Source organism: Mobula birostris, chromosome 3 (assembly GCF_030028105.1).
Source record: "Mobula birostris isolate sMobBir1 chromosome 3, sMobBir1.hap1, whole genome shotgun sequence".
Taxonomy (NCBI): Eukaryota; Metazoa; Chordata; class Chondrichthyes; order Myliobatiformes; family Myliobatidae; genus Mobula; species Mobula birostris.
This window is the reverse complement of record NC_092372.1, coordinates 32880179-32952267: the sequence shown is the minus strand read 5'-3', so window position 1 is coordinate 32952267 and position 72089 is coordinate 32880179. Positions and strand designations below refer to the sequence as shown.

Here is a 72089-nt window from a genome sequence, read left to right as displayed (position 1 = left end):
TATTCAATGTGAAGGCATCAAGTCACAAGCAGGAAAATAGCTGGGGAAAGCCAGGTTGAAAATTTCAGTACAGTTATCACTCATTGCAAGCAATAATAACTTACTTATGAAACAGGGCTGTGTGCTGAGCCCCCTGCTCTACTTGTTTTACACCTATGACTGTGTAACTACGTACAGCTGCAACACCATATTCAAATTTGCTGACGACTTTACTGTTGTGGCTGCATGAAAGGTGGTGATGAATCAGCATACAGGAGGGAGATTAAAAATCTGGCTGAGTGATGTCATAACAGGAACCTCTCACTCACTGCCAGCCAGACAAAGGAAATTATTTTAGACTTCAGGAGAGGGAAACCAGAGGTCCGTGAGTCGGTTCTCGTTGGAGGATCGGAGATGAAGTAACTTTAAATTCCTTGGTATCACTATCTCAGAGGACTGTCTTGGACCCATCGTATAAATGTAATTGCAAAGAAAGCACGACAGCACCTCTACTTGCTTAGAAGGCTGCAGAGATTTGGCAGGACATCAAAAACCTTGACAAGTTTCTCTAGGTGTGTAGTGGAAAGTGTATTGACTGGCAACATCACAGCCTGGTATGGGAACTAGTCCGGTAGCTCAAGGTTTGGTGTAGGAGAAGTGGGTTTGAATTCATGGAAAACTGGCACCAGTTTTGGGGAAGGAGGGAGCTGTACCAATGGGACAGGCTCCACCTGAACCACGATGGGACCTGGATCCTTGTGAATCGCATAACTAGGGTTGTGGATCGGGCTTTAGACTAAATAACAGGGGGTGGGTTCAACAGATTGGAGAAGTATGGTTAAGATAAAAGATTTTTATAAAAGTAAAGTAAAAGCAAAAGTTTAAAAGGAGAAAAGCAAGGGTGGGGTGCGGAAAAGTCAAGTGCATAATAGACAAAAATTACTAGATTTTAAAGGCACAATGAGTGTAAGGGTACTTTATTGGGATGCCGGTAGCATTCATAACAAGGTCAGTGAGCTTGTGGTACGAATCAGTATAAAGGTGTATGATATAGTTGTCATTACAGAAACATGGTTGCAGGGGGAGAGAATTGGGAATTAAATATCTAAGGATATCAGGTCATGGTTTGGCTTCGTGAACGAAGATTTAGTACGGGGACTGCCCACGTCTGCTGCAGGCTCGCTGGTGGCTGACGAGGCCAATACGGGACAGGCAGGTACGACCACAGCGGCTGCAAGGGAAATTCTGTTCTGGGTTTTGTGCTGCTGTGTCACGGTTCTTCCTCCTTCTCCTTTTGTCCTCAATGCCAGCCCTGCCTGCGTTCTCGAAGGAGGAGGCAGACTGCTGAATGGTGTTTCGCCAGGCCTCGCGATCGGAGGCTAAGTTAGACCACTGGCCATGGTCAATGTGACAGACACCAAAGGATTTCTTCAGAGAGTCCTTGTACCTCTTCTTCGGTGCCCCTCTGTCACGGGTGGCCAGTGGAGAGTTCGCCATACAGCACAATCTTGGGCAGGCGATGGTCCTTCATCCTGGAGACGTGCCCTGCCCAGCGCAGCTGCGTCTTCAACAGCATGGCCTCGATGCTGGTGACCTCCGCCTGTTCGAGGACTTCAATGTTGGTGACGAAGTCACTCCAGTGGATGTTGAAGATGGTGCGGAGGCAGCGCTGGTGGAAATGCTCAAGGAGTCGTAGGTGGTGATGGTAGGTGACCCACGACTCGGAGCCGTACAGGAGGGTGGTCAGTACAACAGCTCTGTACACGCTGATCTTTGTGCCTTTCTTCAAATGCTTGTTGTTCCAGACTCTTTTGTACAGCCTGCCGAATGCACGGTTTGCCTTTGTCAGTCTGTTGTCAATCTCTTTGCTGATCTTGGCATCTGACAAGATGGTTCACCCCAGGCAGCCGAACTGGTGGACTGTCTTCAGCTCTACCTCACCGATGGTGATGCGGGGAGGGTAGTAATCTTCCTAAGGAGCGGGCTGATGGAGAACTTCTGTTTTCTTCAAGCTGACTTCCAGTCCGAAGAGCTCGGCAGCTTCTGTGAAGCAGGATGTTATACGCTGCAGGGCTGTCTCTGTGTGGGCAACAAGGGTAGCATTGTCTGCAAAGAGTAGCTCTCAGATGAGTTGCTCCAATGTCTTGGTGTGGGACTGTAATCGCCTCAGATTGAACAGGCTGCCATCGGTGCGGTATCGGATGTAGACACTGTCCTCGTCATCGAGGTCTTCTGGGGCCCTTTTGAACGTCATGCTGAAGAAGATGGTGAAGAGAGTTGACAGAGTATGCAGCCTTGCTTTACTTTGTTGCCTATTAGGAAGGGTTCTGAGAGGTCGTTGCTGTGTCTGACTTGGCCACTCTGATCTTCATGTAGCTGGATGACCATGCTGAGGAACTTTGGGGGGGCATCCCAGTCATTCCATGATTTGCCACAGACCTTCCCTGCTCACGGTGTTGTTAGCTTTGATAAGGTCGACAAATGTCACGTACAATCCCTTGTTCTGCTCCCTACATTCCTCTTGGAGCTGCCTGAGAACAAATACCATGTCGGTGGTGCTCTTGTTGACTCTGAAGCCACACTGGCTCTCTGGGAGGTGTTCTTCTGCAACAATGGGCACCAATCTGTTCAGGAGTACTCTTGCGAGGATTTTTCCTGTGATAGAGAGAAGAGTTATCCCCTGGTAGTTGGAGCAGTCAGACTTTTCCCCCTTGCTCTTATACAGGGCGATGATGACTGCATCACGGAGGTGCTGTGGTAGTTTACCTTGTTCCCAGCAGCAGACAAAGAACTCGTGGAGTTTGGTGTGTAACGCTGGGCCCCCATGCTTCCAATTCTCAGGTGGGATTCCATCAACTCCCGCTGCCTTGCCACTTTTCAGCTGCTCTATGACCTTGACTGTCTCTCCTAGGGTTGGAATCTTGTCCAGTTCTGTTTTCTCTGGTTGTTGTGGGATGCGATGAATTGCTGAGTCTTGGACCATGCGGTTGGCGCTTGAGAGAGTCTGGAAATGTTCTGACCACCGGTTCGGGATGGACGCCTTGTCTGTGAAGAGCACCTGACCATCTGCACTGTGCAAGGAACTCTGGACCTGGTGCGAAGGGCTGTACACCGCTCTCAGGCCTTCATAAAACCCTCTGTAGTCACCGGTGTCTGCGCAAAGCTGAGCTCTCTTTGCGAGGTTGGTCCACCATACGTTCTGAATCTCTCGAAACTTGTGCTGGAGGTTGCTGCATACAAGGCGGAAGGCTGCTTTCTTATCAGGACAAGACGGCTGAGCAAGGTGCGCCTGGTGGGCAGATCTCTTCTTCACCAGCAATTCTTGGGTCCCCTGGTTGTTTTCACCAAACCAGTTCTTGTTCTTCTTTATGGAAAACCCTAGGACTTCTTCAGAGGTTTTCAGGATGGTGGTTTTTAGGTGTTCCCAAAGCACTTCTGGAGAGGAGTCTGTAGGGAACTGGGATACCGAGGCCTCGACTGAAGGTTCGTCTGAAATACGGAAGGATAGGCAGGAAGGTAAGGGAGGTGGAGTAGTGCTCTTAATTTAGGATGAGCTCAGGGTAATAATAAGAGATGATACAAAATCTAACAAGCAGGATGTTGAATCCATCTGAGTAGAGATTAAGATAGTAAAGGGAAAAAATCACTGGTGGGAGTTGTCTATAGACCACCAAATAGTAACATTACAGTGACACAGGCAATAAACTGAGAAATATCTGAGTTATGTAAGAATGGAACAGCAGTTAATGTGGGGGACTTTAATTTGCACATAGATAGGGTAAATCAAGTTGGTCAAGGCAGTCTTGAGGAGAATTTCATAGAATGCCTACGTGATAGCTTTCTTGAACAGCACATTACTGAACCTACAAGGGAACATGCTATCTTGGATCTGGTCCTGTCCAATGAGACAGGTAAAATAATAAACTTTTAATGAGGGATCCTCTTGGAAAGAGTGATCTCAGTATGACTGAGTTTCTCATACAAATGGAGAGTGCAATAGTTCAATCTAAAACCAGTTTATTATGCCTAAACAAGGGACACTACAATCAGATGAGGGAGAAGTTGGTAAGGGTAGACTGGGAACACAGGTTATATAGTGGGACAGTTGGGAAACAGTGGAACACTTTCAAAGAGATTTTTCACGGTGCTCAACAAAAGAATATTCCAGTTAAAAGCAAGAACAGAAAAGGTGGGGAGAACCAGCCGTGGATAACTAAGGAAATAAAGGAAGACATCAAACTATAAGCTTGTGCGTAGAAGGTCACCAAGAGTAGTGGGAAATTGGAAGGCTGAGAAAACTTTAAAAAGCAACAAAGAACCACTAAGCAAGCAATAAAGAAAAGGAAGCTAGATTATGAAAATAAACTAGCACAAAATATAAAAATGGATAGTAAAAGTTTTATAATTATATAAATCAGAAAAGGGTGGTCAAAGTGAATGTAAGTCCCTTGGAGGACGAGAAGGTGGAATTGATATTTGGTAATGTGGAAATCGCCAAGGCTTTGAATGACTATTTCGTGTCGGCCTTCACTGTGGAGGACACGTCTAACATGCCAAGGAGAGATGTTATAGATGCGATGGGGGTGAGGATCTTGATACAATAGCTATCACTAAAGAGGTAGTGCTGAGCAAACTTGTGGGTTAAAGATAAGTAGGTCCCCTGGTCCTGATGGAATGTATCCCAGGGTACTGAAAGAAATGGCAGAAGTTATAGTTCAGGTTTTGCTGATAATTTACAAAAATCCTGTGGACTCTAGGCAGGTGCCAGCGGATTGAAGAAGGTGACTCACACCACTGTTCAAAACAGGATGGTAAAGAAATTAACTATAGGCCAGTTAGTCTAACATCTGTAGTTGGGAAAATGCTTGAAGCAATTATTAAAGAAGAAATAGTGAGGCATCTGGCAAGAAATGGATCCATCAGGCAGATGCAGCATGGATTCAGCAAAGGCAGGTCCTGTTTGACAAACTTACTGGAGTTCTTTGAGGATGTAACAGTTATTTACTTGGATTTTGAGAAGACATTTGATAAGGTGCCACAAAAAAGACTTATCAAAAAGATATGGATGCATAGATTTGGAGGTGATGTATTAGTATGGATAGAGGACTGGTTAACCAATGGAAAGCAGAGAGTTAGGACACATGGGTGTTTCTCTGGTTGGCAATCAGTGGTGAGCGGTGTGTCGCAGGGGTCGGTGCTGGGCCCGCAACTGTACTCGATATAGATTAACTATCTGCAAGAGGAGACCGAGTGTAATGTACCTAACCTTGCTGATGACATTAAATTGAAAAGCGAATTGTGCAGAAGATGTGGAGAGTCTGCAGAGAGAGATATAGATAGGTTAAGTGAGTGGGCAAGGGTCTGGCAGATGGAGTACAATGTTGGTAAATGTGAGGTCATCCACTTTGGAAGGAAAAATAGAAGATCAGATTATTATTTAAATGCTAAAAGATTGCAGCATGCTGCTTTGCAAAAGGGCTTGGGAGTGCTTGTGCATGAATTGCAAAAGGTTGGTTTTGCAGGTGCAGCAGGCTATCAAGAAGGCAAATGGAATGCTTGCCTTCATTGCAATAGGGATTGAATTTAAGAGCAGCGAGGTTATGCTGCATCTGTATAGGGTTCTGGTAAGACCACATCTGGAGTATTGCCTGCAGTTCTGATCTCCTTACTTGAGGAAGGATATAATGGCTTTAAGGGTGGTGCGTATTACGCTATTGTGAATATGATGCTATTGCCATATCTGATCATGCACCTCTGAGTTTGTCCTTTGAATTTGATGATGTCATTCTTACCCATCCACCATGGTGCATGTCTCAGACATTATTGCAAAACTCTGACTTTCTTAGTTTTATTGAAAACCAGATAAAATATTTTTTTTCTTTTTAATGATATATGGGGTACATCTAAATTAATTATGTGGGATACATTTAAAGCATTTTTACGTGGTCAGATCATTTCCTATTCAGCTAAGTTTAAAAAACAGACTAAATCGGAATTAGATAAAATTTCAAAACAAATTAAAGATTTATATAATATTTATGCAATTTCCCCTAATATTGATTTATTCAAACAAAGGATGGAACTTCAATCACAATATACCCTGTTATTAACTCATCCCATTGAAGGCTATTTGCTTAAGTTAAAGAGCCAATTTTATATGTTTGGAGATAAAAGCAACAAACTGCTTGCATCTCAATTAAAAACGGCTGGAACTAAAAGACAAATTTAGAAAATCCATAGGAAAGATGGTACCCAGGCTCGGGAATATGAAGAAATTAATAAGGTTTTTCAAGATTTTTACACTGAACTTTATAAATCTTGATGTCCAGTAGATTTATCTGAAATGAATTCTTTTTTACGAAAGATTGCTTTCCCTAAAATTTCTGTTGAGGATCAAAAAACTCTTGATGCCCAGATTACTGAAGCCAAAATTCATAAAGCTATTTTTTCAATGCAATCTGGTAAGGTCCCTGGACTTGATGGTTATCCTGTAGAATTTTATAAAAAATTTGAAAAATTGTTTTCTCTGTATATGTTGGAAATGTTTAAGGATTCTTTTGTGAAAGGTGATTTATCCTCTACTTTTTATGAGGCTTCTATTTCTTTAATTCTTAAAAAGGATAAAGATCCTACTGACTGTGCCTCATACAGATCTATTTCATTACTGAATGTCGATGCTACATTCTGTCAAAGATAATAGCCAATCGGTTGGAGAATATTTTAGGTAAAATTATTTTTAAAGACAAACAGGCTTTATAAAGGGTCGTTATTCTTTTTCAAATGTTCGGAGACTATTTAACATTATAGATTCGTCCTCTTTTAAAACTCCATAATGCGTTGTATCTTCGGATGCTGAAAAAGCGTTCAATTGAGTCGAATGGAAATATTTATTTAATGTTTTAGAGAAATTTGGCTTTGGTGTTAATTTTAATAATTGGATTAAAACGATACATAAAGCTCCTATTGCTACGGTTGTCACTAATAACTGTAGGTCTCCTTTTTTTTCAGCTTTCACAGAGGACAAGACAAGGTTATCCATTAAGGCCTTTGTTATTTAATTTAATACTAGAACCCCTTGCTATTGCTCTTCGTGAACCTAAAAATATTCATGGGATTTTTGTGAATGAGACCATGCATAAGATCTCTCTTTATGCTGACGACTTATTGGTTTATATATCTAATCCCGACAAATCTATTCCTGCCTTGCTAAAATTATTCAATGAATTTGGAGATTTTTGAGGATATAAAATAAACTTTAGTAAAAGTAAATTGTTTCCTGTAAATGAATCTGTCTCTATATATGATAATACTCGTTTTAAAGTTACGGATTCTTTCAGATATTTAGGTGTTATAATTACTAAAAAATATAAGGATCTTTATAAAGCCAATTTTGTTCCCTTAGGAGACCCTATGAAGTAGTTACTGTATTTAGTAGATGGAGTCCACTTACAGTTTCGCTTGTTGGTCGTATTCATATAACTAAAATGATGATTTTACCAAAATTTTTATATTTATTTCAGAATATCCCTGTTTTTTTGACTAAGAAGTTCTTTGATCGGATTGATTCTATTATTATATCTTTTATTTGGAATAATAAAAGATCGAGGATTAATAAATGTCACTTACAAAAACTGAAAACGGATGGAGGTCTTGTTTTGCCAAATTTAAGAATGTGTTATTGGGCTGTTAATGTCCGATACATGTCCTTTAGGATATATTGGGTTGATTAAAAACGATCAACCAGTTTGGGTAGACCTGGAACTGAAAGCTGTGAAACAGTTTTATTTAACCTCGTTATTGGGAGTTGCTTTACCTATACAATTTGCTAAAGTTGCTAATTTAAACCTATACCCTGTGATTAAGCATTCTTTATAAATTTGGCTCCAGTTCTGCAATTTTTTTAATCTTGTTGATAGTAATTGTGATAGATGTAAAACTGAGATAGCTACACTGATAGCTACACTGACACTGGTCTTGTTCTATACTGGAACAGTTCTGGAAGTCAGTTTTTCTGACAATTTCTAAAGCACTTAAAATTAATCTACAACCTAACAAATTAGCGAAGGGTCTCGGCCTGAAACGTCGACTGCACCTCTTCCTAGAGATGCTGCCTGGCCTGCTGTGTTCACCAGCAACTTTTATGTGTGTTGCTTGAATTTCCAGCATCTGCAGAATTCCTGTTGTTTGCTAACAAATTAACTGTGCTTTTCGGAATAATTCCTCAAATTATCCATGGAATTTCTGTGTCTGACCAACACATTATTGCATTTGTCACATTGATAGCTAGGAGGGCCATTTTGTTGAAGTGGAAGGATACATCAGCTCCCACTTTGTCACAATGGTTCTCTCAAGTGTTGCTATTCTTAGTTCAGAGAAAATTAGAAGTCGAACCTTTGAACTTTTATTTGATTTTGAGAAAAGATGGGGCTCATTTGCTCGTTATTATCATTTGAGCTAATTGATAGATTTTCTCCATGATCTAATTGTAAATTTTTTGGTATATTTTTCTTTCTTGCTGGAGGATTGATGTTTATTTTTAGAAGCTTTTTGTATGACGCATGGCTCCGGGGTTGTACACCTAATAGGGTTTTTTCCCCACTTTTTCTGCTTAGTAAGGTTTTTTTAATCATCACAAAATTTTTCAATTTTTAAGATAACTTTTCTTTTCCCCTTGAGACATTGTAAGTGTTGTTACTTCGATGTACTTGTGATTTTTTTTTGAATAACATAATAATAAAAAGATTTGAAAAGATTATAATTCACATAAAACCTTCTGAATTGTTTATGCTTAATAAGCCCTTTGGACTTCTAAACTTTACAATCAAGTTTAACTGAGTAGAGCACATGCACCAAAAATTGGTTAGGCAAAGGCATTAGCAGCCCACACCCTGAACAGGCCTCAGGCCAAGCCGCTAAGCAAACTGAAGAATTTAATTCCTTATTTTTCATGACTTCTGAGAATGTTGAATGAATTGCCATAAAAACAATATTACTGGTCATTGTAATTCCAAAAATACAAGATCAGTTCAGGCAGCTGCTGCATGCAATTAAATAAATATAAGATAGTACCTCAGCCTTCACCTATTAGTATTAGTGACAGATGAACGTAACATTGGATTGGCTCCACTGGGATTTACCACTTCCTGACTTGGACAAAGATAATTGCCGAGGGAAATCGAGATCTATCTCACACTAGTGTGAAGTGAGTTTGGCTGGAGCCAATAAAGATGTGTGCTTTAAAAATATCCCCATTGTAATATAGATCACAATATTGGAAAAACATCATGTGCCAATAAAAGTTTTGAAAAAATGGATCAACAATAATCTTTGAATGATAAAAAGAGTTTTAAAGAGCAGAATTACCCCATAAGATTTCTGATTGAGTTTTGCATAAAAAGGAAAGGTGATTACTCTTTATGTAAATGAAGTTAGACTTTCAGATTGCCAGATCGACGTAAAAGGAAATGAGTGATGTGACCAAGGCCACAGTATTTAAAATGAGAGTGAAGAGCATGACAGATGAGAGCCTTTACTTTATTGGCTGAGATGAAACATTCAGATATTTGGGGATAGAGGTCTTGATTGCTAATTTTATTATGAAGTTAATGATCCTTCAGCAATTCCATAGTAACTCATTCCTCATCAATGAATTAGGTTAACTCTGCTTGTTTTGTTATCTATCCTACAGCCTCCACATTTGGTACATCATTTCTATCACTGTCTTTACCTCTACTACAACCCAATGAACAAAACAACATTCCACTCCCTGTCAACAAGTTCCAGAGAGGTTTTTAATGCTGGAACTCCAATAGTTTTCCAGTATCCATAGTGCCAGGCCGCTTCATCCTCCACCTTGCTGTGCAGTACCTGCTCTTGCCTTTATTATTAATCACTGAAATATTGGAACTATAGACAATCAGAAATGTTATTGGGTAATTCTGCTCCTTAAGTCTGTTTTATCATTCAACATTGTTAATCCATTTTTTTCCAAAACCTTTATTGGCACATGGTGCTTTCCAAAACCTACAATGGGGATGTTTTCAAACCACCCATCTTTATTGGTTTCAGCCAAACTCACTTCACACTAGTCTGAGAGAGATCTTATTTTCCCTCGGCACTTATGTTTGTCCAAGTCAGGGAGTCAGCCCAGAGTTGTAGTGACTTAGAAATAGCAAACTGCTAGTCTACTCACTTTACAACAGTGCGAACAGTAATTAATGAGACTCTCCAGTCCATGCAAATGGACAGCGTCATGTAGGTAACAACCAGCAAGTTCAATGAGAAGGAGAGAAGGGAGTGGTCTCAGAGAAGAGCAACACACAAAACACTAGAGGAATTCAGCAGGTCAGGCAGCATCTATGGAGTGGACTAGATGGTTGATATTTCAGGTCAAGACCTTTCATCAGGAAAACATCTTCAAGGCAGGCATACCTCAAAAAGACTTCACTGTGAAACAGCAAGTAACTGCAGACGCTGTAAATCTGGAGCAAAACACAAGGCATTGGAGGAACTCGGTAGCTCTATGGAGTGATATGCACTGGGTCCTGAGGAAGAGGCTGAGTTCCTCCAGCTGATTTGTTTCTTCATCCAGATTTCCAGAATCTGCAGTCTCCTGATCCTCAGGTAAGGAACTGCATTTCAGACAGTTCACCTTAAAGGATGCCTCTGGGTGGGCTTGCGTCAAGTAGCAGAGTTCGAATAAAACATTTAGTTTTATTTATTTATTTTTATTATTATTTATTGATACAGCACAGAGTAGGCTCTTTCGGCCATTTCAGCCACGCTGCCCAGCAACCCCACAAACCTGATTAACACTAACCTAATCACCGGACAATTTACAATGACCAATTAACCTACCTGGTATGTCTTTGGACTGTGGGGGAAACCAGGCGACCTAGAGAAAACCCACACATTCAACAGAAACGCCTCATTGAACGGTGCCTGAATTGAACCCTGAACTCCAGAATGCACCAGGATTGAATAGTGTCGTGCTAACCACTATGTTACGATAGCATCCCTTCCATAATTCTAACACTTTGCTTCCTTCTTCCTAAATCTTCTTCCTCCTTCACTTTGTTCTAATCCCATCCATTCCTGGATTTATCACACACCGTGTTTTTAATTCCCCTTCAGAATTACTAGCTGCAATGTGGCTTGAAATAAGCCATTTTAGAAGATCCTGGGAAGCCTACTTAATCCCTGAAAAACTTCATACACATTTGTCTTTTTTATGCCTGGAAATTAGATTTCATTCTCTTTTGATGTAAATGTGCAAATTGGCTTTCCCACAAGATTCACTAATGTTCTGTAAAATGTCATCTCTGCAGCTACCAGTGGGATTTCAGCCAATTCAGAACAGCCGTAAACCCCAGAGAACGGTATCAGCTCTTAAATCCATAATCCCCTTAGCAGAGCTGCTAGAGCAATGCATAATGATGTCTGTCACTATGGGTGGGGAGATCACAGGAGGGAAGTAAACTCGCAATTTTTCAGGAGCACTAAGGTCCTGGGAATTGAAATAATAAATACCAGGAGTGAGATAATTTTCAGTACGTCAGCCAGTGCCGCTATTAGAAGATCCTGGGCGGAGAAATTTGGAGTAAGGAAAACAAGTAAGATTAAAAAATGTTGAAATCTGAAACAAAAACAGAAATGCTGCAAGAACCAGGAAAGTCAGGCAGTGTCTTTGGAAGGAGTTAGTGCTGTAGATTTTTAAAGGAAGATTAAAGATCAGTTTCATTTGTCACACAGATCTGTACATCGAAACATAGAAGCATGTTTGTGATCTACTCCTGCTGTGGCCCATCCACTTCAAGTTTTGACATGTTGCACATTCAGAGATGCTCTTCTGCACAGCACTGTGTGGCTATTTGAGTTACTGTCACCTTCCTGTCGACTTGAACCAGTCTGGCCCTTCTCCTCCCATTAAAAAGCAATTTTCCCCCATAGAACTGATGCTTGCTGGATTTTTTTTGGTTTCTCATACCATTCTCTGTAAACTCTAAAGAGCTTTGAGCCTGAAAATCCCAGGTGGTCAGCAGTCAGACCACCCTGTCTAGCACCAGCTGCCACGGTCAAAGTCATTTAGGTCACATTTCTTCTCCATTCTAATGTTTGGTCTGAACATCAATTGAACATCTTGGCCATGTCTGCATGCTTTTATGCTTTGAGTTGCTGCCACATGATTGGCATTAATGAGGTGGCTACTGAATGTAAAATGAAATGTGTCACTTGTGTCAATGACCAACATAATTCGAACATGTGTTGGGGGTAGACTGCAGGTGTTGCCATGATTCTGGGAGCAACATAGCCCGCCCGCAGCTTACTAAAAGTAGGTTTTCACAAATAGAATAAAGTCAGGCATGTCCTTTAATGAAACCCGTAACACATTTTATTGAACTCCAAAACCTACACACAAAAGCGTGCTAAAACCCTTTACATAATGACGTTATCACATCACACCAGCCTCTTACTGTGAAATCTCAACATAATGACGATGGTTGTGAATTATGTACATTTCTCCCAATTACATTACCCTACAATAACCCTAACCGTGTTTCTTTGGAATGCAGGAGGAAACCGGGGCACTCAGAGGAAACCCATGCAGTTACAGGGAGAATGTACAACATCCTTATAGACAGTGATGAGAATTGAACCCAATCACTGGTGCTGGAAAGCACTACACTAGCTGCTACACTACTGTGCTACCCATCAGAGCAGATCCTTTATCAGAAATGACCCTTCATCAGAACAGATTCTTCATTAGGACAGACCCTCCATCAGAAATGACTCTTCACCAGGACATCTTTCATCAGAATTGACTCTTCTTTTAAACAGATTCTTCATAGAACTGACTCTTCATCAGGGCAGACCCTTTGTCAGAGCTGACTGTTTATTAGAACAGGCCTCTCAGCAAAACAATTCTGATGAAGGGTCTTTGAACTGAAACATTGACTAGTTTCTCATTCCACAGATGCTATTTATCTGGCTGTGTTCTTTCAGTATTTCTGGGATCTGAGTGAGGACTTTTACATAAATGGAGATTGGAAGTCACGGGGGAACCTCTCAGCAGAACCTACACAGGATGATCAATCTGCTTTTGAAGTTGAGAGTATTCTTTTTGAATACATATGAATAATCTTAACACAATGGATGTGGAGAAGATGGTTCTTCTTATGGAAAAATCTAGAACTGGGGTTTTGTTTCTAAACTAAATGATCATATATTTAAAACACAAATGAAGCAAAATATTTTCTCTCAGAGGGTTGCAAGTCTTAGGAATTCTTTTCCTCAAGGAGAACGGAAGAAGAGGCTTTGAATATTTCAGCATAGATAAATTAACATAATAAGCAAGAGGATGATGGGTTATCAGAGGTGGACTGAAATTCAGAATTGAGATTGTAATCAGATCAGCCATGACATGAAATAACCCAGGATGCTTCAGGATCTAAGTTGTCTGCATTTGCTTTTAATTCATTTGCTTGCTGTATGTGGAGACTCTAAAGATGCTCCATACCAACAACTGCACAGACAGAGATGTTGTCCATCAGCAGACTGCTCTCCTACATGAGCAGAAGGAAGCCATGCACGATCAGATTGCTCGCTTACAGAGGTAGAGATATGGCACACAGCAAAGCCTCCCTTTTCCAGCTCAACTGCTTTCTCGTTGCGAGTGCAGGCCAGTGCAAGGTATAAGGAAAGTTAACAAGAACTCTGACGACAGTGAAGACCAGACACCTATGAACTGGAATCTGTTATCCAGTTTCTATTCTGTTGTATAAGTTCAAAGGATTTTAAGCAGACTTAATGGCAGTAGATGGCTACATATTTGTCTACCACTGAGAAACTGCCCCGTATGCGGGTTCGGGATATTAGTGACCTGTTTCACAAAGGTACTAATACATAACTAAAGAATCCTAGGGGCCCTTAATCAGCATGATCACCGGTTCCCCACTGCCTGCTATCCCAGGTGTCCTTGAGTAAGGATCTGAAGCCAGCTCATCAAGGGAAAGAGTTTTCCACAGCTTATCAAGGATACCATTGCAGACTCAGTGGGAAAAAGAGCAGTTTTTTTTTACGACAGCCAGACTGCAGGCACAAGAGGACTAGGACATCTGGTCTTGCATGTAAGGTTAAATACACTAGCGTTGTTGAAATGCTTTTATAGTACATGTAGTTCTAATGATATAATTGAGTGTATAGATCAACCACAGAGTGTTACATTCTCATGCTTCACTGAGAATGGTTGTTTCTAACTTCGGCTTCATGTAAGTGGGCTTTAAGCTTTGATTTCATTCATTTATAACCGAGGGATGTTTCCTTTCCTCTTGCCAATCGTAGGATCACAGCAGTGGTACAAATGACTGTGAAATATTCAAACTTAGGTCATAACTACATTTTGTTTTTAGTGCCTGTAATACTACTGGCACTTAGGTTAGCAATGAAGGTCCTCCATCTCTGTCTGTCTATACTGTCGCAAACAAATATAGAAGGATTCTTCATTGCCGTTTCCATAAGAATTTTTTTGATCATTCAAGGTTATTGCCCTGAGCTGAACCTCCGAAGCTGGAGGACCGGTGGACCATTGTTAGTCTGGCCTCTACCCTTTGACCTGCTTGGCATGAGTGACCCTACCAGAAGCAAAAGCACAAGGCCCTGGCTCTAGCCAACATAGCTCTCCAGGTCACTGAGGCACACAAGCCTCCAATTCCTACGACAAGGTTGTCGTCTTCTTGGAAGCTACAAAGATATTCAGGAATTGACTGCATCTGATCTCCAATGTAAGGGTGATCTCTAACTCAAATTTCTGATTTCCCCCGGCCCCCCGTCACTTTGATTTGCTCTTAGGAAAATTATCATAGCCGCTTTTGAGGAAAAGGTATCAGTGGGTGCAATGAAATTTGAGGAAAGTTGTATGAGACACAAATGCCTTCAGAGTGCTTCCATCAATATCATCACTGAGGCACCCATTGAATATCACAATAGTGAGATGTAGAAGTTATATTCCTGTCTACTTAAACCTCCGCTCGGAAGGGAAATATTCAAGTCTTCCAATGTCAGCCCAGTGTAATTTAAGTAGTTATAATTGCAATAAGGTAGGACAATGCAGTTTTCATTACATTGTGAATGATTAATAAAGGTTGTAGCTTGCACATGAAAGCATCAGTGTACACCATCTCATGCAGAAATGGGCAGTACGTGACTCATGATTTCATTAGGTGCTTAAATTACATCTGGAGAATGTCAAACAGACTATGGTGAATAGTGCCCTGAATTGCCCAGTCCAATCTCATGGTCAGCACTATTTTTTTTTACAAAATTTATTACCAGTGCCTTCTAACCTGGAGAGAATTATTTTCACATGGTTTGCTTTAAAAAAAAGGCCACCAATAGCTCTCATTTCCATAGCCATAATATTTTAATGTAAGGTAGAAATACTTAATTCAACTCTGTTGCCATTACAATAAAAATAAGCTGGTAGCAGGGGCCGAAGGCTTTTTCTGTAGTATGAATGATTGATCAATTTCTAAGTCCATCCTGTCAGAGCCCCATATTGAACTTCTATTCACATCCAGTCGTTGTATAATCCTCATCCAAGCCTGTCTTTCCTCTAAACTGGACGATTTGCAAGATCAAAGGTGATTCAGTTACTGTGCACGTGGTTTAACTCATCTGCTACAGTGCTACGTGCTATATATGTTAACCCACACCAGTTATAGAGTTATTGAGTTATATAGCATGGAAGCAGATCTTTGACCCAACTTATCCATCCTGACTATGGTGCCCACTGAACTGGTTCCGATTGCCTGTGTTTGGTTCATATCCCTCTAAATCCCTCTGGTTGTGCATTTGATATTTCAATAATATTTGAGTAATCTTGTATATTTTGGTTGGTGACATCCGTTAGTCTTGTGAGACCATGGATCTGCACCTGGAAAGTCTTGCTTCAGTTGTGTTAGAGCAGCGTCTGTTGTGGCTATAGAGTCCCACACGGGAGTGACAGTCTTGGCTGCATTGACTGCGCTTGAAGGCACTGTCCTCCAGTGTTGTCTTGGTGCTGCTTTTCCGACAAGTGCGCTTTCCTTCAGCAGCAAACCTCAGCTTCTCTTCTCCTCTTTTTAGACCTCTGTGTAGTTCTAGCCTCCAGTGAGAGCGATCGCTTGTGATGTCCTCCCACCTCTCGACGTTCATTTTCAGTGACTTCATGTCTCTCTTGCAAACGTCTTTGAAACGAAGATGGGGCCGCCCTTGTGCTCTCTTGCTGGAGGCCAGTTCCCTGTACAGCAGGTCTTCCGGGATCCTCCCGTCTGACATGTGCTGTACGTGGTCCAGTCAGCGGAGACAGCGTTGTTGGAGCAGAGTGAAGAGGCTGGGTATCTGGGCGTGGGCCAGGACTTCATTGTTGGTGACTCAGTCAGTCCACTTAATGTCCGGAATGCATCTCAGGCTGCGAAGGTGGAAAGTGTTGAGACGCTGCTCTTGTCTGGAGTAGAGTCTCCAGGTCTCGCTGCCGTAAAGCAGTGTGCTGAGGACGCAGGCCCTGTAGACTGCAACTTTGGTGTGCGTTGTCAGCTTTCTGTTCTCCCAGACTCTCTTTGTCAGCCTGGCGAATGTTGAGGCTGCTCGTCCGATCCGTCTGTTGATCTTGGGGTCTAGAGAGAGGCTCTCCGTGATGGTGGAGCCAAGGTGTGTAAACTTGTGAACTACCTCCAGCTCGTAGTTGTTGATGGTAATGGCAGGGGGGTGCTCAACGCCTTGGCCCAACACGTTGGTTTTCTTCAGGCTGATGGTCAAGCTGAAATCCTGGCAGGCTCTTGAGAAACTGTCCAAGAGGCGTTGCAGTTGCTCTTCAGAGTGTGTTGCCAGTGCCGCGCCATCTGCAAACAACATGCCCCTGATGAGTACTTAACGAACCTTGGTTTTTGCCCTCAGCTGGGACAGACTGAACAGCCTCCCGTCCAATCTGGTGTGGAGGTAGACACCATCAGTTGATGTTCCAAAGGCGTGCTTCAGCATGACTGCGAAGAGGATGCTGAAAAGGGTAGGGGCAAGCACACAGCCCTGCTTCACACCGCTGCGGATGTTGAAGGCCTCCGAAGAAGAGTCGTTGAACTAAACGACGCCCTTCATGTCTGTGTGGAATGACTGAACTATCCTGAGGAGCCTCGGGGGACACCCAATACTGGCGAGGATTTTGAACAGGCCGTCTCTGCTCACAAGGTCGAAGGCCTTTGTAAGGTCAATGAAAGCGACATGGAGTGGTTGTCTTTGCTCTCTGCATTTCTCTTATAGCTGTCGAAGGGTGAAGATCATGTCGATTGTGGAGCGTTCTGACCTGAAACCGCACTGAGACTCGGGATATACCCTTTTGGCTATTTTCTGCAGTCTGTTCAGGACCACGTGGGCGAAGACCTTCCCAACGATGCTCAGCAAGGAGATTCCCCTGTAGCTGTTAGTCGCTTCTGTCCCCTTTGTTCTTATATATGGTGACAATGTTGCAGTCTCTCATGTCTTGCGGCACTGCTCCCTCTGTCCAGCACTGGCACAGTAATTCATGCAGGTGGTTTAGCAAGACACCCTTTGCGCATTTGATGGCCTCTGGTGGAATGCCATCCAATCCTGGTTCCTTCCCAGTGGGCAGGCTGTCGATGGCTTTACTCAGTTCTTCGGCAGTCGGCAACGCATCAAGTTCCTCCATGACAGGCAGGCATTCCACGACGTCTAGCGCGCTGTCCGAGATGCTGTTTTCTCTGGAGAAGAGTTCAGAGTAATGCTCCACCCATCTCTCCATCTGCTTGCCTTTGTCATTGATGGTCTCGCCTGTTATGGGTTTCAATGGTGCTGTCTTGCTCTGGGTTGGCCTGATGGCTTTCTTGATCCCCTCCTACACTCCACGGATGTTGCCTGTGTCAAATGATGACTGAATGCTTTCGCATAGTTGTAGCCAGTAGTCATTTGCACAGCGTCTGGCTGTTTCCTGGCCTTGCTTCTTGCTGTCCTGAGCGCTTACAGTGTTGCCTGGGTGGGGTGGTGTTTGTGCTCTAGTAGTGCAACACGCTTCACCTCGATGACAGCGGTGAGCTTACTTCAGCTCGCTTCAAACCAGTCCTGTGTCTTGCCCATTTCTTCCCGAAGGCCTTGAGTGCAGTGCTGTGAAGAGTGTCCCTGAGAGAATCCCATCTCTGCTGAGCATCTCCTTCTGGTGGCTCTGCAAGGAGAGCACCCTCCAGTGACTTGATGAGCTCTGCAGCTTTGTCTGGGTGTTGCGTCTTACTGGCATCGATGCGCTGCTTGCCTGGAGGCTTGGTGCAGTGCATCTTCTTCAGCTGAAGTCTGATCTTGCAGCGAACTAGAGAGTGATCGGTGTCACAGTCGGCACTCTGAAAGGAGTGAGTCATGAGCACGTTTCTCAGGTGACGGCGTCTTGTGATTATCAGGTCTAGCTGGTGCCAGTGTTTGGAGCGGGGATGCCGCCAAGACACTTTGTGCTGAGCTTTGGTCTGGAAGTTGGTGTTGGTGACACACAATTTGTGGAGTATGCAAAGCTCGAGCAGTCGTTGCCCGTTGTCATTCATGCTGCCAATCCCATACCGTCCCAGGCAGCTCGGCCAGGAGTCGTGGTCAGCGCCCACTCTGGCATTGAAGTTATCAAGTAGCAACAACTGTTCCTGATTTGGGATCTCCTGTATCATCATTGAGAGCTGGTCATAGAACTCGCCCTTTGCATCTTGTGTAGAGTAGAGGGTTGGGGCATAGACGCTGACAAGGTTGACAGGTCCATCAGATGTGTGGAGTCAAAGTGAGAAAATCCGCTCCGTCCCTTTCTCGCTCGGCTCTACCATCTTCAGCAGCGAGTTCTTCACGGCAAAGCCGATACCATGCTCTCTGGTCTCGTCTGAGCCCTTCCCCTGCCAGAAGAAGGTACAGTCTTTTTCACGTAGGGTTCCGATTCTGCGAGACGTGTCTTGAAGCGTTGCGATGTCCACTTGGAGTCTCGACAGTTCATTGCTGTCTTGCGTGTGTCGCTGATCTCCCGAAGGTCATCTGATGTACCAGTTGTCATGGTCCGTATATTCCAGCATCCTAGTCTGAGTGCTGGCTTCTTTCTTTGTCTGCTAGTTGTGCTTGATGCAGCGTTTACAGTCCGCAGTTCGGGCTACTAAGCCCCACGCACCCAGTGGAACGGGTAGACTGTGGCGGGACAGCACCTAATTGGCTGGGGGCTGCCCAGCTTGAGGTGGGCGGTAGCTGTCCAGCGAGACCCGATGGTCTCTCCCTCCGTCGAAAGCAACTCCTGGCGCCTTGCTCTACGCCAGTCCAGCGCAGGCTTATAATCGGTAGACCGCTGCTTTCCGTGTTGCGCCGTCGCGGTTAGGCGACGCTGGAGTGTCCTCTCTAGGGCGCAGGCCTAGGCAAGGTTGTATGGAAGACCAGCAGTTGCCCATGCTGCAAGTCTCCCCTCTCCACGACACCAATGTTGTCCAAGGGAAGGGCATTAGGACCCACACAGCTTGGCACTGGTGTCGCCCCGCGGGAGTTGCCAGAACGAGGTTGAAGGTAACGTCGGACTGCCTTAGGGACTCCAGCTCCGGATATATATATTGTTTAATGAAGCATTCTTCTTTGTATAATAATTATTACAAATTATATGTAAAAATACATTAATTGAATACATCATTATGCTACCACGTGATACAAGCGTGCCTCATTTAACGTAAACTTGAAATTGCACCCTTATTTTAGAATCCTGTGTCTTCCTTTGAATTAGTTTAATGTTTTGAAGTTACTAAACATAGCATTGGTGATGTGGTATATTAAAAGGAATCTGATACAGCTACCAACCCATTCAAGTGCAGTGAGATATTGAAATGTTAAAAACTCAGTAAGGACAAGGGCAAGTTAAAAATTCAACTCAGCAGGTGCACAGACATTGAGAAAAAGAAAAGCCGTAAACGAAAGAATTCAGGGTTCATAAAGAGTCAGTACCAAGTGATAATAATCATCAGAAATGGCTGCCTACATCAAAACGATTGACTCTCACCTCTCTTTTATTCCCTTTGCAATCTCAATCCCACATCTTGGCTATTATTTGGAAGCCGGTATGTGATTCCCATAATGGGATTTTTCACCCATGCCACCACCCACAAAGATTCGACATTCTCTGATCCTATGTCATCTCTTTCTAAAGATGTAATTCCTTCTCTTACCAACAGACCCACACCACCGCCTATGCCATCCTGTGAGTCCTTTCAATACAAGTATATCCTTTGGTGTTAAGCTCCCAGCTAAGGCCATAATGTCATATTGACCAATCTCCAATTGCGCCACAAGTTTGTCCACCTATTTCAAATGCTAAGTGCATTTAAATGCAGCACCTTCAATGCCGTGTTCTTCACCCTTTTGAATTTTGCCTCTGTGGTACAATTTATTTCTTTGCTCTGTCAGAATTTCTACCCTATCATTGGCTTATCCTTCACTTTGGAAGGAATAACAGAAGAGCAGATTATTATTGAAATGGTGAAAGATTGCAGCATGCTGTTGTTCAGAGGGACTTGTGAGTGCTTGTTCATGAATCGCAAAAAGTTGGCTTGCAGCTACAACAGGTTATTAAGAAGGCAAACGGAATATTGGCCTTCATTGCTAAAGGGATTGAATTCAAGAGCAGGGAGGTCATGCTGCAACTATACAGGGTACTGGTGAGGCCGCACCTGGAGTACTGTGTGCAGTTCTGGTCTCCTTACTTGAGGAAAGATATACTGGCTTTGGAGGCAGTGCAGAGGAGGTTCACCAGGTTGATTCCAAGGATGAAGGGGTTAACCTATGAGGAGAGATTGAGTCACCTTGGACTATACTCTCTGGAATTCAGAAGGATGAGAGGGAATCTTATAGAAACATACAAAATTTTGAAAGGGATAGATAAGACAGAAGTAGGAAAGTTGTTTCCATTAGTAGGTGAGACTAGAACTAGGGGGACATTGCCTCAAGATTCAGGGGAGAAGATTTAGGACAGAGCTGAGGAGAAACTGTTTTTCCCAGAGAGTGGTGAATCTGGAATTGTCTGCCCAGGGAAGCAGTTGAGGCTTCTTCACTAAATATATTTAAGAAACAGTTAAATAGGTTTTTACATAGTAAGGGAATTAAGGGTTACGGGGAAAAGGCAGGTAGATAGAGCTGAGTTTACGAACAGATAAGCCATGATCTTATTGAATGGCGGGACAGGCTCGATGGGCTGGATGGCCTACTCCTGCTCCTATTTCTTATGTTCTTTCGTAAACCTCTTGGCTCATCCTGAGCTCTATCATACTGGTTCCCATACCCCTGCCATATTAGTTTAAACCACTCCCAACAGCTCTAGTGGAATATTGGACCCCGCAAGAATATTGGTCCCTGCCCCCGCCCCAATTCTTCAGCCATGCATTTATCTGCCATTTCATTCTTTTCCTATTCTCACTGTCACCTGGCACAGACAGCAATCCCAAGATTACTGGCCCTGAAGTCCTGTTTCTCAGCATCCTTCCTAACGCCCAGTACTCAGTGTTCAGGGTCTCCTCCCTTTTTCTCCCTGTGTTGTTGGTACCAATATGTACCACAACTTCTGGCTGCTCACCCTTGCTTTTCAGGATATTGTGGACGCATCCAGAAACATTGTGCACGTGGGAGGCAAACCACCATCCATGTTTATTTTTCACATCTACAGAATCACCTATCTGTTCCCCTAACTACTGAGTCCGCTATTACTGCTGCTATCCTCTTTAGTTCCCTACCCTTCTCAGACACAGGGCCGGACTCAGTGCAAGACCCACGGCTACTGTTGCTTCCCCCAGGTAGGTCACTCCCCCCCCCCCAAGGTACTCAAAATGGAGTACTTATTGCTGAAGGAGATGGCCACAGGGTTGCTCTCCACTATCTGATGTTCTCCCTTCTCTCTCCTGACAGTCACCCATTTATCTGTCTCCTGTAGCCTTGGGGTGACCACCTCCCTGTAGCTGCTGTCTATCACCTCTTCACTGTCCCTAACAAGTCAAAGGTCATTGAGCTGCAGGTCCAGTTCCTTAACACACTCTCTCAGCAGCCGCATCTCGATGCACCTGGTGCAGGTGTGGCCATTGGGAAGCTGGTAGTCTCCCGAAGATCCCACATCTGACACCCAGAACAGAACACTGGCCCTGTAGACGTACCCACTATTCTCTTAAGAGTTAAATAAGAAATAAGGAATGAACTTACCTACTTACCTTGCCTCCGCCTGTACTCACCAAAGCCCTGTTGAGCCAAAGCCTTATCACCCTGACTCAGACCACTCCGACTATCACTCCAACGATGACTGCTCTGCTAGACAAGTACCCCTGTCATGGTCCGGTCTGTGAGGTCCGGATTCCGGTTCACGGTCCGGTCCATCGTTCTTTATTCCAGGTGTTCTGGTTTTCCCTTTTTCTGTTGGATGCTCTAATTGAGGCAGCTGATTCACATTTTGGGCTGGCTACATAAATAGCTCCTTGGTTCAGTTTCAGATGTTGGATTGTTCCTGTCTAAGCCCCCTGTCTGAATTCCTTCTCTGCCCTTTCCTCCTGAAGTCTTGCCCTTCAACCAGTGTTTAAAGCCTCGCCTTGCCTGGAGCCTTGCCATCTGCAAGCCTTGACTTGCCTGCAGCCCTTACCTCGCCTGAAGCCTCGGCTGCAACCTTTGCCTGCACCGTTGTCAGGTTCAAATGTCGGAGCAAGACTGGAGCCTTGCTGTGTCAGGATAAGAAACTGTCTGTCGTTGTTTGGAACTGTCTCTCTGTGTCCATGCCTTTGTTAGGTAGGTCTGGCTGTTTGCCGGTACCTTGTGTTGGAAACTGTCTCTGTGTCCACGCCTTCGCTAGGTAGGTCTGGCCGTTTGCCACTAGCTTGTGTTGAGAACTGTCTCTCTGTGTTCTGTGTACGAGTCCTGGCTCTACGTCCTGCTCCCTAGGAAGGGTCCTGACTCTGTGTAGAGCCCCGGCCCCAAGTCCTGTTCCCAAGGAGAAGTCCTGGCTCTGTGTTCCACATCTCTGCGTTCCTCTCCTCCCTCGACCAAGGCTCTGTGTTCCTGTCCTCCCTTGACCAAGTCAAGGCTTCGTGTTCTCGTCCTGTCCATGTGCCTCGTCCTGTGCTGGAGTTCTCTCATTCTGTCCTGTAGCCTCGCCTTCTCCTGTCTCCCAAGACCACGTCATGTCTTCGGCTAGTTCTGGAGTCTGAGCCTGAGTCAAGACCCAGGTTCTGGGTCCGTGTCCAGTCTCTGGCTCGGAGTCCAAGCCATGAAGAGTACAAGCCATGTCCAGTCCTGTAGCCACGCCATGTCCTTGCCTAGTTCTGGGGTCCGAGCCTGAATCAAGACCCAGGTTCTGGGTCCTTGTCGGGTCTCTGGCTCAGAGTCCAAGCTCAGGCTCCTAGTTCCCAGTTCCTAGTCCTGGTCCCGCTTGCCTAGCCAATGTCCTAGCCCAAGTCTGTGTTCATGTCCCAGCTGCTAGTCTGCATCCAGTCACGCCCCTAACTCTAGTCCTGTCCTATTCATAGTACTTTGGTGTCTGTGTCTTGCATTTGGATCCACTCCCAGCACCCCCTTTATGACAACCCCTCTCTTATGGAGACTGGGTTTTTAAAGCTCTTTGCCGGACTTGCACAGGAATGCTTCTACTGTGTCTGTGCAGTGCTCCAATCAATGATCTTTATCCTTTATCCTTTTGCCATTTATCTACACTAAGAACCAATTTAGAGTCATAGAGTAATACAGCATAAAAATATGCCCTTTGGCCCATCTAGTCCATGCCAACCACAGCATCCTCCCTGCTAATCCCACTTGAGTAGCCAATTAACCTACCAGCGTATCTTTGGGGAGTGAGAGGAAATTTCAACACACAGAGAAAACACACATGGTCACAGGGAAGATGCAAACTCCATACAGTCAGCACCTGAGTTCAGAATGGAACCTGTGCAGAGTGGATGTTGCATTAACTGCTATGCCTCTGTTCCACAACAATGCTGACTGCTTCTCTATCTAGCGTTCTACAGTACATAGTGTATCATGATGGCCAGTGTCATTTATCCAGGCAATGACTATATTGCATTCATTTTATGCAAACTGCTAGGCCAGAAATATTGGGTTAAGGACTATCCCTTAACTACTTAATAAACTCTGGTTCACAATCCACAATGTTTTGGCAGGATATTCACTATGAATACCAGATTGTGCAGCAGAATATAACAGAGAAAACATTGGCATTTATCATAAATACTCTATCTTGGACTGCTTTAGCAGAGCCTTGCAGTACATGTCAAAATGGATCAAAAGATGCATTGACATCTGCCAAATATTGCACAATCAGGTCACAATGAGGGCTCAGTCCACCCACTATCTGTGTGAAGAGTTGTAGACAAATAAAAGGAGTACAAAGAGAAAAAAGATGAGGAGGCCGCCGTATCTCCCTCTTTCTGGAAGGAGTGGAAACAGAGAACACTGGAGACCAAAGCAAAAAGAGAAAATGTGGGAAATAGTCACCATTTCAAGCCACATCTGTGAAGAGAAAGGAAGTCAACGTCTTAGTTCTGATGAAGATTCTCTGAGTTTGTCCGATTGTTCCCCATTGCTATACCCGCCATCAAGGAAACTTTCAAGAGACGATGCTTAAGGAAAGCAACATCCATCATTAAAGACCACCACAGTCCGGAACTTGCCCTCTTCATGTTGCTACATTCTGGGATGAGATACAAGACCCTAAAGGTACACACACACTGTTCTAAGAAGTTTCTTCCCCTCTGCTATCAAATTTCTGAATAGTCCATGAACCCTACTTGTTATGCATCTTTTGCACTATTTATTTCTGTTTGTAACTTAAATATCTTAAATTATTTGAATTTAAATTAATTTAAATATAATTTTACTTGTCATGCACTGTGATTGTTGTCATAAAACAAATTTCATGACATATCTCAGTGGATGGTAAACCTGATTCTCTTCCACTTCCTCTGTATTTCATATTATTTCTGTAATAGAACATAGAACATAGAATAGTACAGCACAGCACAGTACAGGCCTTTTGGCCCACAATGTTGTGCCAATCCTCAAACCCTGCCTCCCATATAACCCCCCACCTTAAATTCCTCCATATACCTGTCTAGCAGTCTCCTGAACTTCACTAGTGTATCTGTCTCCTCCACTGACTCAGGCAGTACATTCCACGCACCTACCACTCTCTGAGTAAAAAACCTTCCTCTAATATCCCCCTTGAACTTCCCACCCCTTACCTTAAAGCTATGTCCTCTTGTATTGAGCAGTGATGCCCTGGGGAAAAGGTGCTGGCTGTCCACTCTATCTATACCTCTTAATATCTTGTATACCTCTATCATGTCTCCTCTCATCCTCCTTCTCTCCAAAGAGTAAAGCCCTAGCTCCCTTAATCTCTGATCATAATCCATACTCTCTAAACCAGGCAGCATCCTGGTAAGTCTCCTCTCTACCCTTTCCAATGCTTCCACATCCTTCCTATAGTGAGGTGATCAGAACTGGACACAGTACTCCAAGTGTGGCCTAACTAGAGTTTTATAGAGCTGCATCATTACTTCGCAACCCTTAAACTCTATTCCTCGACTTATGAAAGCTAACACGCCATAAGCTTTCTTAACTACCCTATCTACCTGTGAGGCAACTTTCAGGGATCTGTGGACATGTACCCCCAGATCCCTCTGCTCCTCCACACTTCCAAGTATCCTGCCATTTACTTTGTACTCTGCCTTGGAGTTTATCCCTCCGAAGTGTACCACCTCACAGTTCTCCAGGTTGAACTCAATCTGCCACTTCTCAGCCCACTTCTGCATCCTATCAATGTCTCTCCGCAACCTTCGACAATCCTCTACATTATCTACAACACCACTAACCTTTGTGTCATCTGCAAACTTGCCAACCCACCCTTCTACCCCCACAATGCAATGACCAGATGTAATACTGAAGCTATGACCTAACTAGTTCTATACAGTCTAGCAGTACTTCACTGCTCTCATATTCTGTGCCTTGGATAATAAAGTAAAATACCCTAGGTTCATTTCGACCACTTTATTTACTCATGATGCTGTTTTCAGAAATTTGGACATGTACATTCCAGTACCAATATCCTATCATTTAATATACCTTCCCTTGACTTATTGTCCCTTCACAAGTATATTGTTGGAGTCTAAAATCACACAGCCTAATTTAAAATCCCTCTATGTCTTTGCTCCTCCGTATCATTATGACTTTCTCCAACCTGTTCAACCTGTCCTGGGAGTTCTGCCTGATCTTATTTGCTCTGCCATAAATGCCTTGTCTCAAATTGCCTGCCCAGAGCATCTTTACTTCTCTGCTTATCATTTCTAAATTCAGACCTCTTTGACAAACTTTCTGCTCACTCATCTTAAGTACTACCATCTTACATGCCTTAGAGTCAAATTTTGGGAGGTAGTCTCAAGAGTATAACTCAAATTCTTCACTCTGAAAATTACACTCTGTAAATACACCATTATTTTATCCTGCTGGGTATTCCTGTGCAAACCTTTTGATAAATTGTTCAATTCACTTCACAGCCAACACACATGAAGTATGCTACGTGACCTTAACAAAGTGGCCCACCTCCTAATGAAATGTTTCTGATGGATTATCTGTCACAAGCACCTATTGACGCACAATGTCATTACAATTGTACTTGTCCTCTAACCCTAAATTCCTCGCCTGGAGCAATTATTTTTTCTTGTTTTTTTTTATTTGCTTTGTGGCTATAATTTACTTTCCCAGGAGGGACTATTATTAGATGTCTGTTGTAAGAGCAAGTTAATGTCCCACTTAGACAGTATTTTCTGATTACAATCTAATATATGTTGGAAGAGAACTGGATGTCATTCATTTGACATGGCACATCCAATGTAATCTCCATACTTCTATCACTTTGACGATCATTTAAAACTAGTCAGCATGTTTTAGATTATTTAACTACTTTATACCAACGGACTCCAATGGGGTGTATAGAGAGGTGTAGCACCTCTGGTGAAGGGGCTTGTCATGTCCATTCTGGGGCACTTCATTCACTTTTGGTTCCTACCGGACACTCAGCTTTCACCTGTGGCAGCGGCCACACTGCTTCAACAGGTGGGCTAAACCAGCTAAGGGTAACTGAAGGCCTCATACCACAGTGAGATAGGGACATTCCTGTCCTAGCATGCGAAGTCAGCTCCTGTGGACTGAGCACACAAGATCTCTTGTGAGATCTAATGGCTAGGACGGTGGTACTCCAACTCTCCATTCTTAGAGATAGGATCTATGGGCATTTAGAGAATCATGGTCTGATCAGGGACAGTCAGCATGGCTTTGTGAAGGGCAGATCGTGTCCAACAAGCTTGATAGAATTCTTTGAGGAGGTGACCAGGCATATAGATGAGGGTAATGCAGTGGATGTGATCTACATGGATTTTAGTAAGACATTTGACAAGGTTCCACATGGTAGGCTTATTCAGGAAGTTAGAAGGCATGAGATCCAGGGAAGTTTGGCCAGGTGGATTCAGAATTGGCTTGCCACAGAAGGAAGAGGGTGGTGGTGGAGGGAGTACATTTGGATTGGAGGATTGTGACTAGTGGTGTCCCACAAGGATCGATTCTGGGACCTTTACTCGTCATGATTTTTATTAACGACCCGGATGTGGGGGTAGAAGGGTGGGTTGGCAAGTTTGCAGATGACACAAAGGTTGATGGTGTTGTAGATAGCGTAGAGGATTGTCGAAGATTGCAGAGAGACATTGATAGGATGCAGAAGTGGGCTGAGAAGTGGCAGAAGGAGTTCAACCTGGAGAAGTGTGAGGTGGTACACTTTGGAAGGACAAATTCCAAGGCAGAGTACAAAGTAATTGGCAGGATACTTGGTAGTGTGGAGGAGCAGAGGGATCTCGGGGTACATGTCCACAGATCACTGAAAGTTGCCACACAGGTAGATAGGGTAGTTAAGAAAGCTTATGGGCTGTTAGCTTTCATAAGTTGAGGGACAGAGTTTAAGAGTCGCAATGTAATGATGCAGCTCTATAAAACTCTGGTTAGGCCACACTTGGAGTACTGTGTCCAGTTCTGGTCACCTCACTGTAGGAAGGATGTAGCAGCATTGGAAAGGGTACAGAGGAGTTTTACCAGGATGCTGCCTGGTTTAGAGAGTATGGATTATGATCAGAGATTAAGGGAGCTAGGGCTTTACTCTTTGGAGAGAAGGAGGATGAGAGGAGACATGATAGAGGTGTATAAGATATTAAGAGGAATAGATAGAGTGGGTAGCCAGCACCTCTTCCCCAGGGCACCACTGCTCAATACAAGAGGATATGGCTTTAAGATAAGGGGTGTGAAGTTCAAGGGGGATATTAGAGGAAGGTTTTTTACTCAGCGAGTGGTTAGTGAGTGGAATGCACTGCCTGAGTCAGTGGTAGAGACAGATACACTAGTGAAGTTTAAGTGACTACTAGACATGGAGGAATTTAAGGTGAAGGTTATATGGGAGGCAGGGTTTGAGGGTTGGCACAACATTGTGGACTGAAGGGCCTGTAATGTGCTGTACTATTCTATGTTCTGTGTTCTATGGAGAGAGAAGGACATGACAAGGCACAGATGATGTCATGATCATCCACCGCGATCAAGGAAGACCCCAGTTTGTGACGCTTGTTCATACCACTAGATTCAGAACTTCTGATGTCGAGTGAGTGGAGTTGTAGCTGTGAAAAGGCTTTTCTTTTTCACTTTAAAAACTCTCCCACACAAATTTCCTCACATCTTTGGACATGATGGACAACCACTTTTCATGACAGATGTCTTTGTGTAGAGTCAAAAAAAATCTAAATTTAGAAGAGATTAACAATACAGCTTTAATAAGGGAGAGTTTCCTTTATCTTTGGAATTTATGCCAGAATGAAAAATGGGTGACAGCAAATTAGCAGTTGGCTTCAAGTTCTCTCCTGTTAACATCATTCATCTTGAGAGCACTCGGCCAGCTACTCTGTGAATAAGTTCAAGCAGGACTAAAAGTGTGTGGTGGGGATGAAATTATTTTGTGAAGTGGAATGATTGACTGCTTTCTCTATTATGTGCAGTTGCAAAAGAAAGATAGTTCCTAATGACTTCACAAAGGTAAGTTTCATTTCACAGATAAGTGTGAAAGTATATGCACCATGCAACCAAACTGCTAAAAAGCAAAAGAAAGATCTTCTGATTTTAAATATAGAGCCCCGGAATCTGTGTGAGACACAATTTCCAATGGCAAACTGTGCAGGACATATATACGACGCCTAGCCTGGGGCTATGGCATAAGATGACAAAAGAAGGACCTAGTACAGATGACCAGACTGCGAGGAGAGCAACGCCTGGGAAGCCAATCAGAAGCTAAATACATGGCTGTTCACTCACTCACACTAGTGGACAATGAGGATAAAAAAGTAAATGGTTGCAGTTGGTGGAGATGACCTAGTCAGTCAAACCATAATCTGAAGTGTATTCATCCAAGTCAAGCTAAATACATGCCAGAGCTCCAACATGGGGATTAGCCTCCATAGTATCCAGGACATCTTCAAGGAACGATGCCTCATAAAGGTGACATCCATCATTAAGGACCCCCATCACTCAGGACATGCTCTATTCTCATTGCTACTACCAGTAAGGTGGTAGGGAAGCCTGGAGGCACACTTAATGATTCAGGAACAGCTCCTTACCCTCTGCCATCCAATTTCTGAATGGACATTGAACCCAGTACTTTTTATATTTTTAGTTTTGCACTACTTACTCAATTTAACTATTTATTTATATACATATATATTAACCATAATTCAGTTTTTCTGTTCTATAGTTATGTAATGCATTGTACTGCTGCCGCAAAGACAAATTTCACCACATATGCCAGTGATATTAAACCTGGTTCTGAGTGATGACAGAGACTGATGTACTAAGCATAGATATTGACATACAGGTCGCACTTCACTAATCCGGCACTATTGAGACCTGAGGAGTGCCGGATTAGAGAAAATGACGAATTACAGAAGGATCACATTAAGCATAATCAGTGCCGGATTATCGAAGGAACCGGATTGCAGGTAGTCGGATTAGTGAAGGTCGACCTGTACAAACTGTAAGCATATCCTTCTTTATTATGAAATCTGAATTGCAATAAATTGTAAACACACCTTAATCATGGAATAGTTGACCAAATTAAGACATTGCTGTAAAATAATGCTGTGTAGGCCTAATTGTTTAATGCTGTTGTGTAGTGACTTTGGGATGAGACCAGTTATAAACCCAACTATTGGGGCAATGTATACCATGTTCATGTTCCATAGTCTTTCAATTTCCTCTTTTAATTCAGCATATTTCTGGTGTTTTTCACATTAATTTCTGTATGGTATATGTGCTTGGAATGGCATTATTTATTAAGTAAGTTGTTCTTATTTGTTTATCCTGTAATATTATATCCACATAGTTATTATGGATTGTGCTATCTGTAAGAAAATATCGGTCACAATCTGGATAGCAGTAACAGGATCGGTCCGAGTCAGCATGGATTCACGAAGGGGAAATAGTGCTTGACTAATCTTATGGAATTTTTTGAGGATGTAACTATGAAAATGGACAAGGGAGAGCCAGTGGATGTAGTGTACCTGGACTTTCAGAAAGCCCTTGATAAAGTCCCACATAGGAGATTAGTGGGCAAAATTGGGGCACATGGTATTGGGGGCAGAGTACTGACATGGATTGAAAATTGGCTGGCTGACAGAAAACAAAGAGTAGCTATTAACGGGTCCCTTTCGGAATGGCAGGCAGTGACCAGTGGGGTACTGCAGGGTTCAGTGCTGGGACCGCAGCTGTTTACAATATATATTAATGATTTAGATGAGGGAATTAAAAGTAACATTAGCAAATTTGCTGATGACACAAAGCTGGGTGGCAGTGTGAAATGTGAGGAGGATGTTATGGGAATGCAGGGTGACAGGTTGAACAGGCTGGGTGAGTGGGCAGGTGCATGGCAGATGCAGTTTAATGTGGATAAGTGTGAGGTTATCCACTTTGGTGGTAAGAACAGGAAGGCAGATTATTATCTAAATGGAGTCAAGTGAGGAAAAGGGGAAGCACAATGAGATCTAGGTGTCCTTGTACATCAGTCACTGAAAGCAAGCATGCAAGTACAGCAGGCAGTGAAGAAAGCTAATGGAATGCTGGCCTTCACAACAAGGGGAATTGAGTATAGGAGCAAAGAGATTTCTGCGGCTGTACAGGGCCCTGGTGAGACCATACCTGCAGTACTGTGTGCAGTTTTGGTCTCCAGATTTGAGGAAGGACATCCTTGCTATTGAGGCAGTGCAGCGTAGGTTCACAAGGTTAATTCCCGGGATGGCAGGACTGTCATATGTCAAAAGATTGGAGCGAATGGGCTTGTATACTCTGGAATTTAGAAGGCTGAGAGGGGATCTTATTGAAACATATAAGATTATTAAGGGATTGGACACGCTGGAGGCAGGAAGCATGTTCCCACTGATGGGTGAGTCCAGAACCAGAGGCCAGAGTTTAAGAATAAGGGGTAGGCCATTTAGAACGGAGTTGAGGAAAAACTTTTTTCACCCAGAGAGTGGTGGATATATGGAATGCTCTGCCCCAGAAGGCTGTGGAGACCAAGTCTCTGGATGCTTTCAAGAAAGAGATGGATAGAGCTCTTAAAGATAGCGGGGTTATGGGGATAAGGCAGGAACTGGATACTGATTGTGGATGATCAGCCATGATCACAGTGAATGGCGGTGCTGGTTCGAAGGGCCAAGTGGCCTACTCCTGCACCTGTTGTCTATTGTCTATAATATAATTTGTAGGACTAACTCCAAAACTGGATGAGGCCTGTATTTCTGGTAACGTATGGTGTCTTTTATGATCTTGTGTTTTAAATCAAGGTTTTGGTGAATAATGTTTGCCTCTTGATTGTGCCTGTGTAAGTAATCAGATTGAGTTAAACTGCTGAAGGATTCTGTGATGTGTTGGCTTGTTTCTGGTGTCTCTTGGCATTTTCTGCATTTATTGTCTTGAATTTGTTCTATATCTGGGAAGAGGTGTCCAACTCTGAGCCAGGTTTTCAACACTTCCTTATCAACTTAGATCATGCTTAGATCATGGGGATGGCTTCTACAGAGTGTCATGCTCTTCCATTGGTTAATCTTTTCTTCTGTGATGATAATTTCTTCATTTTTCTGGGCAGTGCTTTCATTTAAGTTTAGTGGTGTGTACTACTTATCTGAATTGCATATGCTTGCATGGAGTGCTGAATCCTTTCTTGTTGATGAAAATATATCCTTATAAGTTTTATCCAACTGTGTGTAATTGTGTTTTATGTCTGTTCTTCCTCTTCTTCATTCTGTCCTAGATAATATTAATCTAAGTATGTTCGAGTGTACATAGTGTTTACTAAAATTTGTCATTTTAGTTCTTATTTTTCTTTGTAAATTTTCAGAATCAGAATCAAGTTTAATATCACTGGCATGTGTCGTGAAATTACTTGACTTTGCTGCTGTAGTAAAATGCAATACTTACTAACAGAGAAAAAAGCTGTGCAAGTATATATATTAAATAGATAAATTATAATTAGTGCAAAAATAGAAATAAAGGGTTCAAGGGTTCAGTGTCCATTCAGAAATCAGATGGCAGAAGGCAAGAAGCTTTTCCTGAATCATTGAGTGTCATTACCTTCATGCTTCTGTACCTCCTTCCTGATGGTAACAATGATTGGTTTCGGACCAAGACGTTATATCAAAAGAATATGTTAATATGGGTATATTCAAAGTGTTTATTGTATTTTGTTATATTTTTACTATTGAGCTATGTTTGGAGAATTTTCTTAAGTCTTGAAGTAAAATTTCCCTTTACCACACTATGATCTATTTTCTTTGCTTGTTGATATCCCCAATACCTGTATGTTTCATATTCATCCATCAGTTCTATCATATCCTGATGCTCCATTTTATATTCTATTAGCTGTATTACACCTTCCTTAAGGTTTAATGTTCTGCACTTATCTATTCCAAATTTCATGTTTTCATATCTTTAGAAAATAGTTCTACTATTTGAATTAGCTTTATTGATGAAGGAGCTTACAATTTCACATCCATCTATAGAAGATGTGTCAAGGTATAATTCATTTGGTTGTTCTTGATTTAATACCTTATTTTTGTCTGATATACTAAATTAGGGAGCTGGTTTAAACCTAGACAAAGCCATAGAGGGCTGAGAGATTCACTTTGGAAAATGCCTTGGTTTATTTTGATAACAGCTTTTGTTCTTTACCGGTTGTTAATAGACAGGGTGAAGTGTGCCAATGCTTCATCAGATGTAAAATTTTCACAAGTATTGGGTATAGTTTATATATATATATAGAGAGAGAGAACTTCTACTAACCATGAGTGTAGGACAGAATCAAATTCTTTTTGGTAGTCAATATAACAACATGAAGGATTTCTGATTTCCCTCCAGGCTTGATTTAGAATTACAGAATCAATTATCAGTTAGTCCTTAAATTCTGTCATGCACTTTCTGCTCTTCCGTAAGTATGTTTTGGTTATCCAAGTGAGTGGTGATTAGTTGCAAGATGCATGATGTTACAATTCGATATATAGTTGCACCCCTAGGTTCAAGAACAGTTACTTCCTCACAACCATCAGGCTCTTGAGTAGAAGAGACAACTGCATTCACTTATCCCATCATTAAAATGTTCCTACAAGCAAATTATCCCAATTTAAGGACTCCGTATCTCATTATCTCATGTTCTTGTTATTTATTGCTATTTATTTATATTTGCATTTGCACGGTTTGTTGTCTTCTGTGCTCTGGTTGATCTTTCAATAGTAACTATAGTAATATAGTTACGATTCTATAGATTTGCTGAGTATTCCTACAGGAAAATAAGGCTTAGGGTTGTATATGGTGATGTATGTGTACTTCGATAATAAAAAAAACTTGCTTACTTACTAAACAAGTAACAGGACAATATTCTGAAGGGTCATTTGTGATTTTTCCTTTAGGTAAGAGATATGTTTTACCTTCTGTTTAAAATTTGAGCACTTTTCAGGATTTTTAAGAAAATTGTTGCAGATATTAATGGGCATGGATGAAGGTAAGCCAAATGTTTATATCAATAATTATGATTTTTCTTATTGTTGGTACTTTTCCAGTTGTGGGTAATTTTTATAACCAATTTTAACATATCCATTGTAACTTCAGGTGTTTGCTTGTCTTCAAATGTGTGAGTGTGTTCTTTTTCCTGCCTAATCCAGCTTGTTTCTTGATTATTTGTCACCCTGTATGACCAGATATTAGACCAAAAGTTCATTATCTTTGTGCTTGTTGGCAATTCTGCGCTAGGCTTTGACATTTTGTTGCTTCAAATTTAATTTCAATGTTCTGAATCCTTTTTCATTGTTCATCAATGGATCATTGTTGCTTTTTTTTAATCTAGAGCATCTCATGTTCTATTTATTCTGGCTTTGTAGGCACCAAGCTTTTGCTTTAGTGTACCTATAAATTCTGAGATGCTTTTATTAGGTTAATCGTTTCTTGTATGGACATTTTATTTCCTTAGCTTTTCTCTTGCTCCGGCTATTTCTGCTCTTAAGATTTCAATTTTATTTCTTAATCTTTTCTGCCATTTCAGTGTTCTCATTTCATTACTCAGTTTTGAGTTTCTTTTAAGGAGTGTCTCTCTTTTGGAGCTATTGCGCACACTGCTGTAATGCTGCTCAGTATGCTATTGTGTGTACTTCTTCAAATGTTTCAAGTTTTTCTAAGTATTGTGGTAATATAATATTGCTTAAAGTCTTAATAATTTTTGCATATTTTGATGATGTGTTTTGTTTTAGTAGATGGAGTCTATTTGCTGGGTGAGTGCCCATGTATTCTGCTAGTGTGATGTTAAATGTTAGGATCATTTTGTCTGTGAGCTCAGCTTCATCATCAGCGTTCTGTGGAGGCTCTACATCTATGTTGTTGCTATTACCATCGGGCTGTGAAGCAGTTGTTGAAGTAATCCCATTTTCATCAGTGCTTCAGGTGGTGGCATATTGGATTATTTTCTTTGTATTTGCACAGCTTGTTATTTCAAGTGGTTGTCCACCTTGTTGGTGTGGTCTTTCATTGATTCTATTATCCTTCTTTAATTTATTGACTATGCCTGAAAGAAAATGAATCCCAAGATTGAATATGGAAACATTATATGTATTTTGATAATAAATGTAAATTTACTTTATATATGTAATTTCTTTAGCACCTCATGATAGTCTAATCCTTGCATTCCAGGAATAAGCTTTGTGATTTCCTTTCAGTTTGCCTTCAATGCCAGTGAAACATCCCTTAAATAAGGAGACCAATAGTTTGCAAGATACTCCAGTAATGAGCTAACCAATACCCTGTACAATTGTACAAACACTCAGATCATTTCACCATTTCCCTCTCTTACTACTAGTTGTATCTTAGGTTTAAATATTTGAAATAAACACTACAACCACGATCCTTCATCTTCTTTTCCCTTTCAATAATAGCCTGACTTTAGATTCTTCTCACTGAAGTGCATGGCCTCCTGTTACCCACATTTTTGAGCAATTTACTTATTTTGTAATTTAAGGTAATTTTATGCTTTTGCTAGAAAGCATCAAACTTCACATCACTTGGTTAGTGATAATAAATCTTATTCTGATTCTGATATAAACAATGAGGGGTGCATGGATCATGCTGCCAGGTAAGATGATGGAAGAAAATATGATTGTGACAATTATGAGACATTAAGATATGTGTGAATTGGTAGAGAAGAGGTATACCACCATATGCAGGGAGATTGGGTTTGTTTAGATCGTTGATTAACACAAGGGCTAAAAGGCCAATTCAATCAGTACCGTGCCATAGTGTTTGATATTCTATGTTCTATAGTCTATTTGCCAAAAATTCTCCTACTTAATGAATCTATCCATACCCTACAGTTATAAAATGTTTCCTTAAACTCCACTATTCCATTCAACTCCACCGAATCCTCTTTCATAATTACTTATTTTATGCAAAAGATATCCTTTCACACTGACTGAGGGCATGGCCTCAGAATAAATGGACACCCCTTCAGAAATGGGTTGAGGAGGAATTTCTTCAGCCAATCCGTCGTGAACCTGTGGAATTTATTGCCACACAGGGCTGTGAAAGCCAAGTTACTGGGTGTATTTAAGATGGAGTTTGATAGGTTCTTGATGGGTAAGGGGCTGAAGAGCGTTGGGGAGAAGGCAGGGGAAAGGGGTTGAAAAAAAATCTATGGTGAAGTAGACTCGATGGGCCAAGTGACCCAAATCTGCTCCTACATATACATTATTGACATTGTATTATACATATACATTATTGATATTGTGTTCCCCTACCATTACGCACATCTGTTCAACTTAAAAAAAACATACCAATGAAAATATCTGCATCTTTCTGGGCTGAGTGGCCTACCTAGTGCAGTACTGTTCTATGTTCTATAGTCTCCATCCACAAATGTGCCCATCACCTCAGCAATCTTTCAATATCTCTTCAAGCCATACTCTGTCTCCCTCACCCTCAGATCTAGACTTCATTACTGTGCTTTCTTCGGTGGAAAAGTATTTGGTGATCTCAACGCTGCTTACTTATGATCTTAGCAGCATAGCAGCCCACAAATTCTTCAATCACCTTTAATGCTTGACTTGAAGTCTCTTTCTCACTAGGCCTTTCACTGTACAAACATGTGTGACATATTCAATTTTTGCAAAACAAAATGGTGAGTGTAACTGTGATCATTGTACAACTGGTCTGATAGCTCTCTGCATTTTTAACTTACAAATTTGAATCTTGGTGTTTCAGAATGTGCAAACTGTCCAAACTCCCTTTAGAAATATGTTCAGGGCTGTCAATCCTGGCATCTATGACTTATCTTGAAACTGAGGAAACACATTATGAGTGAACAAGACATTAGATAACTATTTTTAAACCTGCATTTCAAAAAAAAGTCAGCATTTATTTACTTTTAATTGCCTAATTGCCCTGGAGGATTCAAGTTTTTGCTTTTGGATCAATGGACTTCGATGCCTCATTCCTTATTAAACTTTGGACAGTTACAGTTTGTTATCCTCCAAGTAATAATCTAGGTGTGTTTATATTTTAACTGATACATCCAGTTGTTCATTGTCCGTTGGGTCAGATTCCACCTTGGCTCTACTGCCAAAATCATCTTCCCTGGAAACTTCCGTTCATTGCAGCACTTCTCAATTGGCTAAGAGAAGCACAGCTCAAATAAAACGCGATTGAGCAATGCTTTATTTAGCACAGAGTTCACTTTATTATTGATACAAACAAGGACACGGAATTTGTGCGACAGACTTGTTCTCTTGGGAAACGGGCAATCACTCAGGAGGCGAAATGTGCATTTCCGGTATCCCGAAGAAATTCTTCAAAACGCTTGAGTCCTGATAAAAGAAAACCAAACAAAATCAGTATTTTTAGAAGTCTGGTAAAAGTTTTTATTAAACTCAACGTCATATAATTCAATTATCATTCGCAACGTTTTTTAATTTATTTTTGGGGGGAGAGTAACTAGCGATCTAGAGCCCCTGTACAATAAGTCAGCCAAGAAAGTTTTGTTTCTATATTCTTAATTTTTAAATGTTTTTAGTAAATATAAATTCATACCATGTTCTTGTTTCAAAACGAATTTGCTTGCGTATTTTAAAGAAAGTTTTAATATATTATTTTTGTCAATAAGCAAAATTAGTGTTACACTGTCATGGATCCTTCTAAATACATGACTGAACTTACCTCGTTCTCTCCTTCCAGAGCAAGGCGTAAGTCCTGAAATATTAACTCTTCTTTCTGCAGATGCTACCCGACCTGCTGCCTGGTTCCAAGTGTTCTGTTCCCACTTCTAAGACCCACAGTTACCCCTAAGATGACGACAGAAGCTGCCGTGATGACAGCAGAGTCTGTGCACAAGGTGGGTCCCGGGACGTGCGGGGAGTTTTCCCGTACGATCATGCACTGAAACTGCTCAGCGCCCGATCAGCCAGCCAGCCGCGCCGATGAACAATTGGATTTCATACGCTTAATGCTAGCAAAGTGTTTCTTAATCAGGATCCGAAACTTATTCTTGTCTTTGACTAAGTTGGTCAAGGAGGTGGATGCCTGGGGGAGGCTGGGGCTGCCGATGGTTTCCCAGGACGCCGATCTGTTGGCCCGGGAGACTACGCTGGCGCCAGGGAGCTTCTGCAACTCGAGTTCAGTGAGTGCGCTGGAGCGGCTCCTGCCCAACGTCCGACTCTGCTTGCTGCTCTTCAGCAAGCTCCTGATCTCTGCCACGTCGCGCTCAAAGAAGAGAGATTCTTTCCTCCTGATATGTGGGATCTCGCCCAGGGCTGGAAATCCGTAAGGGGTGGTGATTTTCTGTAAGTGGGGTAAGGAGAGCGCAGCTCTGGTTGCAGGGTCTGAGTGGTCCGCCGCCCTCTCCAGTTCCCCGGCTAGCGGGCAGCTTTGCAGCGGACTTCCCCGCACCAGGATACGGTCGCTCCTGGTGCTGGACGCGGTAGGGCTCCTGGCTCTCCTCGACCCTTCCTCCCGGGGCTGCAAAAGTAAAGCAGGCGACTGGCAATCCTCGTCCGCCTCCGTGGGATGTTCTGCTTGGGCGTGAACACCCAAAGATGGGATGAAGAACTTCGGGATGCGATCAGGAGTCACCATGACACTGAAGATGTCCTTGGACTTCTTGGGCGGCCAGTTCTTGTGTCCCCCGCCGTTCTGGCAGTTTGTAGTTCTCATACCGGCCCAGGGCAGCAGACCCTCCAACGTGCTTCGGAAGCTCACGCAGTTTGTCGTGGACAGCATGATTGTACGGCCCCGAAGTCTGCTGTGTTCTGGAAAGAGTAGGTCAGAGCGGATCTGAGGACGCAGTGGGCTGGAGCGATTTTTAAATAATGCTTGCGGAGAACGTCACTGGGTAATTTCTGCGTCAGTGGCAACCTCGGCAGAGCCGCCAATCCAGCCCCCTGCATCCCGCAACTGTAACTCGTGCACATACACGTGGCAAATCAAACAGCAACCAGCCTCACTGACGGACTATGCGAGATAAGCGCAAGGCAACACGCCCCGCTTGAAACAAATTCCGGAGATACGAAAGATTGCGGATGCCGGAATCTTGAACCACAAACAGTCTGCCCGCACATTTCAAAAGCTCAGGCAGCATCTGTGGCAGGAAAGGAATTTGACTTAAGAACAGCTTCTTCCCCACTACTGTCCAACTTCTGGACCAATTAACTCCTCCTCATCTCTTTCCCGTGCAGACACATTCCGGGACTCTTCATTCGACCTCTCACATTTTCGTCATTGCCGTTATTAATTACTTTTGTTTATGTATTGCCTCAGATTACACAACAGTCTCTGCCCCATTCTGTCGTTTTGCGCTGTGATTATATTTATTATGACCATGAATACTTTTACTGTGGGAGCAAGGAGTTCCATGGCACCCTGGTGTTTATGACATGAACTAACCTGGATCTAAATCGTTGTGATACAGAGTTCGCACCCGAAGTATTGATAATACCTTCGCTGGCCACCCCAAACCCCACCCCTGCAGATGCTGACGGAGCTCCATCAGCGAATTGATTGTTGCTTAAAACAAATTCGGCACTGCTGGAGTATACTGGGTGAATGACCTAGACTTTGAGAGGAAAGCAAATACGATCCAACATTCTAGTTAATACACACATTAAGTATTAAGAGAAGAAGAAGAACTTTATTGTCATTGTTGTGGAGCAATGAAACAGTTTAGCAGCTCAACGTTTTGCAACACGACAAGAATATATACATAAAATAAACTCTAAAACCTCAGGAGTGCAGTCCAAAATTAATAATATATGGATGGGGGGGGGGTAGGACTATTGCACACCTGCCATTCCTGGAAGTGTGATGCATTTAGCTGCCACTGTCTTTGGGGGGGGGGCAGGAGAAGGGAAGGGGGTGTTATACATTTCACTGCTTGTGGGTAGAAGCTGTTAAGGAGTCTCTTTGTTTTCGTCCTTAATGCTCTGTATCTCTTCCCAGAAGGTAGAGGGGAAAACAGGTGATGTCCAGGATGAGCGGGATCCTTTGAAATACAAGTAGCCTTTTTTTGAAGTCAGCCAGTATAAATGTCTCTGAGGGGGTGTAATGTTGTGCCAATAACCCGCTCTGCTACCCCCATCACCCGCTGCAAGTCCTTCCTGTTCTGTTCTGTGCAGCTGGCAAACCACACTGCACAGCAATACGTCAGGAGGCTCTCTATAGTTGTCCGATAGAAGTTGATCAGAAGGTGATGAGGGAGGAGAGCGTGCTTTAGCTTCCTTAGGAAGTAGAGCTTCTGTTGGGCCTTCCCCACCTGATAAGAGATATGGGCAGTCCAGATGAGGTCAGCCAGGTCCGCTTACTTGGCCACAATGTTAGTGTGATGTTGTTACAGCTGGAGGCATTATGTGCCATCTGCAAGGAGTTTGTACATTCTCCCCATGAACCACATAGGATTCCTCTGGGTACTCCTGTTTCTAACCACAGAACAAAGCTTAGTCGATTAATCATTCATTGTAGGTTGTCCTGTGATTAGGCTGCTGTTAAATAGGTGGATTGCTGGTCCATGCAGCTGTTCCATGCTGTATCTCTAAATAATAAAAAAAACAAATAAATAAATACTCAAACATTATCAGGATGGTCAGTGAAGCCTAAGGACGATTCTGTATCGTGGGCTTTAAGCTTAATGTATTTATGAAATGGTACTATCTGGAAACATCAGCTCTGCCTATGTTCATGTAAATATCCCAGTGTGTACAGAACATTAGATATTCTGTATATTAGATATACAGAACATTGCATTAATTTTGATCTTCTTTATGGTTCTGAGGTTTTCAGTCATCTCTCCCTTCAGAACATACAACTGAGAAGTTGAGGAATGGGAATGAAGCAGTGGACAAAGATTGAAGCATCTGGTTGTACTGTGTCTGGCTGTGAAACATCCAGATGGTCGTCAACCAAATGCAAATGAAATTGAAAACAGACCATCAGGTTTGTCAGAGGTGTTTGCATGATGTTCCAGCTGGGCTCACCAATATCTAGTCTTCCTTGGGATGCAATCAAGTCTTCTTTTACAAAGATGTTGTTTTGAGGTATGTGCAGCTTGGAGTTTTAAGAGTACAACATATGGTACTACCACGACCCCCCTCTCCAACTACCCTCTACCATGGAGGAGAGTGAATGAGTTAGTAGTCAGTGATTTACTGACTCTAGACTAAGAGATAGAATTTCAAAAGCGATGCAGAGGACCATATCTTACACTTCTTCACAATGAGGGTGGTGAACTGTTGGAGTTTTCTGCCATTGAAGATATTGAAGGCCAAGTCCCTAAACATACTTAAGAAGGAAATAATTAATTTTATGTACACAAAATATATCTTGGGGATTTCGGTATTCTACTGGAGGACCTGTCATGATCCTTTGAAATAGTGGAGCAGGCTTAAAGGGCCAAACAGCCTAATACTGCTATTTACTGTTTCCATGGTTTCCATGGTTCCAATGCTGCAGCCAGCATTGACTGCCATTACTCTGAGGTATTGACTAACTATGAGATTTCTATGTAGGCATATTTGAATTCCAAAATCCCAAGTAATTTAGTCTACATCCCCATACCACACTTTTCCGCTGCTCTACAGCAATGAAAGGAAATTACCTGAATTAATGTGAATTTTAAAATATTAATGAATTATGTCCTGAAATCATACACTTTTTTGCTGGACAATGTGCACAATAACATATGGCTAACCTTCCCACTCAAAAAAGGTAATTTTATGCCTGTGTGTTTTAATTCATTTACGTTAAAATTACAAAATATAAGACGTCTTAAAATGTTAAGTTTTAAAACTTATGCCTTTGTGGCTTCTACCTTAAATATACATTCAGAGAATTATGTAGGTCAGAAGCTGGCATCTACACCCCACCAGGCTTGTACTGACTATCAAGCAGCCATTTACACCACTGTTGTTGATAACCTATTAATCCATTTAGCACTGTTTTTGGCAGAATCTCAGTTAGTAGTGAAGAGGTATACAGGAGTGAGATGGATCAGCTAGTTGAGTTGTGTCACAGCAACAAGCTGACACTCAGTTTCAGTGAGACCAAGGAATTGATTGTGGGAAAGGAGGTCAGGAGAACAGACACCAATCCTCACTGAAGGATCAGCGATGGAAAAGATGAGCAGCTTTACGTTTCTGGGTGTCAACATCTCGGAGCATCTGTGCTGGGCCCAAAAAATTGATGTAATCACAAACAAGTATACCAATGGATATTCTTCATTCACAGATTGCAGAGATTTGGTATGCCCCCGAAGATGTATAGTGGAGAGCATTCTGACTGATTACAGCACAGCCTGGTATGGTGCCTCTAAATCAAAGGATCACAAGAGGTGGCAGAGCCAGTTTCATCATGGGCACCACCCTATAAACCATCGAGGACAGCTTGAAGAGGAGGTGCCTCAAGGAGGCAACATCCATCGTTAAACACCCTCACCATCAAGGATATGCCCTCTTAAGTTACCACTATTGGGGAGGAGGTACAGGAGCCTGAAGACTCCTCATTTTAAGAACAACTTCTTCCCTTCCAATGTCAGATTCTTGAATGGTCCATAGCCCATGAACATTATTATGATATTCTCCTTACAAATTACTTATTTATTTTGCAACTTATAGTAATATTGTGTTTTCCACTACAACAAAATTTACATTATGTAAATCAGTGACAATAAACTCCTTTCTGATTCTGATTCTAATCCTGCACTAATCTCACTTCATCCTCTCCGGAGTCCTGTTATCTTCCCCACCTCTCCAGGCTCCACCACTCATTTATAGACCAAAGGGACTGTGAGTCACTAATTAATTTATTAACCTTTGGGATGTGTGAAGAAATTAAGTCACCTGAAGGAAAATCCATTTATCACAGGAAGAAGGTTCAAACCCCACAGTGGAGCTTGGCCCTGCATGGGTTGCTGGAGCAGAGAGATAGATGTGCCCCTGTATATGTTCAAACTCTGTTTAGGTTTCTACTTAATCAGTCGTAAAATTAAATAAAATTTGTATTCAGAGTAAAAGCTAAAATGGTCCACAAACTCAAGATACAAGTTTACATTAAAGCATATGGGGAAATGCGTTATTTGTGTAAACAGCTAACACCAAAGGGTTCGCCACGCATTCCAGTGCCATTATAGCTTGCCCACAGTGCTCAGCAGAAAAACATGGAACACATCTAGTCTATAAACAACAACAGCTAAGCAAGCCTCCTTCCTACCCACCTCCCACACACCCACACTCATATACAGTGCCCCCTAGACAGGCCACTTTCTTTGGCTTCCAGCCTCCAGTGGACTTGGACACTCAGACATTAGACCTTTGTCTATCCCAGCAGAGTTGTTGTGTTTTGCAGACCTCAGTCTCTGCCAACAGGCCTCGGCTTCTGGAATTCCAATTCAACCTTAGGCCTTGATCCTCGGCATTGACTCTAGGACCTGTCGATCACTGAACACCAGACTGAAAGCTTCGGATTCGCTGAAGATAGGACCCCTAACCCTAGGCCTCAGACTCCAGGCTGACCAATTTGTGAACCCACCAACATCTTGTTTGGACAGCGTAATTCAAGTGTAGGCAGAGGATGCTGAAACTTTCAGTATTCAGAGTCATAGAGCCATGTAGTACAGTAACAGGCCCTTTGGCCCAGAAAGTCCGTGCTGGCATTCATCCACTCCTTTCTAATAAACTTATATTACTCCCATTTTATTCCCCCAGCACTCCCAATAATTCCACCTTCATCTGCCCAGATTCTATCCAGGGATAAATTATAGTGGCTAATGAACCAATCAACCTGCAGGTCTTTGGGATGTGGGCAGATATGGAACACTCGGAAGTAGCCACACAGTCATGGTAAGAATAACCATAAGACCATAAAACATAGGAGTAAAATTAGGCCATTTGTCCTATCAAACTTTCTCCACCATTCCATCACAGCTGATTTATTAGCCCTCTCAAACCCATTCTCCTGTCTTCTCCCCATAACTTTTGACACCTTACTAATCATGAACCTATGAACCTCTGCCTTAAATTTACCCAATGATTTGGCCTCTATGGCCATTTGTGGCAATGAATTCCACACGTTCACCACCCCCCCCCCCCGCCCACTAGAAGAAACATCCTCTCTAAATGCACTCTGTCTAGGCCTTTCAATATTTAATGTTTCAATGAAATCCCCCCTCATTCTTCTATGAGGAATGGGAAACTTCATGAATCGTTCCCTACATGACTCCCCGGTCACCCTCCTCTCTCCCCACTGATCTCTCTCCTAGTACTTATCCTTGCAAGCAGAACAAGTGCTACACCTGCCCCTACACTTCCTCCCTCACTACCATTCAGGACACCAAACAGTCCTTCCAGGTGAGGTGACACTTTACCTGTGAGTCTGTTGGGTTCATATACTGTGATGCTCCCGGTGTAGCCGGCTGTATACCAGTGACATAGATTTGGAGACCAGTTCACCGAACACCTACACTCTGTCCGACAGAACAAGTAGGATCTCCCAGTGGCCACCCATTTAACTCCACCTCCCATTCACAATCCGATACGTCATGGCCTCCTCTTCTATTGTGATGAGGCCAGACTCAGGTTGGAGGAACCACACCTTATATTCCATCTGAGCAGCCTCCAACCTGAAGGCATGAACATCAATTTCTCGAACTTCTGGCAATCCCATCCCCTTTTCTCTCTCTCACCTTATGTCCTTGCCTGTCTATCGCCTCCCTCATGTGCCCCTCCCCCTTTTCTTTCTTCCATGGCCTTCTGTTGTCTCCTATTAGATTCCCCCTTCTCCAATTAACTTACTACTTCTTTTTTCGCCCCTCCCCCACCTGATTTCACTTTGTGTTTCCCTCTCCTCTCTCTCACCTTTTAAATCTATCCCTCATTTTTTTTCTCTCCAGTCCTGCCGAAGGGTTTCAGCCTGAAGCATCGACTGTACTCTCTTCTGTAGATGCTGCCTGGCCTGCTGAGCTCCTCCAGTGTTTTGTGTGAAATGATCCTCATACAGGGATCATTCTCGTGAACTTAATACTGGATGTCTTAAGTTGGTGCCAAATTGATGCATCGGAGGCAGAAATGGATGAACTTGAGAATTCCAGGGATCTTTCTAGTGAACCTCCTCTGGATCTTCTCCAGAATGTACAGACGACACACAGTAGCTCAAGAAGTCATTGAACCCAAGTGGCTCAGTACGGCTCATTAATCCCAGACACTCAACTGGCACTTACAGTATGTTATTAATGACTTTTTAGTTGTGATTTTAGGATGCAAACTACTGATTTTGCACAGTATCTTACAAAGTACTGCTAATTGCCTTGATCCTAGTGAAATGTTAGTTGTTCATTATTAGGATTTGGTACAACTATAGTCAGTGCTGCAAATCCTATATCCTAGACCACAGTATTCCTTTGAAGAACTACCTTTCATCCTATCCATACCAACCTACAAAGCCACCAAGCTGCTATCTCACTGTCATTAACAGTGGATTCCCCTTCCCTAATGTTTATTTCCCATCATTCTTTCCGTGATTGTGTGGTTACTTCTGGGTTTCCAGCTTTCTCCCCCATCCCAAAGATCTGCAGGTTAATCAAGATAAGCCTCAGTTTTTTTTTCCCTCCAAAGGTCATCTATTTCTGGCCCTGATGCATATTGTGCATCAATTTAGCACCAACTTAAGACATCCAGTAAAATAATTGCTATGCATCATACTTAAAATTCAGGGCAAAGGTGATGGATGATTTTTGATTTAAATCCAGGCAAAAGCTGCATTAAGGAAGAGTTATCTTGTTTGCAGTGACACTACACAGGATCCCTGCTTCTTAATATCCACTTCAGAGGAAGAGCCTAGATATTATAGGATGTTATAATTGCCGCCTTTGAGAGAGAAATAAACAAGGATTAAATGCACCCCTCAGAGATTCAAATAGAACTGATCCTCTGTGGCCAATTTAGTAATCCAATATCAGCATCAGTCAGAGCTGCAGTAAATCAAGCTGAAGTTTTGTGTCAGGTATGCAACTAAATGAACAAAATGAACTATATCCCCATGATGCAGAAGACTGCAGCCAGGCGCTGCACATATTTTGACCTTTTTTCATGTAAATTCCACTGTATTAACAAATGGAACTGTTGGATTATGTGAGAATTTCTCATCCTTAGCATCTTACTCCCTATTATCTCACAAGTCTACCTATTTGTGCACTGGTTCTTGCATATTACATCCCAGTCAGTAAATTAAATCAAACGAGATAGAACCTGATCTGTGCTATAGAATTTCTGTCGCTGTTCGATCTGCTGAAAATTAACAGAATAACACAGTAAATCTGAGAGCTGAATAAATCTTATTTGAATGTTTTAACCTGTTCTGCCTCAATCAAATTTATTTGAAGAATTATTTGGCTGTACTAGATATTCCATAACATTTCTGAGTATCAGCATAATGCTGAAGCTATGTAAAGAGTTTCAGTTATATAAAGAGCAAAGGGGAGGTGAGAGTTGATATTGGACCACTGGAAAATTATGCTGATGAGGTAGTGAAAAGTAAAAGAAATAACAGATGAACTGAATAGGCACTTTGCATCTGTCTTCACTGTGGAAGACTCTAACAGTGTGTCAGAGGTCAGTGTGTGTCAGGGAGCAGGAGTGAGTGCCATTGCTATTACAAAGGAAAAAGTGCGAGGCCAACTGAAAGGTCTTAAGGTGGATAAGTCACCTGGACCAGATGGACTACAACCCACAGCCCTGAGAGAGGTTGTTGAAGATTTAACAGAGGTATTGGCCATGTTCTTTCAAGAATCACTTGATTCTGCATGGATTCCCAGAGGACTGGAAGATTGCAAATGTCACCCCACTCTTTAAGAAGGGAGGAAGTCAAAAGAAAGGAAATTATAGGCCAGTTAGCGTAACTGCAGTGGTTGGGAAAGTGTTGGAGTCTATTATCAAGGATGATGTTTCGTGGTACTTGGAGACTAATGATAAAATAAGTCAAAGTCAGCGGTTTTCTGGTTGGCTGCCGGTGACTAATGGTGTTCCTCATGGGTCAGTATTGGGACAGCTGCTTTTTACATTGTTTATCAATGATTTGGATAATGGAATTGAAGGCTTTGTGGCAAAGTTTGTGGATGATATGAAGATAGGTGGAGGGGTATGTAGTGCTGAGGAAGCAGTGCAATTGCAGCAGGACTTAGACAAATTAGAAGAGCTATAAGTGGCAGATGGAATACAGTGTTGGGAAATCTATGATAATGCATGTTGGTAAAAGGATCAATAGTGTGTACTGTTATCTAAATGGGGAGAAGTTTCAAACATCAGGGGTGCAAAGGGACTCCGGGGTCCTCGTGCAAGACTCCCAGGTTAATTTACAGGTTGAGTCTGTGGTAAAGAAGGCAAATGCAATGTTGGTTTTTATTTCAAGGGGAGGAGAATATAAAAGCAGGGAGATAATGCTGAGGCTTTTTAAGACACTGGTCAGGCAGCACGTAGGGTACTGTCAGAAGTTTTGGGCCTCGTTTCTCAGAATGGTTGTGTTGTCATTGGAGAGAGTCCAGAGAAGTTTCACGGGGATGATTCTGGGAATGAGGGGGTTAACATATGAGGAGTACTTGACAGCTTTGGGTCTGTACTCAATGGAACTTAGAAGAATGTGGGGAGATCTCATTGAAACCTACCAACCGTTGAAAAGACTAGATAGGGTGAATACTGAGAGGATGTTTCTTATTGTGGGGGTATCCAGAATTCAAGGGCACAGCCTCAAAATTGAGGGGTGACCCTTTAGAACAGAGGTAAGGAGGAATTTTTTGTCACTAGAGAGTAGTAAATCTGTGGAATACTCTCCCACAGATTGCAATGGAGGCCGAGTCCTCGTATATTTATGGCGGAAGTTGATCATTTCCTAATCGGTCAGGGCATCAAAGGATATGGTGAGAAGGCAAGTGTATGGGGTTGAGTGGGATCCGCAATCAGCCACGATGGAATGGCGGAGCAGACTCGATGGGCTGAATGGCCTAATTCTGCTCCTATGTCTTATGGTCTTATGTTAGCATCTCCTGCTCAACACAGAATGCACTAACATCAAATTCATTTTGCTTTATATGTACTAACTGAGTAATATTTCCTATGATTTTTACATTGGCAGTAATTATTGAGTTTATCCAGCTGTTCCTTTTAAGAAACATTCCTTTAGCTGCAATTAACACTTATATAGATGCAGATTCTATCCTGATTTGGATGCTTTCTCTGTCGAGATTGGATCTTATTCATGTGACCATATAGGGTTTTCGATAGCTGCTTTATTTCCCCCCCCCCCCCCAACTCCAAAGATGTGCTGATAGGGTAATTACGTGCTATTGTAACTTACATCAAAGGGAAACCACTGGGAATGTGAAGAGAGAAAGTGTTGCAGGGATACAAGGAAATAAGATGAAAATTTCTTTATCTGGGAGCCAGCATGGACCCAATTAGCCGAACAGCTTCCTTTTGCGTTGTTAGAAGTAAAAGATGCAAATAATTTAAATATGGCATTTTTTCATCATATTTAATTTAATTTGCATTTTACAATTAATTCTCTTGTTACAATGGTGGTTACAATTCTAAAGTAATCAAAGTTGGTCATAAAACAATTAACTTGTCTTTGTCTATGAAAGATACCATACAAAAGCAAGCTTTACTTTTCATCTTTTTAAATTTATATGGAAGAACTTGTGTTTAAGATGAAAAGTAGAGCCTGTGATTTTTTCTGTGGATATTTCAGAAGCAGTTGCATGTTTATAAATAGCAACTCTGTATTGGTTATCATAACAGACATTGACAATGAAGATTTGTTGAATCAAACAATGCCTGCATTGAACATTGTGACGCATTTGTGGAAATTTATTTAGTGATAAGCACAGTTAATTACAAGGAAGTAGCAATGTAAATACATAATGCACCAAATAACCTTGTAAATATTACACTTCTATGACATACATTACTGTGTTTAGCATTAACTGCTATTACTAAAATGGAATTAATTTAAGAAACCTTGATAACTACTAGAAACTTGAATAGGGAAAATCAAGAAATGGCTCAGTTAAGTAGAGGGCATTTGAAAATAGGAGAATAAGATTGAACTTAGCAAGTACAATCTTTCATCTAATGTATTGTGTGTCATCAGAATAATACCTTCTTTCCCAAACTTCCAGATACTGAATTGACTTATTTCTTACATCCTTCACATACATGAGGAGTAAAAATCTTTACGTTACATCTCCGTCTAAGTGTGCAATGTGCAATCATAGTATTTATAATAATTTATAATAAATAGAACAGACAATGTAACACAGAACACACTCAAATCAGCATGAATTAATCAGTCTGATGGCCTGGTGGAAGAAGCTGTTCCGGAGCCTGTTGGTCCTGGCTTTTATACTGGGGTACTGCTTCCTGGATGCTAACAGATGGAATAGATTGTGGTTGGGGTGACTCGGGTCCCTAGTGATCCTACAAGTCCTTTTTATATACCTGTCTTTGTCAATGTCCTGAATAATGGGAAGTTCACAACTACAGATGCACTGGGCTGTCCACACCACTGTCTGCAGAATCCTGCGATAAAGGGAGGTACAGTTCTCATACCAGGCAGTGATGCAGCCAGTCAGGATGCTCTCAATTGTGCCCCTGTAGAAAGTTCTTAGGATGTGGGGACCCATACCAAACTTCCTCAACCGTCTGAGGTGAAAGAGGCGCTGTTGTGCCTTTTTCATCACACAGCTGGTGTGTACAGACCATGTGAGGTCCTTGGTGATGTGGATGCCAAGGAACTTAAAGCTGTTTACCTTCTCAGCCCCAGATCCATTGATGTGAATAGGGGTTTGCCCATCTCCATTCCTCCTGTAATCCACAACCAGCTCCTTTGTTTTTGCGACATTGAGGAAGAGGTTATTTTCTTGACACCACTATGAACTTCCAGTAATATCTTGAACTTCGAGTAATTGCCCCCCTTTGCCATTCTCCATTCCTATTTCCCTCTCTTATCTCATGTCCTTATGTGCCCATCATCACCCTCTGATGCAGTCCCCCTTCTCTTTCTTTCATGGTCTTCTGTCCTCCTATCAGATTCCTCCTTCTCCAGCCCCTTATCTCCTGCACCAACCAATTTCCCAAGTCTTTACCTCACCCCTCTACAGGTTTCACCTGCCACCTTGTACTTCATCCTCCCTTCCTCCCACCTTCTTACTCTGACTTCTCCCCTTCCTATAGAGTCCTGATTAAGGGTCTCAGCCCAGAACATTGACAGTTTATTCCTTTGCATGGATGCTGTCTGACCTGCAGAGTTCCTTCAGCTTCTTTCCCACCTAGCTGCCCTGCTGAAGTTTCTCGTTTAAATGTATTGTACACTTGTGAGACACTCCCTGGTACTTCACCAAGAATCATTACGTGGTCAAGTCGGAGAGGTTTGTGAGCTCCTGAGACTCTGACAGTGATGTCATCTGGAGTTTAACCATCTGTGGCACTTAGCCTCTGGTAGGGTCACCCATGGTGATAAGGTCAAGGGGGAAGTTCCAGACAAAGAACAATCCAACAAAGTCCCAAGCAGTGGAGCTGCCAGAAGACTACGACATATTACAATGGCAGTGAGGGCAGTGAGGGCAGAGGAAGGCTCCAGCAGTGAAGGGTCCACAGTGGTCTTGCATTTCACGCCGCCAGACCCTGACTCCGATCAGTCAAGGAACGTGAGGTAGCTGCACATGTATCAACCTCCCCACGTTAAGAAGTCACACACACACATTCTCCTTTAAGGGTATCTACCTTAACATCCTGGCTATGTGGATCCAGTATCAGCCTCTACAGCCACCTGAGGACTCACCGGGAGACAAACCCTTAGAAAACAGCATACTCAACTCAAGTGATTGCACTACCAACTTGCACAAGTGGACCTGCCAACCATTTTCCAGAGCAGGGGTTCCCAACCTGGAGTCCACGGGTTCCTCTGTTAATGGTGGGGGTCTACGGCACAAAAAGTTTGGGGACCCCTGTTCTAGAGCAATTTAGTTGCAAAATGGTTGGTTCTTTTTAAAACCTTTACTCCGTCTCTTCCAGTTTATAAATCTCCCTTGGTCTATCCTAGTTCCTTAAGTGGTTGACAGCTTTTGTCATGGTTTAAATTCACAGAAGGGTTTGGATAATGAACAAATGCCGAACAACAGTAAACACTCTTAGTAATGGGTAAAATATAATGGGTTTTTCATATTTAGGTGCAGAATTCTATTTAGCCTTCAAAGATAAATACTAATAAAAAACCTTTTTTAAATGTTATTACTTGAGGTAACTAAGTAAGCAAATAACAAGGAACCAGAATAATCAACCTAAATGTTACACCTACTATTGATTGATAACATTAACTTGTTGAATAGCAAATTGGTAAAAGTTGCAATCTAATAAATTATTGAGTATTTTTCTTATTTAAAAACAATTCTTGAATCCTAATTTTTTTTCTGTTTTAAATACATTTGCTAATTACAAGAGTTTAAATTAACAATGTTCTGTTGTAGCAGGAGAGAAACTCTAAGCTAAATACCATAAACTGTGACATACTCATCATTATATCTGGAAATGAACAGGCTAGAGATTGACTTTGATTTTAATGTCATGTCCCTCAAGATTCAGCAAAGAGGTATTGGTAAAATGCATTTCACCCAACTAGAATTCTTGTGAAGCATCAAGAAAGACAAAATATGTAGACTCCAGGCAGTAGCCCATCGCACCTGCCCACCTCCTCCCTTCCACCCTGCCTAGAACACCCTAAGTATTTTAGGCAGCAGGTCAGGTCTTACACACATTTTATGAGTTTTCAGATATCTCTGATTTTCAAAGGCATTTAAAAACCATTCAAACAGATTTAAATAACTGACGTAATAAAATAATTAAAAGTGTTTTGGAGTACAAATAATTAAAAAAATAAAAGGAATTAAAATAATAATATGGACTTACCATGTTCCACAGGGTCAACATTATGATTGGGCCACTTGTGCACCTGCTCTCCTCGGGGTAACATTGGGGCTTACATATAAAATACACCTGGGTCCACTCATCAACTCACCATTTGTCTGCTGTTGGCCTTAAAACTGAGGGCGGTGGGGGAATCCAAATTTGACAGACCGACCCACAGTCAAGTTCAGTTGAAAGCCTGACAAAGTCATAATCAATGATTTTGTCATGAGCAAAGATGCGTTTTCAGTTCACCTTGAGGTCCATGACATCACAGAAGACATCCTTTGTCATTTTAATCCACATTACTGAGAAGTAGCTGAAAGCACTGGATTTAACAATTTTTTTTAAAATTTCTGATTCTGCACTATTTATTTTAGTTAACTATTTAATATACATATAGATTTTCTGTAATTCAGTTTTTTCCTTTATTTATCATGTATTGCAATGTACCACTGCAGCAAAGTTAACACGACATATGCCAGTGATATTAAACCTGATTTTGATTCTGACATTACATTGCACCAAAGCTGCATTCATTCCAAGAGGACTAAAATATAAAAGCAAGAATGTAATGCTGAGACTCACATTTGGGAGTATTATGAGCAGTTCTAAGAAATGACATGCTGGCATTAGATTGGGTCCAGAGGAGGTTTATGGGAATAATCCCAAGAATGAAAGGAGTATGAGGAGTGTTTGAGGACTCTGGGCCTGTACTTGCTGGAGTTTAGAAGAATAAGGGGGCTCTCATTGAAAGCTACCCAATACTGAATGGTCAAGATAGAGTGGATTTTTCAAATAGTGGGACTCAAGATAGAAGGATGTCCCTTTAGTACTGAGAGGAGTAGGAATTTCTTTAACTAAAGGGTGGTGAATCTGTGGAATTCAGGGCCACAGATAGCTGTGGAGGCAAAATCATTGTTTTTTTAAAGCAAAGGTTGATAGGTTCCTGATTAGTAAGGGCATCAAAGATTACAGGGAGAAGGCAGGAGAACGGGCTTGAGATGGAAAATAATTCAGCCTTGGCAGAACCTACTTGATGGGCTGAACGGCCTAATTATGCTCCTATGTCTTATGGTTCTATGATCTTATAATGCCACTGAATATTGTGTTAGTTATTCCAAATAGTATCTAATGGAAAATTGGCCAGTAAAGTTCTGTCCAGAAAGAGCGCGATAAATCAAATCCGTTTGTTAAGCCTCATAGACGACTCACTCACAAGCAAAGGACTTCAAAGGTCTTCAGTCATCCTGTAGTTTTTATCTGATTACAATGCTTAGAAAGTTCTTTGCTGATGTTGTTGAAATAAAGTAAACTAGGTTTTATGGAGACATTATGGTTAAGTTCTAAATGAATGGAGTGTAGTTGATCATGGCTGTTCAACACAAAGGTAATGGTATGATTTCTGATGATTGCAGGAAGTGGAACTTTAAATTACAGTAGTTACTGAGTTTACCTTTCCAGTCATACATATCTATCCCAAAGAGAGATTCTGATGCCGGAGCATATCTGGAGGTATTATTTTAAATGAATTTACCGACTGTATAAAAGACTTGTACAATTAAACATCATCACATCTTGTAAACTATCCCTGTTTCTCTGTTGCATTTTGATGCCTGAAATAAAGCTGCTTTCCTTAATACTCTTGTCATTTCGAAGGATGAGCACTTTAGCATTGAAAGCATAGTTACATCACCATTTATCCAACAGTCACATATTCATCCTCACCATCCATCTCACTTACATACAAACAGTGCAGGCATCTTTTAATACCATCCATCCTTCATTCTATTCAAGCATATCCAATACTGAGATAGGAATATTTTACTATCCTGGCAATTTCAATAAAGCAATTTTCATCTATCAGGATCAAGGACTTCTTTTTCTGATAACTGACTGCTGTACATACATGGAGTACATAAAAATGATGAATTTCCTCCACTTTTTGTGATCTTCTGAACATATGCCATGCTATTTTTCTTGTCTTTTAATATGTAAAATACGTTCACTTTTGCTTGCTTTAATTGACCCTACTAGAAGGCCACTGCCACTGATGGTTTAGTCTCCGTGCAGTCTGATAAGTAGTATTTTATTGGGTTCATGTTTAATTGTATCATATTACATACTGTGAAAGGACCAAATTTGAAAATAAAGGTCCCACATTTCAATTTCTTTCTCATCCTTGCCTCCATGAATCGTTTATGCTGATCATTTTGATCACCCTCATTATCATGTCAAGCCATTGTTGACAAAGAGTGCTCCCTAGTGGTTTGTAAATGAAATTGGATTGTTTTCATTTGTCTTTCCTTTTCATTTACCTGCAACTTCTTCATCTTGCTGCCTCTTGGAAGTCCCACTTAGGTTACATTATTCCATTTTCAGGATAATAGGGAGTGAATTAGATCACTATTGTCAGGGAGATTGGATGTCAAATTCATTTCAAATGGGAAAATCATAAAAGTGAAACCATGACTAATATCTGGTTCTCAGTAAAGGATGCATCCAATGCAAGAAGTTTTTATCAGTTGTGGCCATAAATGGATTTCAGCCTGCATAAGTAGAGAAATCAACTTTTTAAAATGTCACAGAACAAAGGTTGATTTTTTTTAAATTACAGATAGGACATTCAGCAGTAAAACATACTGAAATCTAGATAAAATAAGGGACTGCTCCCTCTATGAGTTCTTGGTCCTCTCTTCCATCTCCACTCTGCTCCTCATGGCTCTTTTGCATGCAATCACAGGAGATGCAGCACTTGTTTGTTATGTCTTTCATTCTCACATTCCAGGGATGAGAACACCGGTTCCAGGTGAAACAGCCATTCACTTGCATTCCTTTCAGTACAGTGTACAGCGGTCAGTGTTCAAAATTGAAAGCCCCCTCCCCACTGTACTGGAGCAAACAAACACGGATTGGGTGCAAACATATGTTTAGTCCACAAGGTTGACCCTGAGCATTCAATTGTCTGTCTCTAGTTGTTCACCTCACCTCTGCACACATCCATCTGTATGTGGCTTGCTACATTGTTCCAATGAAGGTCAGCATTAGCTTGAGGAATGGCATTACATTTTTTCTGTCTCGGCATCCTTTCTGACTCAGGATCAAATTTAACAATTTCAGATAACTTTCTCTTTTTTTATAACAGAACTGATCAATACAGTTGTGGGTTTGTCTGTAATATAAACTGATTTTTTCCCTCTAATCACAGAAACCATCTGCTCTACCAGGCATTTCCAGCATTTTTAGTTTAGGTTCACAATTCAGTACCAATCAGACCTGCATCTCACAACTTTTACATGTTCCTTTTTTCTCTCTTTCTCCCTTTTTAACTGCACTTGTTATACTAATTAATCTGAAGACACTGAAAATACTGGTATCACCATAGCAACCCTGACCTCACCTTATTAGAAATAATCGCTTTTCTATCGTCCATTCCACCCCCCCCCACCCTCTCTGCAACTTAAAAGTAAATTGTTTTATTATGTTCCCAATTTTGAGTAAAGGTCTTCACCCTAAAACTTTTGTCCGTATCACTGAACAACTGCCTGACCTGCTGGATGTTTCCTACATTTTCTATTCTTTGTGTTATAGAGTCATAGAAAACTACAGCACAGAAACAAGCCCTTTGGCCCATCTGACCCATGCCAACCCATTTGCCTAGTCCCATTGACTGTACCTGGAATAGAGTCATAGAAATTTAGATTTCCAGCATCTGCAGTTTTTTTCTTTATCTTCAACTTATAATAAAGACAGCAATGACAAGAATAACTTCCTGTGCAACATACCTAAGGGGCATTGATTCATGCAGGGCTTTATATCCATGAATAGCACCCTATCTAACTGGTCACACAAGAAAGACTGCAGATGCCGGAAATCTGGAGCAACGCACATAACAAAAGGCTGGAGGAACTCAGCAGCAGAACAGACAACTCATATTTCGTCAGGGCAGCCTCTAACCTGATAGCATGAGCATCAATTTCTCTAACTTCGGGTAATTACTACCCTCTACACATTCCCTCTTTTTCCATTCCACATTCTGGTAATCTTCTCACCCCTTCTCTCTCCTCACTTGATAATCACCTCCTTTTGGTTCACTTTCTCCTTCCCTTTCTTCCATGGTCCATTATCCCCGCCAATAAGATTCTGTCTTCCACTTTTCACCTCCTACTTCTTCCACTCTTCCCAATCACTGACCTTCCCCCTCACCTCGTCTTCCAATCACCTGTTAGCTTGTCCTCCTCTGCCTCCCCCCACCTTCTTATTGTGGATTCTTCCCCCTTCCTTTCCAGTCCTGATGAAAGATCTTGGCCTGTGATGTTGGCTGTTTATTCTCCTCCCTAGATACTGCCTGACCTCCTGAGATTCCCTAACATTTTGTGTGTGTAATTTGAGATATCCACCTCTGCAAAGTCCTTCGTGTAGCTCCAGCAGTTTAATTGTTAAGCTGGTGGATTGCTGTCTAATATCCCCCTCATTCTCAAATTCTTCATGTGTTCAGTTCTTCAGTGTGACACATCAGATAAATACTGAGAAATCTAGCAATGTAACATATTCTCAGCAAGCCACAAAGGGTGAATTAAAGTGATATTATAGTGATCAAATTTAGCCCATTCAACACTCTAAAAGATTGTTATTATGTCCTCCCTTCAAGTATTGAAAGGCCCCTTGAGACTATTGTTACTAGCATGTGTTAAAGGTGTATTCTTTCCAGTGTTCATGGACTTATATGTAATTGTCCTTTCATTGTATTTCACTTTCAGAATAGAACCTGTGATAATTTGAATTAATGAGAAGGCATCAAATATGTGTTTGAATTGTACTATATTCCTATAAAAGACAAGAATGACAAATAAGATTTGAAATAGTAATTAGCTCATTGGAATAGATTACAGGTTCTCAGATTCATCAAGCAGTATTTGAAAGTGTAAATTTACTCCCAGTTATATTAAATTCAAGTCATGGCTGCCTATGTTTTAAAATTATCTTTGAATTTAGGCTTAAGCTTTTACTTCTTTGCTAGTAGAATTATGATGAGGAAACTAATATTATATTTCTTGACAGAATTATTTCTGTTACTTCATTTACACAGATATACTCAGTAGCCACTTTATTAGGTACACCTGTGCACCTGCTCGTTGATGTAAATATCTAATCAGCCAATCAAATGGCAGCATCTCAATACATAAAAGCATGCAGACATGGCCAAAAGTTTCAAGGTTGTTCAGACGAAACGTCAGAATGGGAAGGAAATGCAAGCTAAATTGCTTAGATTGTGGAAATATTGTTGGTGCCAGACTAGGTGGTTTGATATTCTATAAAACTGCTGACCTCCTGGGATCTTCATGCATAACAATCTTTATAGAATGGTGTGAAAAAACAAAAAAAAATCTAGCGAACAGTTCTGTGGACACAAATGCCTTGTTAATGAGAGTTTAAAAATGTAAACACGAGGAATTCTGCAGATGCTGGCAATTCAAGCAACACACACCAGAGTTGCTGGTGAATGCGGCAGGCCAGGCAGCAACACCTTATATTCTGTCTGGGTAGCCGCCAACCTGATGGCATGAACATTGACTTCTCAAACTTCAGCTAATGCCCCACCTCCCCCTCGTACCCCATCCGTTATTTATTTATATACACACATTCTTTTTCTCTCTCCCCTTTTTCTCCCTCTGTCCCTCTGACTATACCCCTTGCCCATCCTCTGGGTCTTTCCCCCCCCTCCCCCTTTTCCCTCTCTCCGGACCTCCTGTCCCATGATCCTCTCATATCCCCTTCGCCAATCCCCTGTCCAGCTCTTGGCTCCATCCCTCCCCCTCCTGTTGTCTTCTCCTATCATTTTGGATCTCCCCCTCCCCCTCCCACTTTCAAATCTCTTATTAGCTCTTCCTTCAGTTAGTCCTGACGAAGGGTCTCGGCCCGAAACGTCCACTATACCTCTTCCTAGAGATGCTGCCTGGCCTGCTGTGTTCACCAGCAACTTTGATGTGTGTTGTTTGTTAATGAGAGTCATGGCTACCAGTGTGAGAGGTAAGAGGAGAATGTCCATGCTGGTTCGAACAGTGGTGTGCAGGAGAGCACCTCTGAATGCATACAGTATGTTGAACTTTGAAGTGGGTGGGCTACTTGCATACACCCAGCAGCCACTTCATTTGGATCAGGAGATATCTAATAAAAAGTCCACTCTATACTTTACAACCCTTTTGTTCAGAAATATCACAATGTTACAAATATGCATAATCGACATTTAGATCCTAAAGAAAATGTTCATGTGCTTAAACTAACGCTTTTCTCTTTGGAGCGAAGGAGGATCAGAGATAACTTTATGCAGGTGTATGAGACTATAAGAGGTATTGAAAGTGTGGATAGCCAGCACCTTTTTCCCAGGGTGGAAGTGAGTAATACAAAGGGGTATAACTTTAAGGCGTAGGGAGGAAAGTATGGCAGGGATGTCTGCGTCAGTTTTTTTACACAGAGGGTAGTGGATGTGTGGAACACGCTGCTGAGGCACATATTTGAGGCATTTGAGGGACACTTAGATAGGCATAGGGATGAAAGAAAACTGGAAGGCTATGTGTTAGATTGACCTTGCAGTAAGTTAATACAATGGGCCAAATTGCCTGTACTGTTCTGTATTATTTTATGTTCTATGTTCACCCAAAATCAGGAGGGAGGAGAAGATAGCAGCGCGACGCAGCGCGCACGGCCGTTCCGAATGAATATCGTATGGGTTAACTAGGGGGCCGTGCACAATCCAGATTTGATGGAGACAGCCGTGAGAAGCACGAAGAAACACCTGGAGTAACTTCTGAAATGCCCACTTCGCTGCCGTTGCTACTGTGCGATCGAGAATCTCTGGAGGGGAAGGCCCCAGAGCCTCGGCTTTGCCTATTGCCTGTTGCCAGGGCCGGGGTCGAAGCGCTTGGCAGAGATGGTGCTCGGTGTCGGAGAGTTGGTCGGAGGCTCGAAGTTTTCAGATGGACTCGGAGTTGGACTGTGGTCAAATGCTTCCAGTATGCTGCATTGGCAAGTTGGCGGCACTGGAGGTTTACCGTCTGCGTGAGATGGTGGGACTTTTGAGATACTTTGAGACTTTTACCGTGCTATGGTCTGTTCTTATCAAATTACAGTATCGCTTTGCACTGTTGTATCTATACATTATAATTATGTAGTTTTTGTTAGTTTTTAAGTTGGTTTGTCATGTGTTTCTATGATATCATTCTAGAAAAACATTGTACCATTTCTTAATGCATGCATTACTAAATGACAATAAAAGAGAACTGTGTGTCCTCATAATCTAATCTAATTGTTCTCATCTGCAATTTAATCGCAATTTCAGAAGGTTTTTTTTGCATTTTTGGAGGAGTATGTCATTATTCAATATGAAGTTCAAGAGGATTGAACAAGCTCCCACTTTGGCCAGCAATGTCAGCATCGTGTAGTACAGGATGTCAGCACGACACAATGCAGAGTAAATCCTCCTGCTGCCACGACAACTGCCCTGGTAACAATTCTTGTTTGATCAAAGGATAACAGAAAGTCTCATACTTATGTGTTGGGGTTTTATTACCACCACGAGATGCAAATTGCACACTTTTGGAGGCATCTTCTTAAAAATAACATTATCTCAGTACGTATATAGCTATGGAAGCATTTTCATGATATTAGATGCAACATTTTGAGTGATTATAATGAAACATGTGGCCACAGGGTACCCATGAAAGCTGGAACACTTAAAGTTCCTTTCCTGTGTTTCCTGGTGGTTTCTGATAAGCTGTTAGCCTATACAATTCTCATACAATAATTATTAAGTTGTTAAGCAAATAATGGTTTACAATTTAAAGCACATCCTGGCTGCTGATGCTGTTTGATTGCATGACTACTTGCCTAAGGAGAAGAAAGAAGCATTATTATCATGTTGACATTATTTTAAGGAGACTGGAAAACAAAGGGAGGGACATGATGCTTAAATGGCATTGAGGCTTAGCAGATCCTAGTGAAGAAGGGTACTAATTTGCACTTCCAGAAGTGGCCTTGAATTCAGAGTGGTAGAGTGAACAAATAAGTGACTGTAGCCTGGTTGATTAAACTATGAGGACAGGGTACTATTCTTTCTGTGAAGATGGCAGAAGGGTCTGATTGAGGAGCTTAAATGTTAACAGTATTTCATAGGATAGATGCAGATATATTGATGGGGAAATAAAGAATGGAGTAATACAACATTAAAATCAAAACAAGACAGTTTAGGTGAAAAAAAGTGGAAAAATATGGAAAAGGTAATAGTAATCTAAACACTCTTTCCCAAATGGCATGAATTCTGAATCAATTCCATCTTTAAGTCTAAATTTAATAGGTTTTTGTTAAGCAATGAATTTGAGAAACATGTAGTTACAGCTGGAAATTTGCATTGAATATATATTAGTAATAAATTAATTGAATAGAAATCTGCATTAAGAAGCTGAACATTGAAAGACAGGACATAGAACAGTACGGCACAGGAACAGGCGATATGCTGAACTAGTTAAGCTAGTAATTAAATACCTAACTAAATTAGTCTCTTCTGCCTATGCATGGTACATATCTGTCCATTCTTTGCACATCTATGTACTAATGGAAGAGCCTCTTCCATAAACACCTTTATTGTATTTGCTTCCACTCCCATCTGTGACAGTGCATTCCCGGCGACCACCACTCTCCGTGTAAAACATTTGCTCCGCAAATATACTCTGAGCTTACCCCCGTCACTTTGAATGCATACTTTCTAGTATTAAACATTTCAGCTCTGGATATAATTGCCAACAGTCTATACTTCTCATATTCTTATAAACTTGAATCCGGTCTCCCCACAGCCTCTGCAGCTCCAGAGAAAATATCCTAAATTTGTCTAACCTCTCTAATAGCACATGTCTAATCCAGGTTGCATCCTGCTAAATATTAGATTAGATTATGAGGACATGTAGTCCTCTTTTATTGTCATTTAGTAATGCATGCATTAAAAAATGATATAATATTCCTCCGGTGTGATATCACAGAAACACAGGACAGACCAAGACTGAAAAACTAACAAAAACCACATAATTATAACATATAGTTACAACAGTGCAACAATACCATAACTTGATAAAGAACAGGCCATGGGCACAGTAAAATAGTTCAAAGTCTCTCGAAAGTCCCACATCTCACGCAGATGGGAGAAGGAAGAAAACTCTCTCTGCCATGCCCGACCACAGTCCAACTCTGAGTCATCCGAAAACTTCGAGCTTCTGATCAGCCCTCCAGCACCGAGTACCGAGCGCCATCCCTATCCCAAAACTTCGACCTCAGCCTCGGTCGCCAGCAGCAGGCAAAGCCAAGGATTTTGGGGCCTTCCCTTCGGAAGATTCTCAATCGCCCAGTAACAGCGGCAGCGAACCGGCTTTTCAGAAATTTCTCCAGATGTTCCTCTGTGCTTTCACGTCTGTCTCCATCAAATCAGAATTGTCCACGGCCCCTATTTAACAGATACGATATCATTTCACCAGAGAGCTGCGCGCGCTGCGTCACACTGCCATCTTCTCCTCCCTTCAGGAGGAGGACATCTTTTGCACTCTCTCTAAAGTCACCATATCCTTCCTATAATGAGGTAACCAGAACCAAATGCAATACTCCAGATGTGTCCTGATCAAAAATTTATAAACTGAATCGACTATTCCTGTTTCTATGTTCCCAAAGCCATTCTGTCTAATTTCTAGCAAGGGAGAATAAGAAGGAGTATCACAAGAATTATGCTGTTGGGACACTTCATGGATTAAAAGCTATTGAAAGGCGCCAGCTGCAATTAGGAATGCTGAGTTTCTTCTTAGCTGCTCCAAATGTCACAATCAGCCATCTGTAATTCTTAAGCATGCTAGCCTCAAGGAATAGACCTTAGTACCCTTAGCTACATGCATGGATGCAGATTTTCTAGAGCTATACAGAACTTCTTAAAATAAATACATGATCATCAGATGAACAGATGTACGTTGGAAGAGTGCACTTGCCTTACAATAGACGTTAATTGGGAGAATGCCCAGTACATGAATTTTTAGATTATTCTTCTCTTCAGTGATGTAATATTCTTATGCAAAGTGCGGAGAGAAAAACAGTCCTTTAAAGATATAATGACTATACATACACATTATGCTGAGGTATTATGCCTTTTGAGGTATGATAAATTAGGTTGCAAAAATAGAGCCTTAATTACAGCTGTATGAAATAGATTGAAAAAGTTGTAAGTTCTGCACATACAATACCTCAGGGGAATAAGTTACACTAAGTCATAATTAAAATTCTTTGCCAAGGCTAAGAAATGAATCTTCCCTGGATTCAAAGAAGATCACCATTTACTTTGCACTATCTACTTTATTAGACAGATAGAACCATATTTTAATACCTTATCCTCAGCACCTCTAATATCGTAGCATTCTCTTTTTATTGCACCAAAATCAGGGAATGAGATTTGAGTCCATAGTTTCCCATTTAGATGCTCTGCACTGCTGTCATGGAATACATTAGAGATCTTGTGCTCAAATGCTTTATTATTGCTGAATTTGTCCGGAGTTTTCTCAATGGTTGAGCACTTAATAACAATAAAGGGTTACTTTTTCTCCCACTAAAAATAAAAGCTAGCATCTTAATTGTTAAATTCCACAGATAATTATAACTGCTAATGTTTTGAATATCTTTCCATGAACAAGTAATTAATATTCACTGAGACAATGAAAGTGTGTTCTAACAACATATTATAGTACATAAGTGATTCGCAGCTAGCGTAGTAACATAACATGATTATATTGCATAGCATACATGTTCTATAGATATTAACAATTAGCAGGGAATAAGAACAAGTTTTAATAAAACTGTAAATGATTGTTCTAGCTACAATCTATTCATGGCATGGAAATATTCATCATTTTCTCCATGGGAATCATGTTTTGGAGAGATTATTTAACTTTGAAATTGTATATTTAATATGGAATGACTGGAATGAAGCAACAGCTATGCTAACAAATGCCTTAATTTCACAGCTATTTAGCTACTTTCTAACTGAGATCCTGTCATCGACATTCACTAAGTAATCCCAATACCTTTATACTTGCTAAAGGGTCAATGGTGGGTAGACAGATAGGAGAACAATGAGATACAAGAAATAAATGGCTATGGAAAGCTGAAAGAACATGAAGCTTACTGTTAATGAGACTCTGTTGGATAGCCATGAAATGGAATTGGTTTATTGTTGTCAAATGAACCAAAATACAGTGAAAAGCTTGCCTTGCATTGTGTTTATACAAAATCCATGCATTAAGGCAGAGCAAGATAAACAAAAATAACAATGCAGAATAAGATGTAACAGCTACAGAGAAAGTGCAGTGCAGGTAATCAATAAGGTGCAAGATTGCGAAGTCGAGATCTTATTGTACTGGGGAACCTTTTTAATAGTCTTATAACAGCAGTCTAGAAACTATCCTTGAGCCTGGTGGTATGTACCTTCTGGGTTTTGTATCTTCTGCCTGATGGAAGTGGAGAGAGGAGAGAACGTCGATGGTGAGTGGGGTCTTTGAATATGCTGCCTTGCTTTACTGAAGTCTTGAGAATCAATGTATACAGAATACACCCCTGAGATTTGTTCTCTCACAGGCAGCCAGAAAACAAAGAACCACCATGGAATCCTGTAAAAAAACCATTAAGCACCCAATGCACTAAAAAAAAACAAATTCTGTAAACAGCAAAAAGCAAGCAATTCACACACAGAATTCAGAGTCCACGGAAAAGGTTCAGCTGTGACAGCACCGAGCCAGTTCAGTTTAGCGCTGTGTTGATGACTACAGGCCTCAGCAGCAGAACCAGTTCCATGCTGAGGTGCCTCGATCAGATCATGTTAATAGCAAAAAAAGGGTAACCAGAAACACATGGAACATGAACTGAAGAGTTCATAAGTATAAGTCAGTTCATTGAGCACATTCAGCACTGAGGAAAATAAATATCAAACCATAGAGTCCTCTAGAAAAGAGCCACACAGCCGAGGTGATTGAACCCAAGACTCCTGCACCTTCCTCTGCAGCAGTGAGAGGGAGATAGATGAAATGCAGGCAGACAGCACTGAACACCCACTTGCCTTCCACTCTCATCCTCGTCAATTTTAATTTTGCTCAATATTTTAATCAGCAAGCTGTAATGGAGCTAACCATGGGTTCACATTCTACCATTAGAAAAAGGAGCCGCACACATCTCTCTCAACCTCACCAAATTCCCTGGGAGATAGCAAAATCACCAGATTGCTCAGTTGACCCAAAAATACATAATCAAAATGGAAATTACAGTTTGCAATTGATCGCAGTTTAGGACAAGAAGCATAGTTAAAAGAAGAAGAAGCAGTTCTGTGAGCTGTCTGCAGGATGTCACTGGCACCATTTTGAATTTAACTTGGGTTGCTGCACTGTAAAATTGTTACACGACCTGCTACACTACTGTGCCAATTTGGGATGAGACCCACAATGGGATTAAAAATAGATTGAAACATTACTAAAAAAGCCATATACCTCAATCATAACACTAAAGCATGCAAAAAAACACAATACATTGTAATGTGTATACTAACCTGCTTATTGGATTAGAAATTTAGAGGGAAAATTAATCTTCTCATGGATATTCCATATTTGCATCGATATAGTTTTATGGTTGCTCCAAATTCTGAACATTTAGCCTTCCCGCCCGGAAGAAGGGTCTCAACCTGAAACACTAATTGTCCATTTTCCTCCATAAAATCTGCCTGACCCATACTGTAAAAGGGCCAGTGACACCATAAAGGATCCCACCCACCTTGTTAATAGACTGTCTGTCCCACTCCCATCAGGGAGGAAGCTAGGCTGCATCCATGTCAGGACTAGCATACTCAAAAACAGTTACTTTCCCCAAGCAGTAAGGCTGATCAACACCTCTACCCACTAACCCACCCCTCCACCCCCTCTCCCAATACGACGCCTTCATTATTTCTTGTCAGTCACCTTATGTACAGACACTCAGTGCCCAGCATCAGTTTATGGATGTACAATCAATATATGTATGCAAGCTATCTTATGTTTTTATATTTACTGAATTTTTAAAAATTATTACTATGTTCTTTATCTTTTGTGTTTTTCTTTGTATTGCATTGGATTCGGATCAACAATCATTTTGTTCTCCTTTGTACTTGTGTGCAGGAAATGAGAAGAAACAGTCTTGAATCTTGAACTTCCCCAATATCTTGTGCATTACTCCAGATGTTCAGCATCTGCATCTGTTTCAGAAATTATTTCTATGCCACCTTCCATCTCATTTTCTTTGTTCTATGTATGGATGCAATTCACCAAGTTCTGCCACCTAAAACCTGAAATCCAAAATCTTCACCACTCCACTAAAAGTTTGGTGACACTTTCTGAAGTACATCTGCCATTTCCTGCTTGTGATCAGTTAGAACAACATTAGTCAAACTATTTATTGGCCTGAATGGTTCATCATTACAGTAGGTTTTAAAACTCCAAACTATATAATATTTACAGACTTTAAAAGGATTATGTACTTTTGAACAGAGATACATTAATGCTTTTTATAGCTATATTATCACTTTACTGAATAAATTCTTGGGACATCCCTGCACCATTCTCCAAATGTGCCATTGTATTTCAAGTAGGGCATCCACTATTACTGCAAAGGCTGATATTACTTCTGACAAGTTCACATAGTATTACAGCAATTATGTAACAGCAAATTGATGGTCAAGAATTTGTTATTATTCCCCATGTAGTAATCTTGTTTCTATATATGATTATATCTTAAAATACACAAATCATTAACTGTAAACATTGATCACTAGTAGCATCTCAATTTGAGTTTGTAACCATTTTACAGAAGAACTTTAGTATGTTGTACGCAATATATCATTTTTGTCAGAACTTTAATTGATTTTAATAGATGTTACGTATCCTGTAACTGGGTTGCCAAACCAGCAGAAATGGACCACTTAGTTGGAGTCTGGATTACTGGAACTAAGAAAGTTTTATTAAAGAAATAAGTAACACAGTACTCTAATCGTGAGGATATAAATGCAACAGGTTAGCAATGGTAAAACACACATGTACACAGAACTAGGGTAATAGGAATCAATCAAGCTCTTTCGCAGTCTAGGGGTAAAATGATCAGTCTCAAGTGACGCAGAGTTCAGTTCAGCTTAGGACAGTTCGCAGTAATCGCTGTTGTGCAGTTGGGGGAGAGAGTGAGATAATATGCAAATCTGATTCAGACAGACCTTTGTTCTTCGCAGTTAGCTTTTGGGCGAACCCTTTTAATGTCTTCTGTGGTCACCGACTGTGACCCCTCCGTTCCGGATACAACCGTTCTTCCGCGGTGACCCCGGCACCCAGGCAAGGGCGGACACACACACACCAGGTTCCCACCGATCGTACCCTTTTCACCCTGTGCATCTATGGTCGGTTCCCGCAACCAGACCTCTAACTCCCACCATTTTGTGGGGGCACACCGCTCTTCCAGGGTCTCGTTATCTCGTGATGTTGTGGTGTCTGTCGTGCCTGAATGAACCTGTTCTTTTTATCCCCCTGCTGGGGTATCGCCTGTCCATCAAACTTCAAAGAGTTCAGGTTCAAAGCAACTGGTCTGTCAATACTCGGACTGGTGTCTCTTTCCGTTATCTTTCTCTCCTCTCTCATTAACATTTGGAATGTTTCTCCATTGTCTCACTTTTCTCTCTCATTTGCATCAATCTTCTGATAACTTGGTTTTTCGTCACATAGATTTAATCATAATTAATTTTGCTATAGTCTTAAATATCCAGGCAGCAGAAATACAATTGGTGTTAAATAGTATAAAGAAGAAGACAATAATGGTCTCATTTCAGAGATTATGGGGAAATACAGACCTTGTGATATTCAAGTTGATGAGAGAGCTCATTTGCTGGCTGATAATCTTATCTCTAGATTTTTTTTAAATGCCTTGCAATGCAACTGCAAATTACAGCAATGGTAGCTGGAACAGTGTGTACTTAAGCATTGTGTTAGATATGAAGATTTGCTGCAAAAATACTGGTGTAAATCATTGTCAGACTGCATGGGATATGGAGTAGGCTTTCATCATTCTGAGTGTGTGTGCATTATTATGCTCTAAATTGTATGAAATTCTTCTTTCCATTCTGCCTAATAAGAGACAACCGTAAACATGTTGGACAACAGATTGGTAATGAAAAATTATTTATAGCTACTGTACAGTCATTACCCCAGCAAAAATCAACTGATTTAACCACAATAATACTGAGTCAGAAAAAAACACCTACATTTGACGTATTCTCAAAATGACCTTTCCTGAGTAACCACAAATATACGTCAGTTACAGAGGAAGCAGGTGTTAGTTCTCCAGAAAACTCATAAAATGCCAGTCTTGGTGAAAGGGATAAGGGGATGTCTCATCAGACCATAGATAATAGAATTATCAGTGGGAGAACATTCAGATATGCACAGATGTGCTAATACTGTGCAGTATTTTGACGTTTAGTTAGATTGTGCAGATGATCTCACCAAAGTCTGCCATAATATTGATGCAGAATTGACAATTCTTGTGCCCGGATTAGCCATACAAAGCTCCATTGATTTATCTTGAAGTCTTACACCACCTTTTTCCCATTTGTCTTAGATCAAATTACTCTTCCCCTCTTAAGTAACATTTAGAAGATCATCCATTAATAGTTGGGACTTCCCTGATTAATCTGCAGTCTTATTCCTTTAAAATAACAGTTTTCATTTTCATTCTTCCTTCCAGGGTGGGTAACATTCACATTTTTCTTACATTTAAATTCCATCTTTCGACTTCTTGCCCACTCATTTCATTCAAATACACTCAGTGACCACTTTATTAGATAGACCTGTACACCTGCTTGTAAATGCAAATATTTAATCAGCCAATCACGTGTCAACAATTCAATGCACAAAAATATGCATACATGGTCAAGGGGGTCAGTTGTTGCTCAGACTAAACATCAGAATGGGAAAGAAATGTGATCTAAGTGACTTTGACTGTGGAATGATTGTTGGTGCCAGGGTGGTTTGAGTATCTCAGAAACTGCTGATCTTCTGGGAACATTCACAGTTTACAGAGTTACTAGAGTTTACAGAGAACAGTGCAAAAACACAAAGAAACATCTGGTGAGCAGCTGTTCTGTGGCTAAAACTGCCCTGTTTTATGAGAGAGGTCAGATGAGAACGGCCAGACAGGTTCAAGCTGACAGGAAGGTTCCAGTAATGCCAATAGCCACGCATTACAACAGTGGTGTGCAGAGGAGTGTCTCTGAAAGCCCAACATGTTGAACCTTGAAGTGGATGACGACAGCAGCAGAACACCACATTGGGTTCCACTCCCGTACCTAATAAAGTGGCCACTGAGTATATATTTACACATGCACGCGTGCGCGCGCGCGCGCACACACACACGCACATACATACATATATAATCTTGCAGATTATTTGTGCCTTCACCAGAATTTGCTAACCTATTTATTTTTATCAGCATCAGCATATTTGTCTCCAGTCCATATGGTCATTTCATTCAAGTAATGGTTTTAGATGGTGACAGTTTGGTGTATAATTATCCATAAAGGTATAAACAGAAAAAGATAGTTAAGTAATATTAGATGCTATTAAATTACATCTCTAGTACTCTATTCCTCCTACAGAGTGGACATTAATATCATGTTAAACTGCTTTATTGTTAGCTTTTACTTTTCACCTTATGCTATACCTCAAACAAAATTGCTATTGTGTACTGACATTATTTTTTACATGCACCATTTAGTCAGTATGTTGCCACTTCAGATTTCAATACGGCAAGGCACATATCAATTTTATACTTTTAATATTTTATTTTGCTATAATATTGCGCTAGATGAAGTGGAAGCTATTTATTTTCCTTACTTGAGAAACGGATGGTAGAAATCTGCAATAAAATCAGAAAAAATGCTGAAAGTACAGCGCAGACCATCAGTGGAGAGTTAAAATTTCCAGTCAACAGCTCCTAATCAGAACTGATGGTTTAAGTTATAAGAAGTGAGAGAGAGTGAAGGGAATAATGGAATATGGTGACAATGTGCAAATTCAGATTGTCCAGCCGACACATCACTTTTAGTGCAATCTAATTAATAGATGAATGAGGGGAGTTAGAAAAGAATAAGAACAAACAAAAAAAAATGCCGGAACTTAGTTCTCACATAATTGTTTTCTACCTTGAAGAACGTAAGGACCAGGATTGGGTACAGCTGATGTTTGTGCTGTTCAATAAAATCAAGGCTGATTCAGTATTCACTTCACAACCTTTATCTCACCCTTAGTCCATATCTTTTGGCTTTTTTTTAATTGAAACACTCTTCATTCTTTGCTTTGGATACAGTCCTTGACTCTGCCTCCATGGGTCTCTGCTGTAGTTAATATCAAAGATTCACAACCCTTTGAAAAAAGACTTAATTCCATCTGAAATAGTTATTCTGTTTTTGTGAAACTATGTTCCCTAATTCTTGCTACTGCAACCACCCCCCACCCCACCCCAAAGGGAAACAATCTCTCAGCAAAAGCCTTGTTATTCCCTCTCAGGAACATTTTGTGTTTCAATAAGGTCACAACTTCTTTGTCTAAATTCTAACAAGTAGATAGCCAGCTATCTCAATCCATCTTCATACCAGGAATTAACCAAATCTTCTAAATACAAAACAATCATACACCTCCTTAAATATGGAGATCAAAACTGTGTGCATTTCACTGCAAACAGACTCACTTGTAAAGTGCCATCTCACTTGTCAAATCTAATTATTCAATTTCTCTTACAATAAAGAGCAAAACTCTTGTTACCCTTCCTGATTACTCACTGTATCTGAATGCATTAGCTTTGCACTTCATTAAACTGGGAACACAAATCCCCCACCTACCTCACTAATAACTTAGTCCGCATTTTCAATCTTCTTTGAAAGTGGATAACTTCACATTTTACCACATCATACTCCATCTGCCAAATTCTTGCCACTCATTACACCCATCTATAATTATAGGTTTTTTATCTTCCTCACAGCCTGTTAACATATCTATCTTTTATATAAAATACAAATGTAATTGTAATGCATTCTATCCTTTTAAGTCACGAAGATAGATTGTAAATAGCTGAGACCCTGTCATTGATCTCTTTAGCACCCCACTAGTTATTGATTGCCCCTCTGAAAATAACTCATTTATCTTGATTCTGTTTGTTAGTTAGCCTTATATGTATGTGGCCTTATCTTGTATAGTAACTTTCCATTAGCATCTTATTAAATGCTTCTAAATGTCCAAACACACTCTAGCTACTGGCTCCCTTTTACTTTCCCTGTTTATTAGGTATATTCTGATACAATTTAGCAAGTTTGTCAGAATACGTCTATCCTTTCACTAAACCATACATACTTTGCATGATTTATCTTATGACTTCCAAAATTTTGTCTGGTACCTCGAAATAATGGATTCCAGAATTTTTCAGTTGGTTAGGCTAACTCGCATTCGGTTCCTTGCTTCCCACCTCCCTCTTTGGATAATGGCATTAGAGTTGTAGTTTTCCAATCGTCCAGAATCCAGGGAATTTCAGTAAGTTATAGCAAATGCATCCTTTGCCTTTGCAGCCACTTCCTTTACATCTCTAGGATGCAAACCCAGAAGGTCAGCCCCCTTTTGCCTCATTGCTCTGCTTAGTACTATTTTTGTTGCGGTAGGCTTGTTTTAAATTCTTCCCTCTCTATATCATCTACACATGAAAAAATAATCCAAAATAACAGATAGGGTATATGCAAGCAGACTTTTTTCATTAGGTTGGGTGAGACTAGAACTAGAGGCCATAGGTTCAGGGTGAAAGGTGACATGTTTAAGGGGAACATGAAGGGAAACTTCTTCACTCAGAGGGTTGTGAGAGTATGGAATAAGCTTCCAGTGAAGTGGTGGATGTGGGTTTAATTTCAATAATGAAGAGAAGTTTGGATAAGTACATGGATGTGAAGGGTATAGTCCTGGTGCAAATCAATGGGACTGGGCAGAATAGTAGTTTGGTTTTAGATGGGCTGAAGAGCTTGTTTCTATGCTGTAGTGCTCTATCCATTAATCTAATGTCAAACATTTTGCAATTTATAGATAGTTTGTTGCACATTCAGAGCTTCTATGTGTTCAGAAAGGTTAAGATGAGGGAACACAAACCAATCCTCATAGAAGGATCAGAAGTGGGGGAGTGAGCAATTTCAGGTTCCTGAGTGACAATATTTCTGAGGACCTAACCTGGTCCCAACATATTGATGCAGCTATCAATGTGCACTCTCATCATGGGAATGTTGGACCTATAATCCAACGTTCAATATCACTGTTCCAGAAGTCTTCTGTTAATCGAAAAGCTTCATTAAGCAATGTTGCCAGACTGTTTTTCTCTCCACATGAGCTGCCTGATCTGTTGTGCATTTCCAGTGTTTACTGTTTTTGTTGGAGAGATAGGTTCTGATAGAAAGCCGATGTGATTTTCCTCCTTGGAGATGCCCACTTGTGCAGAATGCAACTTATACTTGCGATCCTCATAGAGGGATCAGAAGTGGAGAGAGTGAGCAATTTCAAGTTCCTCAGTGCCAAGATCTCTGAGGATCACCGGGTCCCAACCCATTGATGCAGCTATAAAGAAGGCAAGACAGTGGTTACATTTCATTAGGACTTTGAGGAGATTTGGTTTAACCCTAAAGCATTCAAAAACTTTTAAAGAGGTACCGTGGAGAACATTCTGACTGGCTGCATCACAGTCTGGTATTGGGAGGGTGATGGGCTACTACACTGGATCAAAGTAAGCTGCAGAAAGTTGCAAAGTTAGTCAGCTCCATCATGGGTACTAGCCTCCATAGTATCCAAGATAATTTCAAGGAATGGTGACTCAGAAAGGCTGCTTCCATCATCAAGG

At 41.4% G+C, this 72089-nt stretch overlaps 1 protein-coding gene across 1 annotated transcript; it reads right to left on the bottom strand.

Moving 5' to 3' along the window:
* Positions 1 to 37026: 37026 nt before the first annotated feature.
* Positions 37027 to 39150, bottom strand: LOC140194562 (C2 calcium-dependent domain-containing protein 4C-like). Its single transcript, XM_072251781.1, has 2 exons — positions 37819 to 39150; positions 37027 to 37469 (listed from the first exon to the last, which is right to left on the bottom strand). The coding sequence occupies exon 1, from the start codon at positions 38875 to 38877 to the stop codon at positions 38059 to 38061; it is 819 nt and encodes a 272-aa protein (XP_072107882.1). The 5' UTR covers positions 38878 to 39150; the 3' UTR covers positions 37027 to 37469; positions 37819 to 38058.
* Between the last annotated feature and the right edge of the window lie 32939 nt (positions 39151 to 72089).

What these genes read in the sequence shown, in the direction of transcription:
- LOC140194562 (XM_072251781.1), bottom strand. Translation starts at nt 38,877, where the DNA reads ATGCTGTCCACGACAAACTGCGTGAGCTTCCGAAGCACGTTGGAGGGT.